Genomic DNA, 62,853 nt, shown 5'->3' on the forward strand with positions numbered 1-62,853 from the left:
TTTATTTAACTTCTACGATTCTAAAACTGACGTGTCTCATAGGTGATCTTTCGAAGGCTAGATGATGTGGAAATATTTTAGTCATTGGCCAAACATTTGGTCCTTTTCTCCCTTTCCAGACGTAAAATCCATTAGTTGCTAAGGCCGCCTCTGTGTTGCTGTAAAGTGGGAACCAGAATGCTTTTCTCAGAAACATTAGATACTCCAAAAGTTTCTTTGGAAGCTCACCATTCAGAGCATCTGTAACATAAGGCTGGGAACTCAGAGGTACCTCTCCCTTGATACTTGCTATGAGGAATTTATCAGGCTGTTCTGAATCTGCTAAATCATCTTGACGGCTTGCTGCAGCGTTCTCAAAAACACATGCACCATTTTGTCATGGAGATCACTTTTTTTATTTTTTTCGTGATGATCCAAACAAGCCAAAAAGCTTCCAAGTAATTTGGGGCTAAAGAGAAACACATTTCAGAAAGGTCCCAGAGCAGCCCCTCTGCTGACACCCCAGGACGGGCTCCCCCTCCTCCACCCCGGGGCTGGGCAGGCCTCTGGACCCTCCATGTCCCCTCAGAAGTTTCCTCATAGTTTCTAACCCAGGCTTTCCCATCCTCCATTTCCTTTCCTGTCAGCCGGGGCTTTGGCAGAACCCCTAAGACTTTCCGGGTCCTTTCCTACTTTTCTCTGTGAATAAATCATGCAAAACTCTGCCGCCATTCCTCACTTTTCCTGTCACTTAATCTGAGCTCATCTGTTCTTGCCCATCAGCATTTTCCCCTCACCTCCCTAAGCATTCATGAGAGGCAAAGAGTTCACATTCTCTTATTCATCTGTGGCCCACTGGACGAGGAGCCCCCTAAGAACAGAGACCACAGCTTATTCCTCTCTGTGTCTCCAGGACACATTGCCTGGCACATGGTAGATGCTTAATATATATATTTGTGGAATGAAAGGATGAGTGAATGAAACAATCAGTGAATTCATTTATTCTAAAAGTATAATGACTATCTGGAACCTGTGAGAACTGGCTGAGTGTTCTTTGTGGGGACTTGTAAGCTCTTCCAAGGCTCCTCGGAGTCGTTAAATTCCTGGGTCTCTGTGGTGATCTTGGCAAACAGTGAGCCAGTGGGGTTATGGGTATGCAACCTGTTCCTCAGTTTACTGAGCGACGGCACATCTGAGATACGCACTACAGAGTTCTGCGGCCGGGGGAACATAGGAAGTGTGTTCCTGCCTCTGTCAGGACTGTGAAAACAGGTCTTCCGGCCCTACTTGTGCTGACCCTACAAAAGACCCTTTGCTGGCGTCTTTGTCACCGAGAAACCTAAACTTCTTGGTCTCCCTGTCACCCTCACATCCCCTGTCTGTATCAGAACAGGAGGTGATGGTGGTGATGGGGGTGATGGATGACGCAGAAGTGAGGTGTTCTGAGTGGTCTCAAGTGATTTTTTTTTTTTTTAAAGATTTTATTTGGGCGCCTGGGTGGCTCAGGGGTTAAGCGTCTGCCTTTGGCTCAGGTCATGATCCCCGGGTCCTGGGATCGAGCCCCGCGTCGGGCTCCCTGCTCCGCGGGAAGCCTGCTTCTCCCTCTCCCACTCCCCCTGCTTGTGTTCCCTCTCTCGCTGTGTCTCTCTCTGCCAAATAAATAAAATCTTTTAAAAAAATTTAAAAAATAAAGATTTTATTTATTTATTTGCAAGAGACAGCACGAGCAGGGGGAGGGGCAGAGGGAGAAGCAGGCTCCCCACTGAGCACGGAGCCTGACATGGGGCTCCATCCCAGGACCCTGGGATCATGACCTGAGCCAAAGGCAGATGCTTAACTGACTGATCCACCCAGGTGTCCCTCAAGTGATTTTTCTGATGGAAATGGAATCATGCTCAGGTGTTTACTCAGCTCTGACAACATGCATATAGCTTAAAGCAGCCCTTCCCCTTTTTTTTTTTTTTTTTTTAAGATTCTATCTATTCATTCATGAGAGACAGAGAGAGAGAGAGGCAGAGGGAGAAGCAGGCTCCCAAGGAGCAGGGAGCCTGATGCGGGACTCGATGCCAGGACCCTGAGATCATGACCTGAGCCGAACAGCCCTTCCCTTTTGACGGAAAATCTCTCATACAGGTGACCTCGATCCTAACCCGTTACATTAAATTAGGGTTTTATTTAACGTAGTCAATTCCAAATGTGGATTATTCCAACAATGGATGACCTACAGAAAGCTGAAACTCTAAACTGGCTTTCGGCCCCCCTGCCAACGTTCCGCCCACCTCCGACTCAATGCACACCCACACATCTGACCTGCTTTCTCTTCATCAGTATGACCTCAAGCAACACAAACCAATTTTATCGTCAACCTAAGAGAAAATACGCGGATGGCAAATCTGTTGCCCCCAACTGGTATGATCCAATCAAGCATTCGGCTCTGGACTGCTTTGCTTATATACTAGGTGATGAAAACAAAATGAGTATGTCAGGCACTTTGAGAGTTGTCTTGAATTTCTGAAGCCAACAAGGTGCTGCTCTATCAGTTGCAGAGCCCTGGTAGCCTTAATGAAGAAATGTTTCTCTGCGAATACCAGTTTGCTCCGAGGAAAAACTTTCCCAGTTTGACAACAATTAGCACGCAATCACTTCTACAGGTGAGGAATATTTTATACTCGATTAGGTCTAGTGTTTAATTGGCTGGATGCTACTGTGAAGCTGTTGAAAAGAAATAAATTTGCCATTACTCCTAACTCTCCGTCTCAAGGATTTATATTAATAACTTGGGCCTGACTGCATATTCGAGCGTAACCGTGAGAGCAAATTATTGGTGCAACAGATGAGGCTCGATGTTCAAGAAAGAACATTTGTTAAGTGGACAAGATGGCTTAAGCTGAAGAATCAGAGTGGATAAAAAACATGAACCCCTTCCAGAATCAAATGAACGGTTTGAACCGCCCTTCGATCAATTAGGAAGTTATTTACATGTAGTAACCTTAAAATGAATCCTCTCTCTCTGTGGGGATCCTGCCTATCTGTCACATACCAGTTCAAATGCTGATTTTATGAAGCCTGCTCTCCCAACAGGACCATCCAGGAAGCAAGAACAGAACAGGCAAATGCCCAACTATGGAACTGGAGGTGGTGAAAAGTAAATGGATTTGCTGCATTTCGGGGGTGTTGGATCAACAGGATGCAAGGGGTGAAGTCTGAAAAGGAAGCACGTAGACTCTCTTCCAGGGCATGGGCTTGAGGAGGTAGCTGGTGGTCATGACCCAGAGACAGGGAACCCTCAAAATAGCACTCTGGGGTACTTTTCAATTAAGAGAGGTTTGTAGACTAAGGGGCTTGTGAAATCTCATCTCTGTGCTAAGCATCTTGGATTAATTTCAGTCCAACTAGCTTGTCTCAGCCTTCTTAGTCTATGTTTAACCAGCGAATTCATTAAGAAATATTGATAAAAGGTCCACTGTGTGGCCAGCACTGCCCATGATCAACGTGCGGGCAAAACAGAAAAGTACACCAGAGCTTTTCTGATGGCCATTTGAGAATTTCTATGGGCAGTACACAACTTGAAAGAAAAGTCACTCTCCAGCTAGAAGGGGTAATCCGGATCAAGTAACACAGTTTTTGATGAGAAAAAAAAAAATCTTTTAAAAATAATATGTAAATTGGGCAACTATTTCAGTAGATGCAGAACTAGGTTACATGTGGGGGTTGAATGTCAGGAAATAGGAAAACATTGAAATAAATGGCACGTAAAACAGACAAGGTAGATTATGTTTAAAGCACTGGACTAAAAAAAACTAAATTTTAAAAATAAATAAATAAATAAAGCACTGAACTAAGAGTCAGGTCCCAATTTTGCCATAAAATCACTTTTTGACCTTAGGCAAAAGCCCCTTTGTTTTCTATGCCATAGTTTCCCCATATACACAATGCAAGGATTGGACTAAATGGTCTCTAAGATCTTTCCGACTCTACCGCTCTATGAATCTAGGTCAGAAAAAGTCTAACCAGGAGTCTCAAGGCTAGGGATTGAGTTAGGCTACTATGACAAGCTTTTCCTGAGACAATAAGGAGATGAACTACACTCAAGATAAAATGATTTCTTAAAATTATATCTTGTCAAGGCACAAAAGAGTTAGAAATGCGGAAATTAAAAGTCGTAGAGTCGACATGTAATCCAGAAAAAAGAAATTTATAGTATAAGAGAATAGGAACTGTGTAGTGTTTCTACAGCATAATCAGGAGAGAGTGATCTGTTCTAGGCAGCAATTTTAGTTATTTAGACAGAAATGTACCAAGAGCAAAGAACATGGAGTCTTTGGGACCCCAGAGCCTGACAGGAACATCCTAGAAACCCCATTTTGCTTTCCCTTCACTGGGAGTCCTTGTCCCAAGAAGCTTCTGAGTGGTGGACTGCTTGACAAAGGGGGGTGCCTATCACATCACTGGTCCTATGTGTCAGCCTGGGGGCCCCTCGCATAGTAAACTAATTACCTAACTCTGATTTCCATTTAGTCTCTTGTAAGTTTTTCTTCTTTTTTTCAAGATTGTATTTAATTTATTCACTTGAGAGAGCACTAGCGGGGGTGAGGGGAGGGGCAGAGGGAGAGGGAGAAGCAGACTCTCCACTGAACGGAGAGCCCAACAAGGGGCTCAATCCCAGGTACCCCAGGATCATGACCTGAGCCGAAGGCAGACGATTAACCAACTGAGCCACCCAGGCGCCCCTATGTTTTTCTTCTAAGAATGAATTCATTCACTGGAACCAGAACACCCCTTGGTGAAAAGGATAAAAAAAAAAAAAAAAAAACCCAGCCCCTGGAGTTGAACTAGTCTCAAAAGCATGGGAACCAGAAAGGAAGAAGTAAACATACCATGTGAGTCAGTTGTGTTAAATTTTGATTGATATGCAGCCTTGTTATGGTGGCAATCGTTATGCGGCTACATACTGATACACTCTGGCTTCTCCACTTTTTTTTTTTAAGATTTAATTTGAGGAGGGGGGCCGGGCAGAGGGCAGGAAGTAGACTCCATGCTGAGTAGGGAGCCAGACATGGGGCTCGATCTCACGACCCTGAGATCATGACCTGAGCGGAAATCGAGAGTCAGTCGCTCAACTGACTGAGCCACCCAGGCGCCCCCGGCTTCTCCAGTTTTTCAGGTGCTCACTACCAGCAAACCAAGAGCTAGCAAAGGCTGCTCCCCATGCATTTTTCTCCATGCTACACAGTCCTGTGGCACTGAGTTTCTACATCCGTCAGACTGTGAGAAAAGCATGCTAATAGTAAAAGCCAACAATTTTATCCTGAAAATGGAAAAAGCTCCTGGCAGACATCCTTAATTTCATCCTCACCACATTCCTATGAGGTAAGCGTCACACTCATGTCCTACACGATACACCAGAACTTGTCTTACAGGAGTAGGAAAGTCTTGGTTAGTGCATTGAACTGATCCCAAACGTATCCTTCTTTCATACCTCAATTTCCTACTTCTTATTAGAAAGCAGCTAAATTCTCAGAAGTCTTTTCATGTGTACAAGTAGTTTACATGGTAGGAAGTGATTTTCCCCATTTGTCAAATATGCGGAGTGATTATTAAACAATGCAAATAGGGGGAGCACTTGGGTGTGCAGCCTCCGTAATTTCAAATTCTAAAATATTTGGAGAGCAACACTGGGAATTCTACGACACTCTCAGTAAACCGACTGTGAAAATATTATTAGAAAAACAATTATAGAACACAGCTTTGGCACATCTTTATGAGGGCAGCTTCAAAATTCCGTCTTCACACAACGTTTTATTATCAGCGGTCGAAGGATTTGGTTCAGTTGCAGCAAAAAGTGACAAAATGAAAACCAATTAAATCATGTGGCGGGGGAGGGGCCGTCTGGAAACATCTTGTTTAAATTGTGCAGTAAACATGTGGTTTCTAATTCTCTTGGTTACTGTGTTTCCTCTGAAAGGATGAGAAGCCCTTGTTCCCCAGTTCCCTGGTCCCCGACTCAATTTTTGTTCCATTTCTGGAGTCAGCTGGAGCCTGGATTCTTTTGCAGAAAGAAATAAAAGACAAAGAAATACAAAATTCTTTGGATCTGGTTTGCTTTTCCTTTTTTAAATTTGAATGCAGAAAAGTACACACAAAGGAAAACAAACTATCTGATAATTTGATGTCTGAGCTCTGGGAGCAAGAGTTTTAAATTGGGTAAGCTGGCCTGGAAGTCCACGGCTAATGAAAGGTAGCCAATCCCAGAAAAAGCCAAACCAGAAGTTGAGCCCTGGGGAGTAATTAAACCGGGAAAAGACCCAAAATACTTCTCCTGGAAAGAAATGGAAACACAAAAGTGTAATCTCTCTCCAAACAGACTGGCCAACTATCTTGAATAGTGAGCGCCCTGGATGATAATTCCGTTCTCTATCCCTTGCACTTCTCCTCAGTTCATTTTAAATAAAAAGTTCAAAGTCTACATTCTGTTGCTGTCAGACATACTTCTCACACCTTGAAGGAATTCAAAATTGGTTTTGAAGTGTCTTGCAGACGGAGACCTTTTTTTTAACCGCTTTAGTCTGTTCCTTTTAACAATTAGCTACTTATTTAGGAGTGTGTGGGGAGAGGAGAACAGTACCCCCCACAGAAAATAAAATTGTGCCTTCCACTTTTGAGGCTTTCAAGCTACATTGGACTCTACTTCAATAAGCATGTCAAAAGACCGATTTGAAAGAATAGATTTTCTGTGCCCCGGGCCAAATCCATAAAAAAATACAATTGATCCATCTTCAGGAACGGTTCTAAACCTCTCGAAAGAGAAGGCTGCAGCTACTTTAGCAATTAAATAGACTCTGTATTGGAAATATATAATATACAGATATATGTAAACTTATCAGCGTATGGTTTTTAACGAATGCCGCATCAACCCATGGCTATTCGGTTTGCAGCACTTCTTAATGATTTCCTACAAGGAACTGATTTCATCGAAATGTGTTTCCAGATAATGAAATAAAGGGAACGAGGCAGAATAGTGTCAGATTTCGGCATTAGCTTCAGATGTTCAGGAGATTGTGGCCAGGTATAGAACCCTGGAAGTTGTCAAGGAAACAGAGTGGCTTTGTGTGTCTGGTAGGCTTTCCTCGCTTCTTCATTTACACTAACTGAAGCAGTAATGTCTGTGCCTTATGAATGTTCCTGAGTCACGTGACACACTTGTTCGGAAATATACTAAAGGAAGAATAGATTCTTAAATAACCAAGACTTCCCAGGGAAGGCCTAATTGAAAATACACACTTTATTCTGAAATGTTCTCCAAAAATAACGTTTGCCTTGAACCAAGAGTCTCTTAATTTAATCCTCAGAATAGAGACTATCAAGTTAATAATCATTGTAAAACTTCCAAGCGTTAGTCTTGAATTCCCTCAATACCTGCTCTTGGAGGAAAGATAAAATGTGATAATCTTCTTTAATCATCACAAAGTTACCTACTTAAAAGCCTACTGATGGTCCTTCAGCTCATGAATGGATAAGCAAACTGTGGTACATCCATAAAATGGAATATTACTCAGCAGTAAAAAGGGAAACAAGGTAAATGACTCTCACTCAAAGCATTATGCTAAGTGAAAGAAGCTAGACTCCTATGGCTACATTATTTTGAGATTACATTATATGTCATTTTAGAGAAGGAAGGCAAAAGACTATAGGGTTGGAAACAGATCAGTGGATGCCACAGGGTTGGTGGGAGAAGGAGTGGTTGACTACACATGAGTATGGGGGATATTCTGGGAGGTCATGAAAGTGCTTTTATGTTGATTTGGATGGGAATCAGGCATTTGTCAAAACTCATAGAACTATACACTGAGGGGCACCTGGGTGGCTCAGTCAGTTAAGCGGCTGACTTTGGCTCAGGTCATGATCCCAGGGTCCTGGGATTGAGCCCCACATTGGGCTCCCTGCTCAGCAGAGAGCCTGCTTCTCCCTCTCCCTCTGCCTGCCACTCCACCTACTTGTGCTCTCTCTCTCTCTGTTAAATAAATACATAAAAAGCTTAAAAAAAAAAAAAAGAACTATACACTGAAAAGGGTGAAGTTTACTATGGAAATCATACTTCAATAAACCTGCCCTTAAAAAAATAAAACTTGCTTCTTACTGCCTCCGTCTAAACAAACCCACACTGGTGGTATTTTAGGCTTAGTATGTGTAAGTTCTCAGTATAGCCACACAACAAATCACATACATTATCGTTATATAAAACCAGCCCACAGATTGGAATTATTCTAAGACAAGGGGCTCTGAAGCAAAATTTCATTACAATAATCTTTTTTTTTAAGATTTATTTATTTATTTGAGAAAGTGGGGGAGGGGCAGAGGGAAAAAATCTCAAGCAGACTCTCTGCTGAGCAGGGAGTCCGCCATGGGGCTGGATCTCATGACCTCAAGATCACGACCTGAGTAGAAATCAAGAGTCAGACACCTAACCAACTGAGGCGCCCAGGTGCCCCACAATAATCTTTATAATAATACTTTTTCACCAAAAAATGTTTTAAAGTCTCCATGGAAATATCATAATACTAAGTTTCACTTATACATTGCAGGTAAAAATGACCCAAGGTTATCTCCAGATGAACTATAAAGAGGTAGCACTTTGGGGGCACCTGATTGGCTCAGTTGGAAAAGCCTGTGACTCTTGATCTCGGGTTGTGAGTTCAAGCCCCACATTGGGTGTAGAGATTACTTAAAGAAATAAAAGCTTAAAAAAATTAAGTAAAATAAAGAGGTAGCACTTTTATAATATGATGTTTACATATATCTCTAAACCTAGATGAATTAAGTTTTTCTATTTATGGCACACCGAACCATCAATAAGGTAACACTAAGAAACTTTTGTACCGTTTGATCATATTATACTTCTGGTAAACCAATATTTTCTTCTACTTTGTAATTAGTATTCTGATTATTATATTGAGAACTTTCAAAACTTCTGCTCATCCAGGGCGTCTGGGTGGCTCAGTTGGTTAAGCGACTGCCTTCGGCTCAGGTCATGATCCTGGAGTCCCTGGATTGAGTCCCGCATCGGGCTCCCTGCTCGGCGGGGAGTCTGCTTCTCCCTCTGACCCTCCCCCCTCTCATGTGCTCTCTCTCTCTCATTCTCTCTGTCCCAAATAAATAAATAAAATCTTAAAAAAAAAAAACCAAAAACTTCTGCTCATCCAGACAGCTAATATAAAGGGGACAAACACTTACGGTACACCTACTATGTGTCAGAAACTATATTTGCTCTTTGTTATCACATTTAATTTAGACATTTTGTGAAGTACGTGTGACGATCTTTGTTTCGTTGATAAGGAAGGCAAGGTTGAGAGAGATGAAGTGACTTGTCCCAAATCATCCAGCCAGTTTATGGTACAATCTGGGTCCCAAAAGTTGAAGGGCTTGAAGGTGACTGAGGTCCACTGGGGGATGAGAGAGGCCTGACGCTATTAAAGGTCTACACCATAAAGCTGGAACACCAGTATTTGATTCAAAATATACCCAAAGCACTTTTCATTTGCTCAAGACATCTCATTTAAGGATTGCTCGTGGGTCTGACGGGGTCCTAACTTCATCCATTTCTTTTTTCTCCAGCTCAAATTGATTCCCTACATTTCACGGGGTCTTAGAAAAGATTAATCTTTCAAGCCTACAGACAGTCAGGCATTTGAACGTTATTTAACGATGTGTTTGTAAGGGAAAAAGCCAGGACACTGATTTAAAGACACCCTTAGAGTGCTCAGTGTTCTACCTAGTGTCACACTTCAGGCAGAGAAGTAACAAAGATAAGTAGGGAACAGGCAGCATTTGCACAACGTCCCAAGAACGTCTGTTCTTCTAGAAAGGAGCTATGTACAAAACATACATTACAGTCTAAAAAAGACAACACTATCTCAAATTGCTTCCTTTCTTTTCCTCAGACGATTAAAAGATTAAAGAGAACAGGACTGCCTTTTTCCTGTGCTAGGAGCTCCTGTTTGGAGAAGCATGGTCCAGCTAACTTTTGAAATTATCCAGTAGTTTTAAATGACAAAACCCTTCCCCAGTGACGGATTTTTCATCTCATCTGTGTAGTCTTAGAATCTTAAGGCATTTCCTTTCAGGGTGTTATTAAAATCCCTGGCATTTGAAAATCAAGTGAAATCCCCAAACTTTGTCATTAAAGGAGGGAACTATGTTTTCAAACTAAATTATACATTTCATCTGACAAATACCTGCTTGAAATGTGTCAGAAAAATCTACCACAAGAGCCTATGAACACAAAACCCAGCACACGCCGGCCCCTACTAGTCTCCTTTCGGAATACAAAACCCAAAGTTGCTAAACAAAATGTTTATGTAAGACTGATCAGAACTCATTACTCTTTTCTAGATGGAACGCTAAAAAGGGAATGAAAAATCCAAAATAAATTCCTTGGAAACATAACAGAAGCATCATGTGTGGTTATGTACGCTCTGATTTTTCATGCACGGATCTGTAGGAGAGGCATTTTGGCTTCATAATTACATTCAGCCCACAGGCCTATTTCAAAGCAACTGAATTCACAGCCACACTACGCCTTCCTCCGCTCTACGAGGCAGTTTGCAAATTATTTCTTTAACAGCTAAACCCTGAGATAAGAAAAGAGCCAAGTTCACACTATGTTTTGAAACTTCCTGACTTAAGTGTTTTGAATGCTCTTTTAACACTGTTTTGAACCCATTTTTCTTTAGTTGGCCCTCAAAGGTGTCTTGTTTTTTCAATTTGAAAAGAAAAATTTAAAAGCCAGTTAGCTGTGAAGTCCCTCCCACAGGCAGATTTAATTATGTGACAAATGTTTCCCATACTTATCATACCCTTCCATTGCTTCAGAAGCAGGCTCCCCTTGAGGGAGGAATGACCAAGTACTAAGTAAGTGTGTGGGGTTAAGGCAAAGGAAACTTACTTCCTTGGTGTAGACAACCGACCTAAAGTACAAGACAAGAATACGTTTAAATTGGTCAGATATTGGGGCGCCTGGGTGGCTCAGTCATTAAGCGTCTGCCTTCGGCTCAGGTCATGATCCCAGGGTCCTGGGGCTCCCTGCTCAGCGGGGAGCCTGCTCCTCCCTCTCCCACTCCCCCTGCTTGTGTTCCCTCTCTAACTGTGTCTCTGTCAAATAAATAAAATCTTTTAAAAAGAATAAAAATAAATTGGTCAGATATAAAATTACTAATAAATTATTGGTGTTTTCAGCACTTGGCATTTTCAAGGACCTAACTCAAATATTCATTTCCTTCAGGATATTTTCGTATGCTAAGACTCTCTCTGGTAACCAGATGTCATATTCCAATCTTTTGAAATCTCCTTAGGTGGCCTTGTTCTCATCTCCACTAGATATTGAGGAGATGCCCAGATGCTCAGAGAAGATCCAAGGGATGAGGTAATGAGACTTGTTTCTTACAAAACAGCACTGGACAGTTCACTTGCTAAAAAATGATCACACAAAGCATGTTCAGAAGAAAAATAAAGAAATACACACACACACACACACACAAACACACACTAAACTAGAACAGATAACCACAATGCTAAAATTGAGAACATGAAAGATATTTTTCTTCCTCTCTTTTAACTTTCCTTTTCGAATTTTCTTTAATAAGTATGCATTTTCTTTAAATAGAAAATTAAATTTTAAAAGGATTATTTCTTTACATCATAGAGAAAACAGCTTTGTATTTATGGCCAAGTCACTTTTTTGACAAGCAATTGCCACGAGTGCCTCCATGGACCCCCTTTGGTTTTGCTGATAGGTAATAGTGACTTACGGTTTCAAGTCTCTTCAAAGATTCAGAGCCTATTTATTCCATCACTTTAATTCCTTGCTCACAACAATTTGGAGCCTATAAATTCATTCTAGCAGCAGAGATCAAAAGAATCATTTCCATCTTCAACACGTTTTCACAGGGGACCTCCAAGGTAGGGATTAGGAGTCTCTCCCTCCTTTGCATTTCTATGGAACTTCTTGTCCGTAAAGCTTATTTGGCATTGAGCATTATTGCTGACTTATATTCTATCATGTTTTCATGTACGCATGTGTCATTTACCAAGTAAGTAATAGACTCCTTGGGAGAGCGGTGATGCTTTTTGTCCTGAGCTTCACAATACGGTACCTTGTTAATGAGAGTGACTCAGCATTTGTGATGATGTATCAACCTCAGGCACATACCTAGACCAATCTGTGGGGTGGTGGGGACGGAATGAGCATGATAGATTAGCACTGGTCATGAGCCACCCCCTTGGAGCTGAGAAAGGGGTCACTTTTCCTGAGCATTTGCAAAAGAGAACACCGAAACAAAACAGGGGACCCACCAACAAGTAGAAAAGGGCTGAGCTTGTCAGGAGTGGCTGTACCAGGAACAGACAACGACGACACTGTGTTGGTGTTGAAGACTTCAACAGTGAGAAGATTAATTGATGAGACTCTGGGATCCGGAGCATGGACAGAAAACAGGCAAATATGATTGGAAGAATGTCATTCAGTAGAATTTCTAGCACTATATGTAGACAACATAGACGACATAAACACATTAGACGACATAAACACATATTGGTATCTACAATAAACACCCACAACACAGGAAATAGGGAGAGTCAGTTACGGTTTAATTACGCTGCACTCTTAAAAGTGCCCATACCAGAAACTTATTTGTTTTAGACAATTATTTTATTTCTCATGTATGGAAAACAGAAGCCACAGACAAATAAGGAAAAGACTCCTGCTGTAAGTTTGACAATTATGATTTGATACACCCGAGAATACAAATTGATTCATAATACAGATTCCATTGATGTGTTGCAGTACATTCTAGTCTATTTTTAAAATGTAGATTGTTTGGTTTTTGTCTTGTTTGTTTTTGCATCTTCCTTGAGGCTCACACAGGCCTTTGCACTGATAAATACTGAATAGATATCTGATGAATGAGTAAATGAGTGAGTGAATAAATTAACAAATTGTGGAAAGCAGAGAACATAATGCTCATGCTATCCTCGCATGAGCACTATGCCCCTGATGACACGTAATACAATCTTGCCATCATTTTGATCTCTGAAAAATACACCAAGGTTCAGGGAAGGTAGGAGTCTGTACAATGTAGATGGGAGCCGATCTAAAGTTGAGTCAGCGTATTTCCTTCCTCTTCCAAAAAAAGAGTAATCGAAAAGCATATACTTCAGAAAACTAGTTTCCGATGTTGAAAAGGCTTTTTCCAACTAACTGGAGAAGCCAAGCAGCCCCATGATAGCAACGCTCAGGTTGACTGACTAATCATCAGCAAACAGCTCATTCATTGAAAATACACACACACACACACACACACACACACACACACACACGATAGTTCAGATAAACATTTATGTCATGCCTCTGCACATTTCCAGGATAAAAGAGTGGACAAGAAAACAATTAAGGAAATTTCAGCAGGGCAGGTGCACAAGAAGATAGTACTTTGAAGTAATTTTACTAAAAAAGATCAATTACCCAGGAGAGAAAGGCTCGGCACCTCCAGAAGTCTACAGGACCATTCTGTAAGAAAGAGCCAAGTAATTGAAAATGCTCATGCAGCTGCATGAGCTCTCAAGATTTAGTGATGAAATATTTTTCTTTAGAAACAACTAGGGAATAGTGTGTTTCCCTGAAATTGACAATAAACAAACAGGATTTCTGGTAACAATGTGTAGATAAGAAGGCTTTCATTCAGAAAGTAGCATCATGGAAGCTCTGTACAATATGGAAAATGACAGCAGATATGACCTGATGAGAATGTAACAAGAACCCCTCCTTTAAGCCACATTTATAGATGGCATCTTGAGACTTTATGGTCACAGCCCAGCTAGTGACTGTTAAGGGAATTCAAAATTGGGCTTTTAGGAGGCGGCAGCAGAAGGGTGTGTCAGGCATGTTACCAATTAACCATGCAGGCCATTTATTTAACAAACTTTTGGCAAACTTTCCCTAGGGAAAATGGGAATGAAGAGAAGTCTCAGTGAAAAAGATGGGAATAAAGGAAATAATATAAATGAAATGGTTAGGCCTTTAAAAGAAATGAACAGCAGAAACGGGGCAGTAGGGGCGCCTGGGTGGCTCAGTTGGTTAAGCCTCCACCCTGGGCTCTGGTCCTGATCACAGGCTCAGCAGGGATCCTGCTTCTCCCTCTCCCTCTGCCCCGCCCCCTTCTTGTGTGCTCTCTCTCTCTCTCTAATACATAAATAAAATCTTAAAAAAAAAAAAAAAAGATGGGGCACCTGGGTGGCTCAGTCGTTAAGCGTCGGCCTTCGGCTCAGGTCATGATCCCAGGGTCCTGGGATCGAATCCCACATCGGGCTCCCTGCTCCACGGGAAGCCTGCTTCTCCCTCTACCAGTCCCCCTGCTTGTGTTCCCTCTCTCGCTGTGTCTCTGTCTGTCAAATAAATAAATAAAATCTTTGAAAAAAAGCAAGAAAGCAAGAAAACAAGAAAGCAAGAAAGCAAGAAAAAGAAAAAGAAAAAGAAAGAAAGAAAGAAACAGGGAGCAGGAGAGTGTAGTAGTAAAGAAGTGGGATTCCGGAGGCAGACTGCCCACATTTGAACCATGTCTCTCCATTTACTACCTGGGCAAGTTCCTTAAACTCTGAGACTCAGTTTGTTCATCTCTAAAATGAGATCTATAGTAAACGCTCCATAGAGTTATTGTGAGAACTAATTCAAACAGTGAGCCCCGTGTGTGGCACGGAGGAGTACTCAATAAATGTTAGGTTTTCCCTTCTGCTACTATATTCATGCATAATAAAACTGTTGATGAGGGACTGCTGTATTATTATATGGACTGCAAGTAGATAGGGCTTCTTCCCACATATTAAAATCAACTTCTTTCATATGTGAATAAACTGATCCAAATTATTCCATATGTTTCAGCAGAAGAAAGGAAATGGCTTTTTATGAAGTAGCATTTCTATTGAATTTAGTAATCACTCTACAACAAATTAATCTCTGTGGCTTGGTGAGTTGTTTCATATAGAATTCCCTTTGTGTCAGTGGCAAAATACCAAAATCCCCATTTTAATATGTTATGGGCCCATGTTCTTCATTCAAGAACCACAGATTGTATGCTATAGCAACAGGAGCCAATTCTGACCATGAACATGACTAAGCCAGAGAACGGTATCAGCATCAGTGACATCTCTTCAGGTCCTGCATGTGACCCTAACAATAACACTGTTTAAGAGGGGACAAAAAAAGAGTAGTGGAAAGACCAGGTGTAAGGACAAGGGAGGAGAAGGAGAAATAAGAAAGAGAATAGCACATTTCTTGCATGGGGATATTTATCAAATACTGTTCTTCCCTTACGCTGCAATATGCATGGGCAAGCACACACACATGTCATGTACGTGCGTGCGCATACACATACACACACGCCTCTGCTCACCACTCATCCCTAGACTTAGGTAATAGACAAGTCTTTTGCAAGATGCAGCTCCCCCTACCCAATGTTCATTCATTCCATTTATGACAAATCTTTGCCTCAAAGATAAAAAACAATTAGAGAGTTGCTCCTGGAAATGAGAGGGATTGTCAGAGAAAATGTGCCATCTAGTAGTTATCTCAGTCCCCTTGCCACGCAGTGATCTTTTTTAGAGATGACTTGAGTCAGAAAAATCTTTGAGGGGGTGCCTGGGTGGCTCGGGTCGTGATCCCGGGGGGTCCTGGGATGGAGCCTTGTGCCTGGCTCCCTGCTCCTCAGGGAGCCTGCCTTTACCTCTGCCTGCCCCACCCCCCCGCTCGTGCTCTCTCTCTGTCAAATAAATAAATAAAATCTTGAAAAAAAAAGAAAAATCTTTGAGAAGATAAAAACAGAACAAATGAGGAGATTAATAAAGCAGAGTGGTTAATGTGGAGATAACAAAACATAACAGTTCAATTAGAGCCAGTGTTGTGCTGGTAAATGGTGGGGGTCGGGCCAGGAGCCCTGATATATAGAATTTGCCAATTTCCATAGTGTAAATACACCCATCATAACGATTTCAAGTTTCCAAAAGACATCAACCATCTCACGAGATTCTTGAAAATGTAACAATTGGCTCTCCCAAGCTAGCGTAAGCTAGTTCCAGCACACCACTGATTATAACTATATGACCATATGGCAAGTCACTTAATCTCTCTGAGTTTCAGTTTCCCCTACTGTAAATCAAAATCACCATTATTATTATAGTACAGTGTATTTATCACAATCATCATCATCATTGTTTCAATCCCACTTACAGCCGCAGCTTCTATTTCTCATGCCAGAAGCTCCTTAAATCACATTCCAAAGTCTCTAAGAAGCACAATGGCTTTCCACCTCATGATTAGCAAAGTTAGCAAGGTCCAATGTCAAAATCGAAGACTGTAGTGCCTATGGTAGAGCATCTCCCCAAATGCCCCTCAGTGATATAGTTTCTCTCTAACCAGAGAGAAGGGAGGAAGGGGGGGGGGGGGAAAGAAAGAAGGGAACGATATTGGCTTGATAAACCTATCCTTATTTTTCTGGTTATTTTCTGCTTCTACCCATCTGTCTCTCTCTCTATTAAATTAGCATTAACTGAGTACCCACTATGTGTGAGGCATTATACTACGCACTGAGGATCCAGTGATGGGCAAAACAGGCAAAGTCACTGTCCTCCAGGAACCTACTGCCTAGTGGAAGGAACAGACACTGAAGGAAAGGAATAAAATACATGCAAATATATGGCAAAGGAGCCGGATCTAGACCAGGGATGGGGGAGGGGTACAAATGTGCTGAAGAAGGCTTCCCTTAATCAGCTGGGATCTGAAGGCTAGGCAGGAGTTGACAATGGACAGATGGATGCACAGAAGGCTGGTAGAGAGGCAATTGGTTGTTTGGGTCTGGAACTTTGACGAGGGGTCTGGATTACAGGTACAATTTAAGAGTCAGGGGTATATGGGTAGAAACTGAACCCTGGGATGCCTGGGTGGCTCAGTCAGTTAAGCGTCTGCCTTTGGCTCAGTTCATGATCCCAGGATCCTGGGATCGAGCCCCGCATCGGGCTCCCTGCTCAGTGGGAAGCCTGCTTCTCCCTCTCCCACTCCCCCTGCTTGTGTTCCCTCTCTCGCTGTGTCTCTCTCTGTCAAATAAATAAAATCTTAAAAAAAAAAAATAAAGAGGATGAAGAATACACTTATCGTGATGAGCACTGAGAAATGTATAGAATTGTTGAATCACTACATTGTACACCTGAAACTAATATAACACCGTATGTGAACTATACTAGAATTTTTTTTTAAAGATTTTATTTATTCATTTGAGACACAGAGATAGAGAGAGAGCATGAGCAGGGAGAGAGGCAGAGGGAGAAGGAGAAGCAGGCTCCCCGCTGAGCCAGGAGCCCGATGTGGGGCTTGGTCCCAGGACTCCGGGATCATGACCTGAGCTGAAAGCCATCTGAGCCACCCAGGCGCCCCTATACCGGAATTTTTAAAATAAATAAATATTTTTTAAAAAGAACGGGGACTTCAGGGTCAAACTGACCTGGGTTAGAATCCTAGATTGGCTCCTCTCCACCTTTAATTTTCTTAGCCTCAAATCGGCCATCTATAAATGAGATAATTATAGTACCGATTACACAGTTGCTGTGAGGATAAAATAACATAATGCACGTGCACAGCGTCTGGCAAGTAGTAACCACTCAATAAACAGAAATTAACTAAAGAACCTACCACCAACCACAAGCCCACTCCCTCACCCCACGCTAGTGAGTAGGCATGAGCACAACCAAGAGAACCCCATGTCTTATACTGACACAGTTGAAATCCAGTCGCTCTTCGGGTACTATTTATAAGCCCACCGAGCCACAGAGTACATAAGTGCTTGGCAATTGGGAGCATGGTGTAATTTTGTCATCAAAAATTAGTTTCTCCCTTTCTTCCAGCTTGCCAGGGCAGCAGCTCCAGCCATACACTGCTGTGGAAATAACACCACCAGCCACCCCCACGTACTCTAGTGGGGGAAGAGGTGGGAAGAAAACCGTAATTCAAGAGCTTTCATTTTAGAATTTTTGGAAACAAATTTTCTGCACGGTTGCATTCACAATGTACACGGTATTTTCAATAGCATAAGAAAAACATGTTTTCTATATATACAGGGGAAAAACAAATACTACACTGCAGGAATAAGTCACATATCAAAGTATTCAACCATATTTGTTTTGTGATAAGGCTACTGAGACATATTCTGAATGACATTTAAGGACAGAACTTGTTTGGGAAATGGGCATGTCTTCACAGGATAAACTCAGTGGAGCTGGTTTTGACCTATATATGCAGAAATTATAACTGTCCTGATACAAAGTGCTATTTTAGCTTCTGACTAAAAATCAAATGTATGACTGAGAGCAGGCTTTTTTTTTTTTTTAAGTTTTATTTATTTATTTGACAGAGAGAGAGCACAAGCAGGAGGAAAGGCAGAGGGAGAGGGAGAAGTAGACTCCCCGCTGAGCAGGGAGCCCGATGTGGGGCTCGATCCCAGGACCCTGGGATTGTGTCCTGAGCCAAAGGCAGACGCTTAACGACTGAGCCACCCAGGTGCCCCTAGGTCAACATTTCTTTCCAAGGAAGTAATGTCATGGTGTGGCCTGACCTGCTTTGGTTTGTAAGAACTTAATTTCACATTTATCTTATGGTTGCCTATTCATGCATTCTAAACACACATGATCAGGATGCCTGGGTGACTCAGTTGGTTAAGCGCCTGCCTTCGGCTCAGGCCATGATCCTGGAGTCCCGGGATCGAGTCCCGCATTGGGCTCCCTGCTCAGCGGGGAGCCTGCTTTTCCCTCCGCCTGCTGCATCCCCCGTTTGTGCTTTCTCTCTCTCTGATAAATAAATAAATAAAATCTTTAAAAACTAAAAAAAAAGGGGGGGCACCTGGGTGACTCAGTCGGTTAAGCATCTGCTTTCGGCTCAGGTCATGATCCCAGGGCCCTGGGATCAAGCCCCGCACCAGGCTCCCTGCTCTGCCGGGAGCCTACTTCTCCCTTTCCCTCTGCCCCCTCACCCCCCAGCTTGTGATCTCCCTTTCTCTCTCTCTCTGTCAAATAAATAAATAAAATCTTTTTAAAAAAATAAAAAATAAATTAAAATTTTAAAAAAAGACACATGATCAAGTTCAAATCCTACTAGAAGCAGAGCTTATACCTTCCTGACACACCTCCAGAAAATCATTACATAGTTAGCTCAGTTGGATATTCAAGCACTGCACAATCTGGATGCATGTGCAAAGAGGACTGGTTGGTCCCTTGCAATGAGACTAGAATTTTGAGAGTGGGATGTGAAGACCCTGTGGTACAAGAGAACAAGCCAAGTGTGTGAGCAAGGCCAGAACTTGGCTGCATCGAATATTTCTGGAAATAAGTGGATCGATCACTGGTTGGGACTTGATAATGTTTTTTAAAGTATTATTATGTAAACAGTTTCACTGAAAAGGCATTTTTTGTAATGGGATTTAATACCAAGATGAAAACTGATACATGGCCAGTCAAATATTTAAAATTGACGTATTTCTCACTGTATTTGTTACCTGAGAGTCACTCAGTATGACAATACAAGAACATATTCAGTTCCATATGCCTGCGCTATGTTAGAATTTTGCTGCTTCAAGAACCCTGAAAATATATAGCAGCTGCCCAAACTTAATTATAGTGGTGTTCCTTAAACTCAGTGAGAAATTCTATACAGCCTGGTTTCCAGGGTTAAAATTTAGATATATGCTCTGAAACTTTTCATATAAAATCTAAGCTTGGAGAGATTTGTGTGTATATTTGAGTGTTAAATTTCTTTAAAATTACTACTTATAATTTTAGACTACAGAGCCCTAAAAGTTAAAATTCTTTTTTTAACTACACCAACTTATGGAAGGGTGGGGGGAGAGAGAATTTACATTGACATGAAATAGTATGTATTGATAGTCTTGCATTTAGTAAATTTTCATTAATATTTGTTGATTTGATTTTTATTCCTCATTACAAAATAATATAAACTTAGAGGATTTTGCCTAGCTGTAATTTTAATCATTAGAAAAATTTGAAACATGAAATCAGGTTTTTAAAAATTTAGGTCTTAAAATTATGGATTTGTATAAACAACATTTTTTTAGGGATGATAAAGAACAACGTGTTCTTATTAGAGGATACCTCGTGGTGTTGCCATCAGTGAGTCATCTATCACAGAACCCAAAGTATTTTCCCCAAAGAACCCAAAGAAACACAATAAACAGGTAGGTCACTGGTTCTGACTTTGTACCTAGGATTTTCCTGTAAACCAACTCTGAGGTTTGTTTTCTTTTTCAATAGCCACACATAACAATGATATTAAAGTTGGCCTCCCAGTTCCTGACATGATGGAGGACTTGAATGGGTTGCCAGCTCCCTCTCCTGAGCCCGCCCCCAAAAATGATCCAGAGGGATGTATGTATTGAAGGAAGGAAGGCTGTGAGATCCCAGAATTGAAAATGAAAATTGTAAGGACTTCTTAGGGACCGAGAAGGTAGTTGGATCGCATTGTGGGGTCGGCGGGGGGGGGGGGGGGGGCGCGGTGTGAGACTAGAGCCACCCATCGCAGAGAGAGGAATGGCTAAAGGTAGCTTTCCAGTTACACTTTTCAGTCTCGCCAACATTTTGCTGGGAAGATCCTTCTTGATCCTGGCACCACGGCAGGATAGGAAACAATAGGAACAGTACCATCAGAGGATGCAGGGTAACATCGGTGTAGGACTCAAGCTCAGCTGTCATCAAGAGCAGATGACCACAGCCATAGGCAATAGGCATTCCATCCCACTTCAATCGCATGGGTTAATTGTCTAAAACCGAGGGAAAAGAGCAATTCCTGGGGTAGAGGGATACGGAGGTTTCTTGAGGGTCACGGTCACTTGAGACAAGGGAAGCACAGCAAACATAAAGAGAGCTGAGATTAGGGGCGCCTGGGTGGCTCAGTCGTTAAGCATCTGCCTTCGGCTCAGGTCATGATCCTGGGGTCCGGAGATCGAACCCCACATCATCGGGCTCCCTGCTCAGCAGGAAGCCTGCTTCTCCCTCTCCCACTCCCCCTGCTTGTGTTCCTGCTCTCGCTGTGTCTCTCTCTATCAAATGAATAAAATCTTAAAAAAAAAGAAAGCTGAGATTATAACCCAGAAGTTACTACTTACAAACTCAGAGATTCCCCCCAAACGCTCACACACACACACATCAATGGACAGTGGATGGTGGGAATTGGGTGGTGAGGGAAGTTACAGATAAGCAGGAAGCAAGAAGGGTGGCTAATCCCCGTGGTAATGAATTAGAGTTGGAGACACGAGTGTAAACTCCTACCTTCATAGAGATACTGGTAGTTGCATGAGTAAAAAATTTATTTAAAATGGTGAGTATTCTGGGGGCACCTGGCTGGCTCAGTTGGTAGAGCATGTGACTCTTGATCTTGGGGGTTGTGAGTTCAAGCCCCATGTTGGGTGTAGAGCTTACTTAAAAATAAATAAATAAAAACTGTGAGTAATCCAATGGGTTTTAATGTAACAGAAACATAAATTTTGTTGATGTTGATTTCAGATTCCACATTACAACTTAGCTTTAAGAAACTTTCCCTTGTCAAGTTTTGGGGTATTATCAAAAAAAAACCCCAAAAACCTATCCATCCTTACCTAAAAAGGCTAATCAAAGAGGCTCCCTGGGGCACCCCTTCTGCTTCTCCCTCTCCCTCTGCCTGCCGCTCTGCCTACTTGTGCTCTTTCTCTTCTCTGTCAAATAAATAAATAAAATCTTTTTTTTTTTAAGATTTTATTTATTTATTTATTTGACACAGAGAGACACAATGAGAGAGGGAACACAAGCAGGGGGAGTGGGAGAGGGAGAGGCAGGCTTCCCACAGAGCAGGGAGCCCAATGCAGGGCTTCATCCCAGGACCCTGGGATCAAGCCCCTAGTCAGGCTCCCTGCTCAGTGGGGAGCCTGCTTCTCCCTCTCCTGCTCCCCCCTGCTTGCACTCGCTCTCTCTCAAATATAAATTAATACATAAATCTTTAAAAAAATTAAAAATTAAAAAAATAAGAGTCTCCCTTTCCAACTTCATTTCTGTGTGAGCCTGAATTATTTTCATGTATTTCAACCAAACCATTTATTGCAACAGATTGACTGTAGAAGCAGTCATGAGAATACAGCTGTCTTGGATTAACCCAAACATTAAAGAAATTTGCAACAATAAAAAAACAATGCCACTTGTTACAGTAAATTATTTTTTGCTTTGAGAAATTTATTTTTTTATTAAAAATGTTACTGTGTTGACATGTAATGGACTTACAATTATTATATTTACCGTGCATATGATTAATCAGTGCTTTATAACTTTTTCAATTTTAATTTCCAATATGATAAATAACAACTGATATAACCCACATGAACCAAAGCTCTCTTGGGTTTTTGATAATTTTTAAGAGTTTATGGGGCACCTGAGTAGCTCAATCGGTTTAAGCATCTGCCTTGGGCTCACGTCATGATCCCGGGGTCCTAGGATCCAGCCCCGCATCAGGCTCCATGCTGAGCATGGAGTCTGCTTGTCCCTCTCTCTCTGCCCCTTCCCCTGCTCACGCTCTCTCTCGCTCAAATAAATAAATAAAATCTTTAAAAAAAAAAAAAAGAGTGTAAAGTCTTAACACCAAAAGTTTGAGAACTGCTGCATTGCACCAAGATGCTTCCCATGATGGATGATGGATATTAAAAAGAGAAAAAGACAAAGAGGTTGGCTTACTGTACTAATGCCACAGTTTCAAAGAAAAAAAGTACTTAGTATTTGCCACGCAGTTGGTACAAGCCTAACTTATGGACGGGGCACACCTGTGCTCATGAGCAGACGCCTCACCCTCCCCAAGGAGCCACTCTTCTCCACCATCCCCTCCAGTCTCTTCTTTCCTCCATATTGTTACTTCTCTGCCATTAAATAAGGATTTACCGCTCTCAACGTTTTCACTTTACATCACTGCCTCCTCTCTTTACCTCTCTCTCTCATCCTCTCTCTCTCACTACCAAATTTTCTAATTTCCCCCTGAGACTTCCTCTTTATCACATGGATTATTTAGAAGTGTGGAGTTTAGGGGCGGCCTGGGTGACACAGTCAGTTAAGCAACTGACCCTTGGTTTCGGCTCAGGTTGTAATCTCGGGGTCCTAGGATGGAGCCCCCCTTGTCAGGCTCTAGGCTCAGTGTGGAGTCTGCTTAAGACTCTTTCTCCCTCTCCCTTCGACCATCCCCCCACTCTGTGTGCTCTCTCTCTCTCAAGTAATTAAATAAAATCTTTTAAAAAAAGAATTAAAACCATTAAAATGGTTTAATTTCTGATTGATCGGTGATTTTTCAGTTATCTTTTTTTTTTAAGATTTTATTTATTTATTTATTTGACAGAGCGAGAGACCACAAACAGGGGGAACAGTAGAGGGAAAGGGAGAAGCAGGCTCCCCGCCAAGCAGGGAGCCTGATGGAGGGCTCGATCCCAGGACCCTGAGATCATGACCTGAGCCGAAGGCAGACGCCCAACCATCTGAGACACCCAGGCGCCCCTCAGTTATCTTTTATTTTTTTAAAAAGATCTTACTCTAAGTAATCTCTACACCCAATGTGAGGCTCGAACTCACAACCCCAAGATCAAGAGTTGCACGCTCTATTGACTGAGCCAGCCAGGTGCCCCCAGTTATCTTTAGGTTATTGATTTCTTGCTTAATTCCATTAAGGTCAGTCAACATATTTTTTATTATTGTAATTCTTTCATACCTGTTAAGATTTGTTTTATGACCCAGGATGTGGTCTATTTTGGTGAATGTTGCATTTGCGTAGAAAAGGATGTGTATTCTGCTGTCATTGGGCAACATGTTCTATAAATGTCAATTAGATACTGTAGGCTGATAGTGTTGTTCAGTTCTTCTATATCCTTGCTGACAATATAGTCTACTTATTCTATCAATCACTAAGAAAGGAGTATTTACATCTGTAACTATAACTGGATTTGCCCATTTCTCCTTTCGAGTCTGTCATTTTTTGCTTCATGTATTTTGAAGTTCTGTTTTAGTTGCATATACATAGAGAATTCTTTTGTCTTCTTCGTGATTCTTTTATCATTATGCAATGTTGTTCTTTATCCTTGCTAGTTTTCCTTGCTCTGAAGTCTATTTCATCTGATATTCATATAGCCACTCCAACGTTATTGTGATATATATCTTTTCCCATCCTTTACCTTTTTCCTTGCCTGTTTTATTATATCTAGAGAGGCTTTCTTGTAGAAAGCATACCTTTGAATCTTTTTTATAAATCCATTCTGACAACCTGTGTCTTCTAAATGGTGTGTTTAGAGCGTTTATATATAATACAGTAATTGACATGGTTGGATTTAGGTCTACTGTTTTATTACTTGTTTTCTTTTTGTTCCCTCTGTTTCTCATTCCTCGGTTTCCCCTCTCTATCGTCTTTTGCATTATATTAATCCAAATATATTAATTATCTTATATAATCACATATATATTTTTAAAAGATTTTTAAAATTTTATTTTAGAGAGAGAGCGTACATGAGGGGGTAGGGGCAGACAGGGAGGGAGAGGGATAAGTAGACTCCACACTGAGCACAGAGCCCCATGCAGGGTTCTATCTCACGACCATGAGATCATGACCTGAGCCAAAACCAAGAGTTGGAGACTTCACTGACTGAGCCACCAAAGTGCCCATATATATATATATATATATATATATATATATATATATATATATATACCTAAATATATACATATATACCTAAATATATATATACCTAAAAAAATTACATACATTATATATATATATACATATATATATATATATATATATATATAGGCTCCACACCCAACATGGGGCTTGAACTCATGACCCTGAGATCAAGAGTCACATGTTCTACCCACTGAGCCAGCCAGGTGCCCCTATATTAATTACAATAATATTGCTTAGTACTTCATTTAAATTATCCATTGAGTTTTTTATTATATCTCTTTACATATCTATTTAAGTGGTTACTCTAGGGATTACCATATACATAGTCAACTGAGCACAGTCTACTTAGAATCAATATTTTACCACTTCAAGTGAGATGTAGAAACTTTCCATCATATAGGTCCCTTTACCCTCCTCACTTTGTTGTACTTGTCTTATACGTTTCATTTCCAGACATTAAAATCCCATCATTCTATGTTTTATTTTTTATTGTTGACCTTCATAATATTCTAAAGAATCTAAGAGAATAATCATTTTTTTGAGAATAATCATTTCTTATATTTACCCAGATATTTACCATTTCTGTTGCTCTTCCTCTATTCTTTTTTTTTTTAATTTTTTTTTTAATTTTTTTTTAATTTTTTTTTTTAAATTTATTTGACAGAGAGAGACAGTGAGAGAGGGAACACAAGCAGGGGGAGCGGGAGAGGGAGAAGCAGACTCTCTGCTGAGCAGGGAGCCCGATGTGGGGCTCGATCCCAGGACCCTGGGATCATGACCTGAGCCGAAGGCAGACACTTAACGACTGAGCCACCCAGGCGCCCCGTGCTCTTCCTCTATTCTTGATATTCCAAGGTTTCCTTTGGTATAATTTCCTCGAGCATTTCTTTTGGAGCAGGTATTCTTGTGATGAACACTCTGTTTTCCTTCATCTGATAATATTTTTATATTACCCTCTCACTCCAGAAGGATATTTTTATTGGATATAAATTTCTGCATTAACCGTTCATCTCAATAGCCATTTTTAAATGTCTTTCTTGTCTCCATGGTTTATGAGAAGAAATCAACTGTCATCGTATCACTATATGTAATGTGGCGTTTTTCTCTGTCTGCTTTCTGTTTTCTTTTCAGATTTTATTTATTTATTTATTTATTTAAAGAGCACAAGCCGGGAGAGCAGCAAAGGAAGGGGGAGAGAGAGCATCTCAAACAGACTCTGTGCTGAGTGTCAAGCCTGACGTGGGGCTTGATTTCACAACCCTGAGATCATGACCTGAGCCGAAATCAAGAGTTGGATGCTTAACCGAATGAGCTACCCAGGTACCCTGACTCTGGCTGCTTCCAATATTTTTTCTTCATATTTAGTTTTGTGTAGTGTGATTATGATGTGTCTGTATGTGAATTTCCTTGCGTTAATCCTGGGTGACATTCACTGAGCTTCTTGAATGTGTGAGTTCATGTTCTTTGCTAAATTTAAAAAGTTCTCATCCATCATTTCTTCAAGTATTCTTTTTACACCACACTCTTTTTCTCTCCTCTGGGATGCCAATGAAACAAATCTTAGACCTTGTGATGTTGTTTCACAGATCCCTGAGTCTCTTTGTTCATTCTTTTTCAATCATCTTTCTCTGTTTTGTCCATTTTAGATATTTTTTATTGATCCATGTTCAAGTACACTGAACTTATCCTCTTAAAACTCCATTCTGTTATTGACCACATCCAGTAAATTTCCTATTTCTTTTCTTTTAATCTTTATTTCAAAATCTTGTTTGTCTGATATAAGTATGGCCACTCTGGCTTTCTCTTTTCTTTTAAAGTTTATTCATTTTTTTTAGTGATCTCTACAACCAATGTGAGGCTTGAACTCACAACCCTGAGATCAAGTGTCACATCTTCCACTGACTGAACCAGCCTGGCACCCTGTAAATTTCTTATTTCAATCACTGTATTTTTCAGTTCAAAAATTTCCTTTTAGTTCTGTGGGTTTTTTTAAATTTCTTTGCTGAAACTTTCTATTTTTCCATTTGTTTCAAGAGTATTTGACTTTCCCATACAAACAAAAATTGAGGGAATGTGTCACTAATAGCCCATATTGCAAGAAATTATAAAGACGTTTTTCAGAGAAAGGGAAAATTATATAACTCAGAAACATATCTATACAAAGAAAGGAAGAGTGTTAAAGAAGGAATACATGAAAGTAAAATAAAGGGGCACCTGGGTGGCTCAGTCGGTTGAGCAGCTGCCTTCGGCTCAGGTCATGATCCCAGGGTCCTGGGATCGAGTCCCCAGTTGGGCTCCTTGCTCAGCAGGGAGCTTGCTTCTCCCTCTGCCTCTGTTCCTCCCCCTGCTCCTGCGAGCTCTCTCTCTCCCCCTCTCTCTCAAATAAATCAAAATCTTTAAAAAGAAAGTAAAATAAAATCCTTTCTTTTTCTTATTCTTATTGATGTAACAGTTTGTTAAAGTAATAGCAACAACATATTTGGTGATTATAGCTTATGGGTAAGTGGAATGAATGACAGCAATGTTATAAGAGACGGGAGGGAGGAATTGGGAATATTCTGTTAGCAGGTGCCTGCACTACCTTTGTATTGCAACGAAATTGGATTAGCTGTAAATGTACATTGCAAACTCTAAGGCAACTACTAAAAAAAGGTAAAAAAAAAAAAAGTATGATTGATATGCTAAGAGAGGAGAAAAAAATGGAATTGCCTAAAATGCTTAATTAAAACCAGAGAAGGCAGAAAAAGAGAAGAAGACAGAGTATTTGCCCTTATTTATTGAACCATTGTTATAATAGATGCTTCAAAGTATTTGTCATAATTCCAACATCTGTGTCATCTTGGAGTTGGAATCTGATGATCATTTTGTTTTTTTCCCTTGCAAATGGAGGTTCCTAATTTTTCATATGCTGAGTAATTTTGGACTGCATTCTGCACAGTTTGAATATTATAGTATGAGACTCTGAGTCTTGTTTGATTTCTAAGGAAAATATTGTGGTTTTGTGTTTGTTTTCTTTTTTTATGTTGTTTTGTTTTTGCCTTAGGATGTAATAGAACTGGTTAGGTTTGAGCTGCAAGTTCCAACCCAGCTTCTGTGGGCTGTGGATCCAACGTCAGTTCAGTTTTCAAAATGTTCTCAGTGTTCCTTGGATTTGTCTCGCATATACACCACTCAATGGCCACTCTGAGACCACACAGTGGTCTAGTGGTCTTTGGTATGCAACTCAGAAGTGTGCCCAGGAGTTCACACACCGCTTTATAGGATCTCTGTCCCTGAGAAATTTCTGCCTCTCTGGGGCCCTCCTTCATAGTCCTCTGGCCAGCAAGCTGGGCTGTTCATTTTCCTGTTCTGATGCAACACTTTCCATCGTCTGCATATGGTGTGTAAGGGAGGATATATCTTTTCCTCTACCCTTCTAAGTTATAGCCTGGGGCCCCTGTAACAAAAAGGAGATTAACAAGAGGAAAATATACAAATGTATTTAATATAAGTTTTACATGACACTGGAGCCTTCATAAGGAAATGAAGACCCAAAGAAGCAGTTAAATCTGAGTGTTTTTATGCTAGGTTTGATGAAGAGTGGAGAGTCATGGAAAAATGTAAAAGCACAGAAAAGAGTATGAGCTAAGTGTAGTTAACTGGGGAAAATCGCAAGGTCTGGTCATTTGGATTCCTTTCAGCATCCCTCTGTCTTTGAAGATAAGGACGTTCCTTTTCTCTAGGTATTGGGAGGGCACCTCACACATGAGGGTCTATGACCTGCTTCAGAGGGAGGCCAGAAAGACCTTCCCGCACTTGCCACTTCTCAAATTTCTTCGGCTTGAAATACTCAATACGCCAACGTGCCATATTTGGGGGCAGCATATCCTGAACTCCATCATGGGCCGAGAGGTAGGACGGCAGAGAGATAGAAATAATGTTTATTTATTCTACACCCTTGGGGCCGTAGTTCCTCCACGTGGCCCAGTACAGGGCTGATCCCAGGCAACTTTCAAAACAGGCAAAGATGTCTTTGGCATCCTCCTACCATTTTACTAACACTTGTCTCTCTGATTTTAGTTATTTTAGGTGACTTCTAAAATCCCCACAGTGAAAGGCTCTTTTTTAAAAGTAATTTAACATTGTAAATAGCACAGTAGCTGGGGTTCAGGGTACCTTTCTTTGGACCCTGTTTTTATTTGGATCCTACTTATTAATTGGGTGACCTTAGGAAAATTACTTAAACTACCTGAACCTTACTTTCCTCTTGATAGTATTTACCTCCTGAGGTTGCTGTTTTATTTTATTTTTTAAAGATTTTATTCATTATTTATTTGTCAGAGAGAGAGAGAGAGAGCACCAGCAGCGGGGAGCGGCAGGCAGAGGGAGAAGCAGGCTCCCCGCGAGCAGGAAGCCCAACGCGGGGCTCGATCCCAGGACTCTGGGATCATGACCTGAGCTGAAGGCAGACGCTTAACCAACAGAGTCACCCAGGCGTCCCAGTTGCTGTGAGTTTTAAATGAGATATTGCATATAAAGTACTTAGCACAGTACCTGACACAGAGAAATAGTAAACGCTTAGTAAATAGGAGCTGTGACTTTTGTAACTTAAGGAAAAAAATTTGCTGTTCTGGGACAAATTTCAAATTTGTCTCATGATTATCTTTGTATGATTATCAAGCACGAAGCCTATTTTATAAATCATGTGCTTTTGAATTTTAGCACAGACGTTCTCACATGGCTTTAAACACCCAAATTCTACTTAGTACACACCAGCACCTTTATGTATCCTACTGAATGTATGAATTTGAATTAAGTGTCAAATCAAAGGTACAGAATCTAAACTGAATAGGACCCTATTTTACTTGCATTCACTACATTTCAAAGTATGAGTTTTACTGATCAGCATTTATTGCTCTTGTTCATGGTACTATTGCACATGTTTATTACCATGATTACACTGAATGTATTTAATTCTTACTTAGGATTTACTCATGTGTATGTTTCTTTTTTATTTTGAGGCAATGTTCTCTTTAGTAAGGCACAAATTCCAAAGTGATTTATTATTTTTTTAGGTAATCTCTATGCCCAACATGGGGCTCGAACTCACAACCCTGAGATCGAGAGTCGCATGCTCTACTGATGGAGGCAGCCAGGTGCCCCTTCCAAAGTGACGTAAAGAAGAAATACAGGCAATATGATGTTGAAGTCTGTGCTTCTGGAATGCACCTCAGTTACAGCAATAATAACTTGCATTTGAATACTGCTTTTATAATTTCCAAAGGACTTCCATAAAGCCTTTCAAAATTTTGTTAAATTGCATGTTTTAGGGGAGCCTGGGTGGCTCAGTCGGTTAAGCGTCTGCCTTCGGCTCAGGTCATGATCCCAGGGTCCTGGGACTGAGCCCCGCATCAGGCTCCTTGCTCAGCAGGAGGTCTGCTTCTCCTTCTCCCTCTGCCCCTCCCCCTGCTGTGTTCTCTCCCTCTCTCTCTCTCTCTAATGCATAAAATCTAAAAAAAAAAGAAAATTGCATGTTTTAGTCCCAACAGTGAAAAATCTGACTCCACTTAAAAAATGAACTGAAAAATCAATCTTTCATTTTTTTTTTTAAAGATTTTATTTATTTGACAGAGAGAGACACAGCGAGAGAGGGAACCCAAGCAGGGGGAGTGGGAGAGGGAGAAGCAGGCTTCCCGCAGAGCAGGGAGCCCGACGCGGGGCTTGATCCCAGGACTCTGGGATCACGACCTGAGCCGAAGGCAGACGCCCAATGACTGAGCCACCCAGGTGCCCCAATCTTTTATTTTTATACAATAGTATTTTTATTTTTACTAACAACCGTTGCATTTGCGCCATGGACAGACCCTACCCACTATCCCAGTAGCATGACCTTTTTTTTCCTTCATAAAATAAGCGTAAGACAGAAAACCATTTTCATGGGAGGCATCACACAACTAAATGCAAGGGATAAGAAACAAATAGCTTATTTAAACTGAGAAGGTAATTTAAATATAATTAGTCATTTTACGTTTGTAGAAGCATTCAACAAAAGATTTGTGGAGTGAATGGCCGGTTGAACTTTTTATTAATTTAAAAGATGAATTGCAAGAAGAAGGTAATATAAAATTGAATTTCTGCCACACATTTCATATGCTTCTGCTGGCTCAAAAACAACAGCCTGACACTCAACTTTTGCTGGCTCGCTCTTGCCTACCAAATGGGATACATTTGCTTGACATTTAATTTTTTCCATTCTCAGACCTCGTCTGATCTACCACTCCCCCCTTCAAATCCTCGATGCCAGCCCACCTGGACTGTTCTGAACTGTTCTTTTTTTTTAAAAAAAGATTGTATTCACTTATTTGAGAGAGAGCACAAGAGGGGGAGGGTCAGAGGGAGAAGCAGATTCCCGGAGCCCGATGTGGGGCTGGAGCCTGATGTGGGGCTCAATCTCGGGACTCTGAAATCACGACCTGAGCCGAAGGCAGACGCTTAACCGACTGAGCCACCCAGGCGCCCTGAACCGTTCTTTGTTCTATGAACACAGTCACACTCCCCCAGCTCAGGAACTCTGCTCATGTGGTTTCCTTTGCTGCAAATGATCTCCCTATTTCCAGCTTACCTGTGGAAGCCTATCTGTGTGTGTGTGTGCGCGTGCACATAACAACCATTTTTTAATGCTCGTGAATTCCGTGAGTCAGGAGCACAGACAGCACAGCAGACATGACTACCTCTTCTCCACAATGGCAGGGGCGTCCGCTGGGAAGACCTGAATGGCTCCTGTGATTCAATGCCTAGGAGCTCTAAATGTCCAGAGGCGTCTTCACTCACTGCAAATTGCTCTGCTGCAAATTTCACATCTGGCACCTGGGCTGGGTTGCCTGGAAAATTCTGCTCAGCTGAGCTGTTGACAGAAGCACCCTATTTAATAGGGACTCCCCATGTAGCCTCAGCTTCCCACAGCCTGGTAGCCTGGAGGTTCCAAAAGTTGAGTGTCTCAGCCAAAAGTCCTACCCATTCTTGAAAGCCCCCTCTCAGAGGCATGTCCCCCATATGAAACCTTTCCCTTTTTCCTCTAAGCAGATATGTTTGCTCTCTTTTGAAACATTAGTAGTTTCTTTGTGCCTCTCTTTAAGTACTTTTCTCATTCTGTCTTGGTTTTATAGCTGTTTTTATATTACCTTTTTCATTCATCTTATGCTCCTGTCTGTTCCTTAGGAGCACTTTGAGGGCAAGAACCAGGTTTTACTCATCCACATAGTCTCCAAAGCAATTAATAAGGTGCCTTCCCAGGATATCATACATGCTAGACAAATGTCTGTTGAATCAAAAAGGACAGAAAACCTAGTTCCCTAATCTTCCAGCAAGCATTTCAATTTCTTAAATATCCATAAAAAAAAAAAACCCACACTTTTACTTGATACATATATGTGTTTGGGAGTATCATGAGTTATGTCAAGCCATAATAATCAAACAGGAATACCATTTGGCAGTTGGCAAAGAGGAATCGGGTAACCACTGTGAAGTGGTTATTTCCAATCAACCATGCATCCATGGATGGTTTGTGAACCATGGTTAATTTAATATCCACACATGCTTATTAGAAGTATTCAGCCTCTTGCTATAATCAACGTGTTTATATATTTACAAGTAATGACTTTCTGGTTATTTTAATTAAGAAACCCTTCATTCATTAGGATTCTGTTGACTAATATAATCCCTTCCAATGGGGCAAACTAGTATTTATTGCAGTTGTAGGAAGAGCAGGTTGACAAATTGCCACAGACATCCGCAAAGAGGTCTTGATTAACCTGTTAGTGGAAGAATTAAATCAGATAAACATTCTGGAGAGCAATTTTGCAATAAATACCAAATGCATATCCTTTGATCTAGTAATTTCTCTTCTAAGAATTCATCCCCGTCATCTGCTCAAGTATATGAACCTGATATTAATGGAAGCACTGGTTATAAGAATATATATTTAGAATCAAGAGAAACATGTCTAATGCAGCACAGGTGAAATAAACGATGGTAGGGCCATACAGTGGACTGCTACGTAGCTGTTAAAAAGATTGAGGAAAAGGAATACGCAATAACTGAAAGATATCCATGATACATTATTTATCAAAGCAGCTGCAGGACAATATGTAGATCATGCTCCCATTTGTATTAAAAGCGAAACACCAATACATGTTTATAAATTGTAGAGGGGCGGCTGGGTGGCTCCCTCGGCTAAGCCTCCGGCTCTTGATTTTGCCTCAGGTCACGATCTCAGGGTTGGGGATCGAGCCCCGCGTCAGGCTCTGCACTCAGCGGGGAGTCTGCTTAAGGATTCTCTCTCTCCCTCTCCCTCTCCCCCTCCCTCCCACGCACACACTCTCTCTCTCTAAAATAAATAAATAAATATAAATACATATATTGTAGAAATGTAACCAGGACCAGAGTTGTGTCGGCAGGGGGAGGGGGAGGGCGGAAGGGAAGGCAGGGCTATATATAGTAGTTCTGACAACCAAAATGTGTTGTCAATCTTACTTAGAAATGGACTTCTAGGGGCACCTGGGTGGCTCAGTCGGTGAAGCATCTGCCTTCAGCTCAGGTCATGATCCCAGTCCTGGGATCGAGCCCAGCATCGGGCTCCCTGCTCGGCGGGAAGCCTGCTTCTCCCTCTCCCGCTCCCCCTGCTTGTGTTCCCTCTCTCGCTGGGTCTCTCTCTGTCAAATAAATACATAAAATCTTATTAAAAAAAAAAAAAACCAACGAAATGTACGTCTAATGTTAAGGAACTCCTCTCTTTCTCTGTCAATCGTCTCCCAGTGGCTGAGGCACCCATTTCCATTCTCTCTGACTGACCTCTGGGGAGCCAGTCCAGAGCCAATTCCCAGTCTGTCAATTCTGGCTAGTCCAATCAACTCTTTCTCGCGACCTCTCAGTTTTCTCCTCCTCTTTTTTTTTTTCATTCCCACTTTCTCTTACTGGTAGTCCAGGCCTCAACACCTCACCCCCCAGTTCCTGCAGTTGCCTTCTAGCGGATCTCCCAGCCCATGGTTTCTCTTCCTCCCTCTGTCCTCTACAGGATCCTCCTATTCCCCAGCCATGTGCCAGCCCAAGGCCTTCCGTGCTTTCCACTGGTACACGTTCCAACTCCAGAGGAAGGTTGGGCAGTCGCGCACCCTTCCACAGCCTGGCCCAGTCCAGGCATAACTCTCAGGCCCCCCACGTGGTGATGGGCTGACTCCTGGCCGTGGGGATCCCTCTCTGGAAGGCCCTTCCTGCCTTCCCAGCTCTCTGAATTCTAGTTATTCTTCAGTACCCACCTTCCCCACTATGAGAACCCACTTATTTTTCTGGACCCCAGCAATGTCTTCCTCATCAAACTCCTCATGCGTTACTTCTTATAATCTCTCCTTTATTGCCAGGTGAGGACCTCCCTGAGAGCTGTGGGGAAGCTCCTTCCTAGCGGAAACCACGTCTCTTACGCTGACTACGTCACCTGAATTTCCTCAGGCTTTGCCAGCACGCGTGTAGAGTAAAGTCACAAGAACCGATGCTTCCCTGACCCTTATCCCTATCCGCCTTTGTGGGACCCTGTCCTCCTGCAAAGCGCCCCTCACGTACTTCTGGGAGTCTCCAAGTGGCATCTCGCTTTTGCTCATGATTGAGTCCCTGTCAGCTGTCCAGGTCCACGACCATGTGGCATGCACCATTTCTGTCTTCATTTCCTGCTCTCACTCCCTGCCAGACACCAGTGCCTCCCACTGGGCCCCACCGCCGCTTCCACTGGATCCCACTGTGTTCACTAGGCACCAGCCTCCTGCAGACCCACGACAATTCTATTTCTTTGTGCTTGCCACACTGCTGTGAATCTAACAGTCTCTCACAGACATTAGCTGTTGAATAAAGGAGATATTCACTAGGACATGCTTTGATTTGCTTTTCTGGGGGTGGAGATAGGTTGCCCTGATTTATCCTCACGTTCTCTGCAGTCACCATCGGGACCTGTCTGCTGACACCGCGAGGTAGTTTTTCAGGGCTCAGGGTACACACCCTTCTGAGCTGTTGAGCCAAGTAATCCTACCTGCCAGGGTTGCCAGCCCAAATCAATGGGTCCTGCTCTGATGTGTTTTGATCCTTGTATGGAAACTTCCTATCTCTGGGTCTTCAAAGTTCAAATCCAAGTAGGAGTTGATCTCAAATTTCCCGAAAGGTCAGTTCACTCCTCAAACAGAGTTTCTTTGTGCCCATCTGCTAGGCCAGAGAGAGAGAGAGTTCCCTAATGCAGTTCTCATAAGGGGAGAATTGGAGAAGTAAAACAATCCACCTAAATGCTTTCTCTGCAAGGAGTGGCCCAGGGTAGTGCAGCTAGGAATGTACAAATGCCCAGCATGCAAGAGTGTGGTGGAAGGATGGTCAGAAGACTGTTTATGAGTGTTTGTTTCTTAGCGCTTAACAATATGACCATTCAGATGGCTCCCGGAGGCTTTGAAGTTAAAGCCCCTGGCAAAGAGAAGTGTTCACACTTGGGGCTTCAGTCCACCAGACCCAAGGTCAAGTAAACTTGGTGGTGTGCAAGGCTCACAATAGAGGCTCACATGGTAGGAGATCCATCTGGGCTCTCTTTTAAAAGACCTGAAAGAAGGATGCCTGGGTAGCTCAGTCAGTTGAACATCTGCCTTCGGCTCAGGTCATAATCCCAGGGTCCTGGGATCAAGTCCCACATCAGGCTCCCTGCTCAGCAGGGGCCCTGCTTCTCCCTCTGCCTGCAGCTCCCCCTGCTTGTGCTCTCTCTCTCTCTGTCAAATAAACAAATAAAATCTTTTTAAAAAATAAAATAAAATACCTGAAAGAATATGGAAATACTCTATCCTTATAAAAGCAGAAGGTAACTGTTTAGTCCTCAATAGTCTTAGTAAAGGAAATATTTTCAAATCATACAAATTGGGTTAGTAACTTCCTGTGACATCTAGCCATTGTTCAAATGTGACAGACGTAAGAAAGAAAAACAGATGGTCTGAAATGCATGGTCCTTTAGTGGCAGATACAGCACTAGATGATTCCAAACTGTTTGTAGCAGGTGTGAAATTTTCATGAGCTACTTTCATATAAACATTTTTGGAATTTCAAGGACATTTCTGTTATATGGGTCTCATTCAAGGAAAATACCATAAGTAATTCTTCATCTATACAAAGGAGAAACAGGGAGTGATTATTTGCCTAACAAAAGGATCTTCATCCCCTACAGAATACAGTTGACCTTCCAACAAAGGGGGTTAGGGGCACTGACAACCCTGCACCGTTGAAAATCCACATATAACTTTTGACTCCTCAAAAATTTAACGAACAGCTTACTACTGACTGGAAGCCTTACCAATAACACAAACAGTCGATTCACACACACTTTGTATGTTATATGTATTATATACTGTATTCTTACAATAAAGTAAGCAAGCAAAAAGAAAATGTTATTAAGAAAATCCTAGGAAAGAGGGGCGCCTAGGTGGCTCAGTCAGTTAAAAGTGTCTGCCTTTAGCTCAGGTCATGATCCCGGGGTCCTGGGATCGAGGCCTGCATCGGGCTCTCTGCTCGGCGGGAAGCCTGCTTCTCCCTCTGCCTCTGCCTCTCCCTCTCCCCCCACCCCCTGCTCATGCTCTCTGTCTCTCTCTCTCTCTCAAATAAATAAATAAAATCTTTTTTAAAAAAAGAAAACCCTAGGAAAGAGAAAGCACATGTACAGTAGTACTATTCAATATTTATCAAAACAAATCCACATGTAAGTGGACGCACGCAGTTCAAACCCATGCTGTTCAAGGGTCAACTGTAATATGAGATTTAATGTACACAAACATGTTTTCTCGGGGCCCTTGGGTGGCTCAGTCAGTTAAGTGCCCGACTCTTGATTTCGGCTCAGATCATGATCACAGGGTGCTGAGATCGAGCCCCGCGTCGGGCTCTGTACTGGGCGTGGAGCCTGCTTAAGATTCTCGTTCTCCCTCTCCCTCTGCTCCCCTTCAAATAAATAAATAAATAAATAAATAAATAAATAAATAAATAAATAAAATGTTTTCTCATAACATTTTTTAAATCCCACTCTCATGGACTCGTTTTGGATGATAAAAGTAAGGCTCATCTCTTCCGAGCGCTTGAGACTGGTATGTCAGTTTGTTCTGTTCGAGCCTTGCCCTCCTCCCATCCGCCCCTCATTTGGTTCTGGCAGCCCCGTGAGGGCAGAATTCTCCATCTCTATTTTGTTTCACCTTTACCGTGTGTGTGGTTTTGTTTTACGCCACCGTGAACATTTTCTTGTTGCAAACTATCACAGTGACTGGAAGTCTAACATCGGAGAGTCTCTCTATCCTGCTCTACCTTCACAACTTCTCTCCATCGAGTTAAAGGTATCCTCACATTTCATAGAAACACCCACTAAGGGGTGGTGGTGATCTTTTCAGCCTAGAGAAGTGGTTCCCAAGCCTGACTGCGTGTCAGAATCACCTGAGGTTGCGACAAATTCAGGTTCCAGAACCTCACCCCGGACCCACTGAATCAGAGTCTCTGGCAGGAAGAAACTTCGGGAGTACCTATTTCAGATGGCACTCCTACTCCTACCTCGGGGAGAGGACTCTGCTCTTCCTAATTCCTTCACTCGGGAACTTTAAACAGCACTTTACAGATGCTTGGAGGGTGGCACAGAGATAACTGAGGTAGGAGCTTTCAACGACTAGCTCATAACTTATAATCCACACCCCATTCCCAGCCCACCTCCTGGCAGGGTCCTGCTGGCAGGTGCCAGCTCCAAATGCACACCAACAGGAATCTTCTGGAAGTCTCATGCTGAGGATTCCAGATCCAGCTCCTCTTGGCACCAGCAAAAGGAGAAACTCCCCCTCTCCTGCCAACTTAGATCACTGGCCCACTTTCCCACCCCAAAGTGGTTGACATTGAGATTCTTTATTTCCTCCTGGGGAAATCCCACTCCTCCTCTCCAGATACCATGACCCAGACAGATAATCAGGAGTCCACAGTCCATTCTCCAAAGGCTGGTACGTTTCGTCTCAAATAATACCAAGGGGGGGGGGCATCTTTTACCTAGGCTAGCCAGGTCCGCCTCAGTTCCTTGTCACAGCCTCTCCTCCCATTTAAGACCAAGGAAAATTCAAACCTGCACACCTCTCTTGCCACAGACTAATCGCAACTCCAAATCTATTGAGAGAAAATCCCAGGGCAAAAAGCGATACCCATCTTGGGGTGGGGGGATCCGAGCTTAATCCATCTTTAGAAAAAGGGAAATTCTTTAACTCTATTGGAGAGTAGTTTGTTTAAACCCAATTTACATCACCAAACAGATTGATTAGCATCTCACTCTGAAGTAAGTTTCCTCCCGAACAAAGGCTTTTTATGACAAAAGTTGCTCATTGAGGCGGAGTTCCCCTAAACAAAGCCAGGACCTGCTCCCCTTGAAGTGTGTCCCTTCCAGGCCCCTCACACTTTTCTTCCTATCTAAAGCCTATCCAGCTCAAATCCCTCTTCTTCCTGGAAGCCTTCCCTGACCATCCTTGGACTACCCGGATGCCTTTTTTCCAATGAATCACGACCGTTGTTACCTATCCTGTTCATCTGGCAATCGCTCATATACATGGTCTTAAGACTTGACACTATTCTTGTATTATTGCCCTGAACTTTCGAGTTCTTTTACCATTTAAATCTCGGCATAAATATCTGTTACCACCCCCACCGCCCCCACTTGCCCATGAACTACTCGAAAGAGTGCCAACGCGCGCATCTCTCCGGCTTCTTTTAGACTATCTAGAGCCACTTCTGTCTTCCCCTCCAGCACTAGCTCTGTCTGTGCTTGTCACACAAGTAACCAGTGCGTGGTTGACAGGAATCATCGAAAATATCCTGCTGCTCCCAACAACGTCGATGAAAAGTTGGTATCATGTTCAGACCTCACAACAGCCCTAGATGGCCGGTGTTGGCATTAACCCCATTACATTGATGAGGAAACTGAGACCCAGAAAGGGAAGCAGATGGCCTGAGGTCACACAGCTGGGTCAGCCAGAAGCAAGTCTAAGCTGGCTCCCAAAGAATGTTCTCCCACCTATTATTTCTAACTACTTCCCTAGGGGTCTCTTGACTGGCCCATGAGATGTGTGGAAAGGTATACTGCAAAATAAGTTCGGGCCTAAGGGAGGAGGGGCTTATGTGTCAAGCTATGAAATGTGTACTTAATTAGATAAACCACGGGGCACCACTCAAGGCTCCTGAGCGCAGAAAGGACAGGATCGGTGTTAGGTGTTAGGAAGATGAATCTGAGGAGTGATGAGAGCCTGCAGGCGGGGAGGACCAGTTAGTAGGGAAAGACAACAGTCCAGATGAGGCAAGACAGTGGAGTGGACTGATCATGAATATATTCCTCCTCAGCCAACTTCTGGAGCCAAAGGAGGGAAGAAAAGGTAACCTCTCAATATTATACAAAATGAACATACTTTTCCTTGGCATTTCCTTTTCTCATGTCTCTTCTGATTCTGGTCTCCTCTCTCCCCTTGTGACTCAGCTACAGTCACCAACATGGGACTCTTCTGTTGGATTTTGAATTTGTTTCTAAGGAACACAAACATGTAAAAGTTAGAATTGTAATGATCCCAACTTGGAGCACAGCCACAGTATTCTATGTTCGGGGCTGGAATATAGTAAAACCTGCCCAATGTTTCTGCCCGAAGCTCAGACACTTGAGCTTGAATAGCGCCTGAGAGAAAGATACTAAAATTAAAGATGACAAAGTGGGAATCAGGAACCTCTTTTGAAAACAGTGTGTTAAAGGAAATAAGAAAGGGGCCCCTGCCCCCCCCCCCCCGGCCGGCTCAGTCAGTGGAGCGTGGGACTCTCGATCTCGGGGTTGTGAGTTCAAGCTCCACGATGTGTGTAGAGATTACTTTTTTTAAAAAAAAGGGGGAAATCTTAAAAAGAAAGAAAGAAACAAAGAAAGAAAGAAAATTAGAGATATTTAACTTGCATTCAAGTTAGGAATTTGGACCACATCTACAAGTTTAAACAAAAAGAAAGAATTGCATGTCCTTTTTTTCGAAAGGAGGACATAATCTACTAATTTTAAAAACATCTGAACACTTAAACTTTTTTTTTCAAAACCTAATGCAAACATGAGTATTTTCTCTCCTACTCATTCTCTGACCTCTCCTATCAGCCCTCCTCCAGCTGGATTTTTCCAGATCTCTTTTGATAAGCTTTATTTCTATAGCTCCAGAAAAGCGCGTGGCTAGATGCTCCTCAGACAGCCGTGATCCTATGAGCCCAGATGACGAAGACCCACTGCAGTCTCATGATTTACACATCAAATGCCTTTCAATAGCTTCACATATTTGGGATTACTGATGCTCCAATAACGCATTAGGCACTTGCGGTGGTATTGAAGCCACAAGAAAGGAATATTACTTTATTAATACATGGTTGAAGATGTGCTCTTTCATGGAGGGAAGGAAACACACACAGTAAAAAGCACATATGCTCTACTTGTCTGACATCAAAGAATCCAGAGTAAACCTCATCAGACAAAATGAGCACAGGACCGGGCACCACGGTGCGCGCGGTCTTTCTGGTTGCAGTAGGGGAATGGTTAGTCACAAAAAGGGTTGCTCTAAATCGGGAAACTCTCCTACTTACTGCATTCTGAAAGCTTTACTGTACCGTGCCTCTATTTAGTGTGCAGGGTATAATAAAATCCATGTGTGAATGTTTATATTTTAAAGATGTTGCGCTCCAATATGTTCTGAGTTAGGGCTTTTGAACATACTGTATGGATTCAACACAAAGCTAACTGAAGGACTAATCTTCCCATTGTTACACTTTAATTAGTGCGACCTGTCATTACAACTTTTTATGATGGAAAGTATCAGGCCTTTTATCTTACTTTTAAGCCCTATTCTGAAAACAGCAGAAAGGGAACTGAAAAGACAAAGGAAATTGCATTTTATGGAACAATAAGGGGAGTCTTTAAAAATCCAGGGAAGTTCACAAACTGCCAATGAAATCTAGTTGGAGGCACCAGCACTAGGAAGATGGCCTGTTACTGAGGATGCAATATTAGACGCCGGCTACCTCCTTAGTCCTCTCCAGAATCCAAAGTCTAAGAAAGAATAAGAACATTTCATTACAGCAGCCCATAAGGGTGGCCTCGCAATTGTATCACTTACTGTGTAGGAATTTAGAGACGAGGTCCAAAGCTCTTAGGTCCTCCTCTGTCACACCTGTGTCCTCTTTACCAGCAGATTCGAGTTCTACAACAAATGCTTATTACAAATTTATTACATTGATTTCGTTATTTGTTTCACTAAATATTGTCCTGGCCCTTTTAGTCGGAAGTTGGACACTGAAGAAACACAAAAATCAGTACTAAAAATAGCACCAGAAATTAGAAGATTTACAGAATTAGCCGGAAATTAAGACCCACGACAACTACAAATGTGACAGCTTGAGCTACTTTTATTAGATGAGCCAGATTTAGCAAACTTGACATCTAAGTAAATAATGCCCTCCAAACGTTCTCAGGAAATGGTGACTTAAGAGAAAGAAAGAAAAAGAGCTAAAAAAGCCAGAAGCCACAGACAAAAATAGGGCTTTCTGATTTTGTGTAATTCTCTTCTGCAAACACTATTTATGTAAACATTATTGTAGTTTGTCCTCAAGACAGAAGAGGCTTGATATGAATTAACGTGCTGTTTTGAGGAAATGTGCATGTTTTGAAAGCACATGGGACAAAAAAACAAACACAAAGTTGAGAATGCAGTTTTTCTCTTTTGGAGTGAAAAATAATTGGTTATTGCTAAAACAAAAATGCAAAAGTTAAGTCAAGGGTACACTCCACTTCTGTGGAGTGAAAAAAATAATTGGTTACTGCTAAAATACCTTTCCTTCACTCTTTCACTATTATCTAATTTGGGGCAGATTCAGTTGGTTCACTTTGTGTCTGACTTGGAAACCAAAGCTTTAAACGGAGATAAATTGAGAGCTTTTCAAAGCAGAATCGGAAAAGGGGTGGGGGGCGGGGGGGGGGGGGGCTCTGAAAACAGGGAGGATGCCGCTGTACAAAATTCCGGCCTTAAAAATTCCAACACACATGCCAATTTATTCCCTTTCTCCACTCTCTATCTGCAGTTTAAAGCTGGACAAAAAAAAGCACTACCACCACAACAAAAAGAAGCTGGCTCCTACATCAGAAACCCAGTTCGAGGCCCACACCAATTCTAGAGCTCTCTTCAGTCCCACTCAAACCCCAAGGGGATGAGAAAAGAGGGTAACACAGAAGAAGAGGGGGTGGTCTTCTCTTTTCCTACCTCTCCCATGACCACCCCCGGTTTGTCTGGTTAACTGGGGAAGGAGAGCCGAGGTGTGCCTTTGGCATCCATAGTTGGGTCACCGCACCTTACTAGGGTTCCATCATCTGACTACACTGTGAATTAAAGTTGAAATAGAAGAACTGGCGAAAGCTTTCTGTGAGGTAATCCAGAGACTCTAACTAGCACTGATTCTAGAGAGAAATAAATTGAGTTTAAAACAACCTAAAATCGGGGTGCCTGGGTGGCTCAGTCAGTTAAGCGTCTGCCTTTGGCTCAGGGGCTCAGGTCGTAGTCTCAGGGTCCTGGGATCAAGTCTGGCTTCCTGCTCAGCAGGGAGTCTGCTTCTCCCTCTCCCTCTGCCCCTCCCCTGGCTCATGCTCTCTCTCAAATAAATAAATAAAATCTTTAAAAAATAAAATAAAATAACCTAAAACCTTTTCACTAAATATTGTCCTGGCCCTTTAAAATAAAATAAAATAAAATAAAATAACCTAAACCTGGCTCAGTCAGTAGGGCATGAGCCTCTTGATCTCGGAGTTGTGAGTTTGAGCCCCGTGTTGGGGGTAGAGTTTACTTTAAAAATAAATGAATGAATGAATTTTAAAAAATAATAACCTAAAACCTCAAAAGGAAACTTTGGAACATAACTCATTATTTGTTGGGAACTGCCCGTATTGAAAAGACTCAACTGAGACACTCAATGGCTCACAAAATGCAGATGAACTAAGTGTCTCTACTTGCCACATTCAAACAGGTATCATCTTTAATATAACGGAAAGGCAATCCTTTGGCACCCGTAATGCTCAAAGTTAACTTTAGACTTGGCTTTTTGCTCCAAATAAAGCTGTTGGAATGCCCATCTAAAAGAAATATGGGATAGGTGAAAGAATTATTGTTCTCATTGCAGAAAAAACAAGAGCATTATTTTCCGATTCAGGAAGTGCCAGAATTCTTAAGACAGCACAGTATTTATAATGTTACCATTTTTAATATGTCATGATCATTGACACAGAAAGCTGCAGAAACCCGGAGGAGGACTTTTGGCATAATGAATGGGAAATGATCAGAAATACAAAAAGACTTGGGTTTTGCATTTAAGTTAAATGTTAAATCAAACAAACACATGCTGAGGAATCTACCCCCTGCTTGTAGAAACCAATTTGTCCTCAGATCCACATCTATGTGTCTCTGGATGGTTGGCAGTTCTCCGTTGGCAAAATGAAGTAGAGAAAATTGAGACAATTGTCCACACTGGAAAAAAAAAAAAAGTTTGCCTCGGACAAAAGTCAAATCGGAGTTTATTAATTGAGCAGGCCATAGTGATATCCTGACTCTTAAAAGACCACAAGTAGATAAATTGATAGTAAGGAGTTTCAAGAGTTTTGGTTTTTGCCATTCTCTATGAAATAGTTCTAAAACTTTCATATAGATCAGATTCATCTGGAACACTTGTTTGAAAGGCATATCCAAGCCCAGGCTCTGACACTGAGAAGCTGGACTTCATTTATCTAACCTGGGTCCAAGAAATGTTGCTCTTGTTTAGGTAGGCTCTACACCCAACGTGGGGCTTGAACTCACGAGCCTGAGATCAAGAATCGCACGCTGAGCCACAGGCTGAGCCAGCCAGCTGCCCCCCAAGAAATTTTCATACAGGTGATCCACAAGCCACACCCATCAGGCGGCCCCATGGGCCTCATAGTTCTGTGAAAATACCTAAATAAGCAAAGATAAAATGCCTACTAAGTTACCTAGTATATTCCATGCAAGCAAACCTTGAGTTAGTCATCCATTCATTCGACACTCACTAAATTGGTGGACGTTGTGCCAAGCCAGGCACAGAGTAGGTGCAAAACTCAGTTTCTTTAGCACCCAGTTATCTGTACCATCTCCTGAGTCCCCACTTCATTTTGTCCCTACACAACATCAGCACATCCAGTTAATTTAATGAATCAACTAATTTAAATATATATAATAACTTCGCGATTCGTATTGAATGTTTTCTGAAATGACTGAAGTTTTGGCCTGAGTTACATATAGCTGGTCCTCTGACTTTCAGAATGCCTAACGAAATCAAGGAGGAATGCAGTGAAAAGTCTTGCCTGAGAACATAAGTAGAGAAGTTCCTGGAATGGTGGAATGGTGGTCAGGTTATGCCCTGAATGAAACCTGTGCTTGTGGCTAATGCCCAACCTGAGGATCAGTGCGGTCCTCCGCTTCTTTCATTCTAGACAATACATGTAAAACTCAAACATAAACACTCGAGCCACTCACAGCAGTTGCAGCATTTTTCTCACACGGAAGAAATGGGTTTTAACCACCTATTTTAGCTAAAGAATGCTCTCTCCCGATTCTACCAGGAACTTCAGTTTTGAACACCAGACTACTGTGAACACGTACTTTTCATCTAATTTGACGTATATGCGTGAACACACAAGCCACGACTCCTTTATTGAACACCGTACATGCACAAGATAAGTTTCAATTAGTGCAGGCTAGGAATCAATCCTCCCCCACCCCAACAAAAACTGCCCGAGGCCACACATTTAAAGAAATGAATGCAAATTGAAAACAATTGCACATTACCTTTTCAAAATGATTTAACTTTAATTAACATATTTATATTATATGTGGATGCTCAATTTAAAACACTTAAAAGGAGCAAGTGTAGAAGATGTGATAAAATATTTATTGTGTCTCAGGATTTTGCGTTTAGCAATTACCAATTCATTTTCTGATTCAATATTTGCCCAATAGAAAACTGGATGGGGGGCGCCTGGGTGGCTCAGATGGTTAAGCATCTGCCTTCAGCTCAGGTCGTGATCCCGGGGTCCTGGGATCGAGTCCTGCATCGGGCTCCCTGCTCCGCGGGGAGCCTGCTTCTCCCTCTGCCTCTGGCTCTCTCTCTCTCTCTGACTCTCATGAATAAATAAATAAAACATTAAAAAAAAGAAAAGAAAAGAAAACTGGATGGTTAATTTATAAATTCAAAGTTGTTTCTAGATTTTTCTTTTTTCTTTTTTGAAAATAGGGAAGGGGTTCTTGTCCTGAGTCCTGATTTTCAAGTAGTTTATTCCAACTACTCACTTAACCAAAGTGATTACAGTTTAAGCCCACACAGAAGCATTTGGGTTTAAATTCAGTGTTCAAATAGTTGTGTTATACAATTAGTCAATATGCAATTACAGGGAATCTAATGGAGCCAGATGCATGCGGTCCGGACACAAGCAAACTACAGATTAAGACTTTCTCAGTTTTAAACATACAAAAGCAAATTATGCGGTTAAACAGGGCTCACTAAAGAACCGCATCCATTTTTAACCAGTCGGACCATGTGAATTTTCATTTCACCAGTTCAGAGAGATGCCTTAAGGCACTGAAACTTTCAACACTTATAAAAGTAGTATGAAGTTTCAAGTACCCAGAGCACAGACAACCCCCAAAAGTTATCCTTAATGTTTTTCCTAAATAAGGGTTTCTCTCCCCTCCCCCACTCAATTGCTTTCACAACAATGTCTTATCAGAAAGTCTTGTGAGAAAGCTTCCCTGCCGGCTCATTCACAAGATTAAATCTAGTGCCTGGGACAGAAACATGGTGTTTCAGTGTTCAACGACATAACATCCAATGGAAGAAGCTTCATTTCACATCCTTGATATACCCGCACATCAGGCTCAAAAACCACGGAAGGCTCAGAAATGATCAAGGAATAGACGCCTGATGGAACAGATGCACAGATGCTGTGCTGGAAGAAAAGACAAATGCTGAAGTGCATAATGATTTTGAAAAGATTTCTTTATCAAACATGTCATTTGTTTGAAAGACCAGGGTTGTTGGCATCAGATGTGGGGTACCAGCTTGTTAGCAAAGTGAAACATGATGGCTGCGAGATACTGGCGATTGATGAATCAATTGAAATCACTGATGTTGCTCAACTGAACGTCTTCATTTACTACCTCAATGGTCAGGAGTTAAGGAAACACCTTTTGTTTGGGGTTATCACCACCACCAAGATGTCACATCTCAGTGAATACCCTGGCTAAATATTTTTTATAAAGACTAGGGAAGTCCCCAAAGGAATGTTATCAGCTGGACAACCAATTACATACTCTGTTGGTGATCAGCTGCAAAACTATGACACGAGCGATCTTTTCCATGTTAGTTCTGGCTGGGTAACATTAGTGAATCATCGGTAAACAAGTCCTATGCACTGGATTCCTATCGAAATGTTACAATGCATTTACTCATCTTGTATCACAAATTGCCTATTATTGACTCTGGGACATTTACAGAGGGAATTGTTGGCAACAACATTTTTCTCATTGCACCAATGAAGTTTCTGATGATCTGATTGAAAACAAAGAGGACTTTTTTTTTTTCCCCCCTAAGGAAAGGCAACAGGAGCAGGAACACTTCTTTAAGAATCAAAGAGGGTGTTCTCCTGCCTGCCCCTGCACCCCGCCCCCTTCCTATTTTACCAGAAGACCTGGAAGGCCGTGCTGACTGATTTGATCCCTGTGACTCTAGACTAATGTCACCTATAGGAGGATCCGCCACGGAAGGCACTACAGCGCTGTCAGGTTTGAAACTGGTCATTTAATATAACCTCGCTCTTACTAAGTAACCGACAACAAATACTCAGAACAAATTGAACAAGGCCGACCCCCCCGCATCTAATAGGGCAAAGTCCAAAAGAAATAGACAAAAGTGATAAACCAGTTTCGGAAGGAATAATGAAAAGTCCTCCAGACTCCATACAAAAGCCATTATCATTCAGTAGTACAACCTCTCTGGGAAGCTCCAAGTCCCCAAAATGAGTGGGAAGGAAACACACACTTCCCACTCAGTTCATCCGGGAAGAGCTTAGTGTGTTTGGTGTTTCTGTTTGGTTTTACTGCATGAATAGACCCATCACTGAGAAAAAAATAACGCATTTCATAATGCTGTAATAGAGCATTTCTTCACCTTCAGTCAGGCCTCAGTTTTAACATAAAATAATCAGGTTATCCTTTCAAAACATAAGAAAACCAAAAGGAGGGGCACGTGGGTGGCTCAGTCGTTAAGCATCTGCCTTCGGCTCAGGTCATGATCCCAGGGTCCTGGGATCGAGCCCCGCATCGGGCTCCATGCTCAGCGGGAAGCCTGGAAATTGAGCCCTGTATCAGGCTCTGTGCTAGGCTCGACACCCCCCCACCCCTCCCTCAAATAAATAAAACCTTTAAAAAAAACGAAAACAGGGCGCCTGGGTGGCTCAGTCGGTTAAGTGACTGCCTTCGGCTCAGGTCATGATCCCAGGGTCCTGGGATCGAGCCCCGCATCGGGCTCCCTGCTTGGCGGGAAGCCTGCTTCTCCCTCTCCCACTCCCCCTGCTTGTGTTCCCTCTCTCGCTGGGTCTCTCTCTGTCAAATAAATAAATAAAATCTTTAAAAAAAAACAAAAACAAAAGTATGGCGGTAAAGTATTAAGACTGGTGGCTGTTGTTTGTGTTTTTATCTTAGGTGAGGCCATAACCTAGGGAGTCCCTAAACTTATTCTAAGGATGCTGACATCGCTCAAAACGTTTTGGGGACCCTTCTTTGAGAACTGCTTCCAAAGCTAGCTTCTAAGCCCCATAGGGAAATTGGTCTCATTATTCTACAGTCACATCCGCATAATACTAACATAAATTTAGTAGGGGGAAACTGAATAATTTAAGACATCATACGATTTAATCTTTTTGTTAAACGTGAATGCCAATTTTCACATTGTAAAATTGTCATTTGCTCTAAATACAGTAAGAATCAAGCTGTTGACTAAAGTAAAATTTTATCAAATTAAAAGTAAACCACTAAATTACTATGTTTACAGACTCTAAGTACACAACTTATTTTTATCTAAGAATAAGTGTATTCATTGGAAGATAACTTACAACAGGCATCTAATAACACTTCACTTTTACGTGTTTAAATATTCATAGCTATGTTCATAAACCCACATGCCCGATCTAGCAATTATGCTTATGAAATGCAGTATTTCTTATATACCCTAAGTCTCCATCTATTTTCTGAAAACGGCATTCATTTGCACCCCAGTACAAATCACTGCGTGTTTTTAACAAAATAATCCATAATAGTAAAACTAGGAAACTACCCCAAAGCAAGAGGAAAAGAAGGGAATTCTCATTTGTTCAGGGATGACTGTGTGCCAGGTTCTTTATGGACTTTTTGTGTTAATCCGTAGAATAACCCTAGGAGGTATTATTATCCCAGGGCAGCTGGCTCATGCACAACTTTGTAGTCTACCTTTCCAAGGGCTTTTTAAGTAATCCCATTATAATACTCCACTGCCTGTCTGAAAGAACACAGTTCTTGTTCTTAAAAACAAAAACAAAACAAAAAATTCTACCGGCGTTGGTATAGTGGGATATAAAAATGTCCAATTTTCGGGAGCTGAGAATCAAAGAACGATAGTCTTTCTTGACTGGCCTATACTCCTGCTCTTAATGTAAATGAACAACCAAAATCAGAGGGAGATGAGCCGCTTTCCCACTACTTAAAAATTACAGTATCATCAGTCTACTTAGAAATTTTAATAAAACTGGATCTAAAGAACCAATAGCGATATACTCTATCAGGCTGCAATTTACAATACCTCTCACGGCGTAATCACGTCAAATAAATAGAATGATGGCCACTCGCAGATTACATTAGATTACAGAGGTTCAATTTAAAATGAGAAATCAAGTATCTGGAGTTCGAAGAATTTCTCTTAAGTGTCTTCATCTTCTCTAACACTACAGTTAATTAACGACAACTTGTTTTAATAACACCTATATTCCATGATTCGGTAAGTGTCCTAATCAATGGTTGCCAAGTTGTCTACCCCAAGAACCACTTTGGGGCTCCTGAATAAAAGACATGTAATGTGCCGTGCTATAACATCTGCTCTCCAGAGGCCCTCCTTTCTTCTTCAAGGCCATCTTTAGCTTTGTCTTTCTCTCTCTTTCTCACCCAAAGAGTGGTATGCACAAGCTCTTGGTCCTCCAAACTCCTGCCTCCCGTCCTTCCTTCTATTCACCCCTATCAATCCTCGACTCTGAATTTTTCCCCTGACTTCCCCAGCACCTGGCCCCGAGTCCCTCTGGGAAAACACTGTGAGCTCAAAACAGTTGGCTGAGTTTTGTTCAGTGGGTTTGTTTGGTTGGTTTTTTTTTTTTTTTTTTTTTTGCTCAGTGAAAGCCCCAGCTATATCATGAAAAATGTGATAAGAATATAAAATTGTCCCAATTCAACAGGTTAATCAACATTATTTAGGAGTTCTGGTTGTCACCGTAATAAAACAATGATCACAAAAAATTTTAATGGTTTTATTTAAGTCAAACAACAATTGTAGGGATCCTGGGTACTGCTTCTTGAACACAAACATACAAAGTTAAAACAAGCATTCATGTTTCTAATTTTAAACACTTGAGCTCTACATGTGGAATGCAGATATTTGAAAGAGATTTTCAACAAGGTCAACACAATGCATGAGATAATACACACTGGGTTATGAATTAGGCCAGTCTTCACCTCCATCTTCCCACTTAAATCCTAAAGTGGCAGGGCGCCTGGGGAGGGGGGGAGAGGGGGTGGGGGGAGCATTTTTGCTTTTTCATTTCACAAATGATTGCTCAACACAGACTGAAATACACCAAAAGAAGAAAAGAGTCTTTTTATACGTCGGGAAGAAGCTACTACTCTTAAAATGATCACTTCAGGGTAACAGACATCCAAATTGATGTGGTTTTCTTTGAAACCTCATCAGTAAATCATTTCTTGCACAGTAGGCTCGGCATTAACCCTGCATTTAGGATAGGTAGTGTTATGGAGGGCTGGCTGCTGCATACCAACGTCAGTATCAAGTTCTTCGTCAGGAATTAGAGACTGTCCCGGATACCAAGCAGGACAACACTGGCAAAAAAACAAAAAGTGAACTGCAGATAGGTCAAAACAAGCTATATTTACTCTTAGAAAAATGTCTTAAATTGTTACTGGCTATGTTGTTTTAAATGCTAGTTTATAATAGAACACAATGGAATCTTTTCTTTTTAACACCATACATTCAAATGGTCTTTACGTACGTTGTGTTACAATGCAACACATTAGACAGCATACACATCCTATTAGGGATCGAACATAATAAACTTGCCATCTGGTGCTGGCTATTTCTACAGTTACCGTAAGGTCACATTTCTCTCTATTCATCAGATTAGTCAACAGGTTGAACTATCATCACATTAAAAATATGCAAAAGTGTTTGCTTTGTTGTATGATTTTTAAAGAAAGATATTTTCTTTCGTTTTAAGAGATTTTGTTGAAACCAGAGTTTCTTGAATCCTATTCAAAGCTGTTTTGCTCCTGTGTTATTATTAAGAGTCCAAGTACGCTGAACCACTCCCCCTTTTAATGCTTCCTGCATACTTAGTGTTTTTCAAGCTGTAAATTTCAATGGTTATGATAGAAACCAAGCCTCAGTGGGAAAAGCAGTGCCCTTCAGAGTCCTCAAACAAATATAAGAGTTCTACCAACTTATCACTCATCCAGTTTTGCAGAAATTCCATTCACATAATTCCTATGCAAATCCGCCAGTTTTACCATATCAAATGACCCAAAGAACACCGCAGGTATCCGGGGGAGACAGTTCACCAGTGCATCTTTAGCTTGATTTTAATGCCAATTTAAGAGACAATCCAGGCTCTGTAGTTCTTAGAGAGACAAACTGCCTAACCATTAGCTAAAGCTTTTTCAAGTTGACGAACTTTTCATTTTTCACACTTTCGGTACCAAGAGATTTAACCAGGGAAAAGCTCAAAGCTCAGGGTTCAAACTACAGCATGGAAAAATAAAGTATAGACCAAGCACCATCTACTTCCTTTGATCTCTCAAAGATGTCAATACTCCATTCCAGTGAGGGGGTGGGGGGAGTGGCTGAGCCCGGGAAGGAAACTTCAACCAAAGGGGGTAAAAAAAGATCTGTTTGGTGGCAATTTCAAAACAAGTTTCCAAACTGCAGAAGAGGCTGCAGCCCCTTTGACTTGCAGGAATTACACATAAGAAAAGGACAGAAAATACTACAAGGCATGCTTATTATTTTAATTGCCCAGGGGTTTCCAATGCAAAGCACGACAACTTAAATGCATATTCCAAATTCTTGCTCCAAAGCCGTCTTCTTTGTGCACTGAAAAGGAGGAAAGACAACCCCATCAATTGTTCTCTGCTGATAAAGGCACTGTTTTGCAGATTTCCCCCCAGATCTGGGCCAGCTTTGCTAATGACCTGCCCACCCACCTGGGACGCTTCCCAAGGTGGCCCCCCGGGAACTGCCCCACACTTTCAGGTGCCCAAATGCTCGACGGTGGGCAGCCCCGAGAAGGCTGCCTTTTAGTTCAGCTGTTGGCCTCCACGAAGACGCAACCTGAAAGAATTCGTGCCGCTCATTTTCCTAGAGGAGGCGGGGGGTCAACAGCTACACCTTTTTATCCCACTTTTTTTTTTTTTGTCCTCCCGAAACACACATCTGAAGGTGAATCTGCAAACTTTTTCTGCAGGAAAAAAAAAAAAAAAAAAACACGAGCTCGAGATCCCAGACCTACCAGGGGTTCTTTCACCCGCCAGGATTTAGGCAGTTAAGCAAAAGCTGAATGAAAGTTTTCGGGACTGTGGCCTTTCCCCCCCCCCCCCCCCCCTTCGCGTAGGATCACCAGCTGTTAACAGCACACACAAGAGCTGCGACAGTGCCATTTCTCAAAGGTCCACGTTTAAACGAGATATGCAGAAAACGGGGCCCGAGCAACGCTTAGGGTTCGAACTCGCAATGGCACGTTTTATATGGAAATGGTACCTGCGTGTCCCCTCCCGGGCCCCGCCATTGTCCTGGAGGAGAAAGCGGCCGCTCATTGGCATTTTTAGGGGGATCGGACTTGGCTGCGGCTTCCCGACCCGGCACAAGAACTCAAAATGGCACACACACCCCCACCCCGGAGGGCCCGGAGGAGAGGTTTTCAGTCGGGACGGGAGGGTGGGGCGGCCTCCAGCGGGCTTCAAGTCCAAGTCCCCTGGGAGCCCCAACACCCAGAAGGCTCGCCAACTTCCCACGCCCAGAATGCCCTGGAAGAACTTCTTCGCTTCCGTTTTTTCACAATTTTGCGATCGGCCGCCACAACCTACATTCTCCCGCGAGGCGCTCGGAGCCGAGGAATAACGAGGGAGTTTAAAGCACACAACAGTTCGGCGGCCCGCAGTCAGCGCTTTGCTGCGCTCCGCGGGGGTTCGCATCCGGCCGCCATGTTCATCACTCGAGAGCCGCCCCAAAACCACCCCCCTTCCCCACACCCCTCTCCTCCCCTCCCTCCCCGCTCCGCCGAGGCCGCGGCGCAGCAAAGCCGCTTTCAACTCTCCCCCCACCCCCTGGCAGTCGGAGCGGCTCGACGGCTGTGGGGTGTGCGCCTGCGGGGGGGGGCGGGGGGGGGGGGGGGGGGGGCGGCGGGCTTGAAAAGGCCGGAGCGGCGGGGAGCGGGGGAGGGGCTGGGGCCCGGGCCGAGCCTACTCTTTCCTCGCAGCGGGTCCCCGCTCCGGCCCCGGCCCGGCTCTCGCACGTGCGCGCTAAAAACCCACTTCAAAGTCTGCTCCCGGCGCGGGGGCGGCCCCCTCCGGGCCGGCCCTAGAACCCTCGCACCCCCGCACCGCCACGCGGGCCGCCAACCAAGCCCCGGGCCTCACTCCCCTCCGGCCCCAGGCCCTGCGAAGAGACCGGGAGGGCCGAGCCAGAGGACGCCCGCCTAGGAGCCCCGGCAGCCGGGAGCGGCCTCCGGGCGTCCGAGTGCCTCCCTCCCTCCTCCCACCCCCACCGCCTGGAGAAAATGAATGGAACACAAAGTTTGCGGCCAGCGCTACGCTGTGGCCTTCGGAGCTCACCATTGTTTGGGCTCGTATTGACCCCAGGTCCGGATTAGGCAGCGGCTGATTCCTGCTTTACAGCCCCGCCGGCCTAATGAGGCCGGGAGGCGATGGGGCGCGAAGCGTCCGCGGAACCCGGGCGACCGCCGGCTTACGGCCGCCGAGGGCCCTGTAGGTGGAGGTCAAAGGGTCAGCGGGCCGAGACCGCGAGAGAATTGACCCTAGGAAACGAGGTCCCTTCCCCGCCCGCCCCCCACCCCCCGCCCCGAGCTTCGACCGGGACTTGCAAGAGGTTGGTGTGTGCACAGGGACCCTGGGCGCCCCGACGAGGGGCCTGAGGAGCGCGGAGCGGGAGCCCTGACTTCCGAAACGCCTGGCCTCGTCCCCGGGGCAAAGCCTCGAGGGTCAGACATTGAGAGAGGCAGCCTAGCTGCCAGGCGGAGAACCCGCCCTTCGGGGCATGGGCACGCCGGTGGCTATTCTTACAGAAACTTGAGTGGCAAGAGGCCCTTCGACTTTTCTCCTGTTTGGGGGGAGGGGGAGCTTATAGGGGGAGGAGAAGGTGCCAGGGGCACAGCGGCAAGGGGACAGCAGGCGGCAAGAAGGGGGGAGGGGCGAGGAGGTCCTGAGCACAACTTTCCAGGGAGGCTTTGTGAGCGGAGGCGGTCCCTGCTCGCTCTCCAACCTTCGCAGTAGCTGAGACGGACTGCCCCGCTTAGCCTGGACTCTGATCTTTAACCTTCCAAACTGGATGAAGGCTAGACTTCTGTCTGCTGGGAAATAGACACCTCCCCTTTCCCCACCCAACACTGGAAATCTTAAGCTAAACCACCCAGTTTGGGAAAGATAATGGACTATTAACAAAGGTCTTACCAGGTGCAAGAAGGAAAATAACAGGTAGATCACTAAGAGCCCAGTTGACATTCATGGTTTCCAGCTGATCCATCTTTAGGGTTGCAAGGTTTTTTGTTGGGGGGGGTGCTTATTCTTTAAGGTATTTACTGAAAATTCAAGAATATAAATGTGCACTCCCAGAGTCAGATTATAGGAGGAAAATCTGTGAAAAGTTTTCTACTGAAATAAACTTTTTTTTTGCCAACAAGTGACAGGGCAGAGACTATTTGAGAAACATGATGCTACACCAGAATTAGAGGAAATCACGTAGAGGGGCAAAGCTTTTACTTTATCTTAATATTGCTTATCATCATTGTTAACTGGTATCTTCCCCTCTTAGGACACAATGCTTTACTGTAAAAATTTTATGGTAGAATAATACCAAGCTTGCTAAGGAAAAATCAAACTCTTCTTTATGTCTCCTAAAGAGATATTTAATATTTTTACTGGCAGGGAGGAGAAGCAAGTTTCTGAGAGAATCCTTCAACCAACCCACCAGTCAACCCCCATTTGAGATTAGGTTAAGTTGGGGGTGGAGAGGAAATTCATGGAGAAAACAGTAAATTGTGGAAGTTCAATGCATATTTCAGACAAAAAAAACACTATTTAGACTTAAGTTGGAAGACATTTAGCGCCAATATTATGAACATACACTTTCTGCAAACCTGCTGAGCATTTAAAACGGCCTCTGGTTTGAAGTGAAGGAAAAATCCTGAAACAGGAATTTGGTCCAGCACCCTGAGTGTCAAGGTCAAGATTGGAATGTCTGGGGTAGGAGTGGTGGACTGACCAGGTTACCTGCTCATCACTTGTGAAGTCATCCCAATCTCTCTGTTCATGGCATTCAGGCCCTTGCCTTGTCTACTGGCGGAGGAGGAGGAAAGTGCAAAAAAAAAAAAAACCCCATTCTCCACAAACAAAAAATTGCATCCAAAGCAATTTGCAATTAGAAACTGTCAATAATTGTTGACAAAGATCAGTAGATAACTTAAAATAGACTGCTTCAACTGTATCCAGGAAATCAAAGTTTCTTTTTTAATCATCAGAAGTTTTCTGGGCATTTCAATTTAAGGTTGATTTATTTGAACATGAAAAAAAAATCAGGCACTAAATACAAAAATGTTATAACATAAATAAGATGTGCCAAGACTTTATTTCTTCAAAAAGAACAATAAACAAAATCCTATAATTCAAAATGATATTGTATAATACCAAATGGACTGCCACCAAAAAACCTAGAGCATTGCCCCTTCAAGAGAAGGAGGTACTTAAGCCTATTCATTACATTTCTAAATTCTTTACAATTCCTTATCTCCACCATTCTATTTGCTGATTTGCAAGCTGGTTATTCATGCAGAGACTGGGCTCTCAATATTAAACAGCACCCTAAATTAGTTAAAAAGTCTCTCGATACTCTACCCAGTCCAACCCACCAATATAGTAATCAGTTTTTTTCATACAACAACTGTAAAACAACTGTTTGTCCACATGAGTTGCTTCGCTGAAGATTAAATGGATTGTTAATATTTTGTCACAAAGCAAACAACCATTTTTCATTGTTATTGATTTTAATGGAAACAATGCTCTTAACATCTGTGCCTACAAACCATGAACTTTAAAAATACATATTTTGCAAATGTTTTTTTCTTTCCATAATATCATTTCAGAACCGCTGCAGTTATTACACTGCTATAAAAATGTTATGAATAACTGATAATTATGAATTGAACTATATACAGCAAAACAAATCAGCCTTTGCCTTCCAAAACTGTAAATGGACTATGGTTCTTTTAAGAAGCACTTTAACCATAAGTAAGCACGGCTCAACTGGCCTTACTCATCACCACTGTTTCAGACATACGCTTACTTTTGAAAATATATAGATAGCTAGATAGATTTGATAGGCAGATTAGATAAGTCATAGATACAAACATATATATGTATATGGGTGATCCCTCGATAGCATACACAGACATGCATCCTGCCACAATGTTCATTTTTATGTAAGGTAATAAAAAACTAAGGGACATAAAACTCATTAGGTTACCTTATGTTTATATATGTAGGGCAGGGATGATTAAATCCAGCTTCTCAGTCTTTGAAATACAAGATTGAGATGTCATGGCCACTAACTGAACTGATCAGTAATATTTGATTTGCATGCTGAAAATCCAGGACAAACACATTTAAACTCGCAGTTAAACAACCATCTGAGCTACAGATAAAGAAAGGAGGGTCTCCCCAGATGGAAACTGACACTTTAAGGAATCTACACTGCAATAGAAAAATAATTTAACAATTAAAAAAGGGATCTGAGTGAGTTATAAATACCAACAAACAAGATTTCATTTGCTTACGTCTCCTCTTTGTAGAGGGAGGCTGTTACAAAACAAGAGAAAGGAGTCAGTGGTTCAAAAACTGTAAATTGTGTTCTTCTTTCAAAACAATAAAATTTAATGCTAAAGCAGTTATAATCAAAAGCTGTACAGCATTTGTTAGAAAACATTTTTTTCCATAAATATTGTTCAGTTCCCGGCACTTGTAGCAATAATTAAATTACAAACGATAAATATGGCATCAATGGATATGTATTTACAAAAAAAAAGTTATTACAAAAGGCAACTGTATACTAAACGTCACAATCTGTGTAGAGTAACATCACATCCTCAGCCTGAAAAAATACTGAACAACAGTTTCGACCCCATTAGACAAAAATACATTCACAAGTGTAATGCTTTGAGGAAAAGTTCAAGACATAACAGGACTTTGGCACGGTTTAAGACTGTGAGAGTTTAAACAATCACCACTAAGGCGAAGAATTTCCATCAGTTTAACATCACCACCACCAACAAGCCTTCTATAACTTCCTCTCAAGAAACAGGACAAGTGTTAAAATGAGCTGAAGGAGTTTAGGAATGGGGTGTGCAGAGAGCAAGAGAAAAGGGAGGAAAAAGCAGTGAAAAAGATTTTTTTTGAAAATCTTTCAAATGCCAAAACATATTTTCTAATCCTGAGAAAAGGGCAGGCTACTTTTGGATCTTGCCCAAAAACCTTCCTGGACAATTGCAATTAACAAGATGTAACCCTATATATGGCCTCTTGCCTTAAAGAACTCCATTTCCATCTGATTGGTCTCAGTTTCCTTTTTAAAATGCATTTGGTCCATTCTATGATTAACAGGGTTTGTGTTTGTGTTTGTCCTCAGACGTACCATTCGTTAAAATTGGGAGGAAGTCCAGGGTTGTGGCTGGTGCTAGTTTGAACTGCAGAAGGGGTTTTAGTGGTATCTTTACTGTTTGCAGAAGCTATAGCGGGTGGAGTGGAAGATTCATAGCCTGAACTGGCAGCAGGGGAGGAATCTGACCCTTGAGATTCATGAACCTAAAATTAACATGTATATATTATAATGAATATAATTCCAACTGGCATTGTGCAAGCAAAAACAAGAGCAGAATTCGAGCACTGTAAGAGCAAGACCGCCCAGTGACCCACTTAAACGAGAAATGCTGCTGATTTGGGTTTTGTTTTTTTTTTTTTTTTTTAATTTCCATATTACCGATGTCTAGAAAACCCGGAGATGGTCGCCAACACAACAGTTTCAGCCCTAAGACCGGCATTACGGCAAAGGAGTACAACACCTTGTCTTATCCATGCCCTTTCTCCGCGGATGGAGTGGGATAAGCACTTGGTCTTTGGGGCCTCTAAAATACGCCCTCCCGGCCCAGGTTTCACCAAGCCCGCTTCGGCTTGGGAAAGCAGGTACGGAGAAAGGTGGCACAAGCAGCCTGGGCGCTGCGAGGTCTCAGACAAATGCGTGGGAATCCGACCACGCTCCTCGGCCCTATTGTTTGATCGGCAGCCGAAGAGCGAATGAACCACCCACCCCCGGGTTCGGCGCGGGTACTCCGGGTTCCCACCGCCGGCTGTGCCGGGAAGAGGCGGCCACTACAACCTCCAGCCCCAGCGAGCTCGGTTAGAGCTTCCCAGTAAACAACCAATTGTTCCTCTGCTCCCTCCTCCTCCCCACCGTGCCTCCCCACTGTGCTCTCCCCCGCCGCCCCCCTCCCCCGGTGCCCAAAATGGGTTCAAGGTGTCACCGCTGGAGCAAATCGGATTTAACGTGGAGGATACAGGGTTGGCAGCGCGGGCGCTTCCGTTCCGCGGCCCGCTGTCGGGCCGAGTGTTTATAAACCGCCGACCGCTAATAAAGAGGTAATTACCTTCATGTGCTTGCGCAGGGAGCTCGGGTGCGTGTAGGACTTGTCGCACACTTTGCAGATATAGGGCTTGTCCGAGGTGTGCACATGCATGTGCTTCTTGCGGTCGCTGCTGTTGGCAAAGCGTCTGTCGCAGCCTTCGAATTCACATTTGAACGGTTTCTCACCTGCAAAAGGCAAAAACGCAAAGGGGCAAAAATATGATCAGGGCCCGGAGCTTCCTAGGGCCCAGCAGCGGGAGACGCAGCGCCCGGCGGTCTGGCCGGAGAGGGAGCGCCGACTGGGGGCGGCTGTGGCGTCTCGGTTCCCTGGAGAAAAATGGAGAGCGCTGGTTGAGCCCGCTGGGCTGGGGAGTGGTGGTCGGGCGGGGGTGGGGCAGGGTCGGCCCCGAACCTGCGCGTCCCTTTGTTCTCGCGCAGGATGGGGAAGCTTCTGGCTCCTCCAAACTTTCCCCTAACTTGTGCTTGCATCCCACCCGGCCCAGGGCTCCCAACGCGTGGCCACGCTCCGCCGCTACCTCGGCGATGTAACCCAGCCCGGGCGGGACAATGGACCGGGGACGGGACAATCCCGTTCAGTTCCTTCTTTGTACCTTTTAATTCGCCTCTTTCAGATGCGGCGGTTTTGCTAAACCCAGTATTAAAAAAGCAGGGGTCGTTGTACTTAACGTTCGAAAAGAGAAACCTATATAAATCCAGGGGCTCCGGACAGTTTTACAAGATGTTCGGAACAAGCCACGAAACTGAGGTGTCTTTTCTACTTTAGCTTTCCTCCCGAAGGACTGAATTGAACCTGGAACTCCAAATAAAAATAGTTTGACAAAAGTATCAGTCATTTAATTAGGAGATGTGCCAATCAAGGGTAAATAAGAGCGGAAGTAACCGAAAGTTAGTTTTCATTAGCATTTCTATGGTTGCTTTCCCCGAATGTGTGCCGAGAGCTAAGTCGCTTGCAAGCAATCCGCTCTCATCACATTCGGAATCCCTTCCTAGTAACCCAGAAAAGAGACAAAAAGAGGCGGCGCCAGTTGGTTCCTGGGCGCGAGAAGGTTCCAATTAGTTCCTGAGACCGCGGAGCCGTCTGCCCGGGAAGTTAGAACTGGGCAAAAGCGCCGCGGGGCGGGGAGGGCGAGAGGTGGAGGGACACTGACAGCGCTTCTTTCCCGAACGGCCCCGGCGGGGCGCCGCCCCTCTCTTTGGTCGCCACCCCTCTCCCTCGCGCTGCAAGTCGGCTCCGTGGCGCTGTGCCGCTGTGAATCACGCGCCCGCCTGCCTTACCCCTTACCTGTGTGGGTCCTCTTGTGGATCTTGAGGTTCTCGGAGCGGGCAAAGATCTTCCCGCAGCCCGGGAAGGGGCAGGGGAAGGGTTTCTCGCCCGTGTGCACTCGAATGTGGTTGACCAGTTTGTACTTCGCCTTGAAGGACTTGCCCTCGCGAGGGCACTCCTCCCAGTAGCAGACGTGGTTGTTCTGCTCCGGGCCCCCCACATGCTCCATGGTGACATGTGTCACCAGCTCGTGCATGGTGCTGAAGGTCCGGTCGCAGCTTTTCTTGGGCCGGCTCAGCTGAGCCTCGTCGATCCACTTGCACGACAGCTCCTGTTTGATGGGCTGCCGCATATAACGGAAGAAGGCGCCGGGCCCGTGGTGGGCCGCCACGTTCACGCCCATGTTCATGTTCATGGGGCTGTAGTTAGGGAACTGCGCGCCGGCCGTGTAAGGGTCCGTGCGCGGACTCGCCACCGGGCGGTACGGGTCGGCGCGGCCGAACAGCTCCCCGCGCAGGCCCAGGTGGACCTGGTTGTTGTCCACGTGCCCTGTGGGCGACGGGTGCCCGGCGCCCTGCTCATGCAGCCCGGGGAAGAGCAGGTAGCCAGGGGGCTCGGGAATGCCAGCTGGAGCGTGCAGGCTGCTCGCCGAGCCGGCGAAGAGCCCGTGCTGCCCGCCACCCGAGGCCGCCTCACCGAGTCCGGAGCCGCGCTGGCGGAACAGAAAGTCGCGCGTGGAGTTGAAGGCGGCGGAGGCGGCACCGCCGTAGCTGGGCACCTGGCCGGCGTGGTGATGATGGTGATGGTGGTGGTGATGATGGCCCAGGGCGTTGGCGTAACCCGAGCCCTGCGGCGTGAACGCAGAGCTCTGGCCCGAAGACAGATCGTGAGCCGCCGCGGGGCTCAGCTTGAAGGCGGCGGCGGCGGCGGCGGCGGCGGCGTGGGGCGAGTCCCCGAAGGGATTCAGCCCCATGCCCGCCGGCTCGCGGTTGGGCATCTCGTGGTGGCGCGGCGCGCCGAAGCTGCCCACTCCCAGCCCGGGGAACTGCGGGCCTCCGTCCAGGAGCATCGTCATGGGTGGGGCGTTCTGGGCACAGGCGATACCGCTGAACTGAGCGAGGGTGCGGGCGAAGGAGATCTCCGAAGTGCCGTAGTCGGCGAGGGGTGGCGGCGGTTGGACACTGCCGGGAGACCCCCAAGGCGGTGCCAGGGGCTGCAACTTTCCGTCGCTGTGAGAGTCTCCTGCAGAGGGATAGGAGGGAGGAGGGGAAGTAGAGGAGCAGGAGGGGGGAGGAGGGGAGAAGAAGGAGCGGGGAGAAGGGAGGAGAAAAGACTCTGGGACTAGATCTGGTTTAACAAACTAACAGGCGCGCACAAAGAAAAATAAGCAAAATAATAAGTGGAGGGCGGAGTTGGCCAATCCGGTCCCGGGCACCCCTCCTCTCCCCGAGAGCGCAGCACCGCGGGGCCAAGAGGCTCCCTCGGCACGGGCCTCCCGGCTGGGCTGCGCTGAGTAGCAGAGCCGGCTCGTGGCCGGCGGGCAGGCAGCGGGCTGGAGGCAGGCTCGGTCCTCGCCGCTCGCCGCGCGAGTCCCAGCCTCTTCGCCTCCAGAGTAATGTCCTTGGACTGATAAAGTCAATCACTCACTCCTCTCACATAAACCGAGCGGGAGGCCGCGCGGCGCGCGCCAATGGGGAGCCAGCTGGCCCGCGGTCACCTGACCCCCGACCCTGCAGCCCATTGGCCGCCGCCACACTGATTGGCAGCGCGGAGCGGGGAACATGGCAGCCGCAGCCGAGCGACCGCCGCTGATTGGGCCGTGGCCGGGCGCCTGGCAGGTGAGGCGGCGGCGGCGGCCGGGCGCCCGCGAGTGGGCTCCACGGAGCTTGCGCTGCGGTGGGGAGCTGGAGCCAGGCTCGAGTCAGCGGCCGGCGGGGCGGCGCCGGGCCTCTCCCTGGCTTCCCTCCGGCCCGAAGCGGGCAGGCAACCCCTCACGCGCTTTACCCGCTTTGGCCAAACGCACTCTTTGCCCCGCGAGGATCGTTCCCACCGTCGGCGCGGCGCTGGACGTCCAGGCCCGCTTGGGCCCCCGCCGCCTCACCACCCGGAGAAAGCGCCCTCTCGGCCGCCGCAGGGCGCCGATCCTGGGGCGAGCGTAGCAGTTCCAGGTTCACGGCCCATTAGCCGCGTCCTCCCCACACGCCACCGTGGGCCCTGATGGCTCCGAGACCACGGACCCGGGCTGGCCAGCTCGCCGTGCGGGCCGCGAGCCGCTGCTGGCCGTCCGAGGCCCAAGCGAGGAGAAACGATTACATTAGAGCCGATTTCCCTTACTTCCGCCTGAGCCAAGCGTTGACTCCTTAGTTTGTGAGTGGTGGCTCTACTCGCCGCTGCCCCTGCCCCCCCCATATATGACACACCAGCCACAGCTCAGCAAACATACAACATCGTAAACGCAAGCACGTCGCTGGGAACACTCACGCAGCACGGTTAACACTAACAGAGCTAAACAGAAGCGTAAGCACGCACAAACCAGTACCACAACAAACTACACACAAAACGGTAAAAACACAGGCACACGACAAACGGAACACACAACAGAGTAAATACACGCACACAACACAGCAAACACAGACACAAGTACAAATAACTAAACACGCACAGAATACACTTAGCCTGCGCACACAACACACTAAACACACTACATAGCAAACTCACTAGACACACACTAGATCAGCGTGGTTTCCAACCCAAAGGGTAATCGGCTTCGAATTCTCAACATTTTCAAATGCAGAAGTGGGGGGGGGGCAGGAATGGAGACTGGGGGGTGGAATTTTCTTCTCTCTGAACAGCCAAGGCTTTGCTCTCTTCTACTCCTACCCAGACAAGCACATAGTGACCTCAGGGAATTCTTACCCCTTGAGGATTTACCTTCCAGAGTTGTGTGTTGAAGCACACCCCCCCACACACACCCCACCCCGCCCCACCCCCACCCCGCCTGGTGCTAGGTCTTTCTGGACTTAATGGCCAGGTTCAGACAGGGCTATAAACCCACTCATTTTTTGTCCGGCAGGGTATTTGCAAAGAATGCAGGAGAGTGGGAGTGGAAAGAAAAGGCCCACAGAAAGATGGCTGTGATTGTCACATCTCGAACAGGGCCGAGCCCCCAAAGTCTGCGCCTTGAGTCAGCCTCACAGCCTGGCCGCCATCTCTCTGTAGGAAACAGAACATCTGATCAAGTTCAGAGGCGCTTGGAGAGACAGCCTCAAGCAGCGCTAACTGCGGCCTTTCACTTCCTGCCCCCCAATCCGCCGGGCCTGGCCAAGACTTCACCTTCTTTCTTTGCCATTTTGCTGGGGGGAAACCCTGCCGGTAGCACACTTACCGTAGTCACCCCCTCCCATCAAACTCGCCCCAATTCTCCCTCTCCATCCACAGCTCTCTCCCCAGGTTGGAAGGTGAGTTCACTACTGACTTAAATGATTAC

The 62,853-nt window shown here is 43.9% G+C and overlaps 1 protein-coding gene across 2 annotated transcripts; it reads right to left on the reverse strand.

The window, feature by feature from the left end:
- Positions 1-49,854: 49,854 nt before the first annotated feature.
- On the reverse strand, positions 49,855-60,441 carry ZIC3 (Zic family member 3). Of its 2 annotated transcripts, none has more exons than XM_021684648.1 (3): positions 59,385-60,441; positions 58,104-58,267; positions 49,855-50,004 (listed from the first exon to the last, which is right to left on the reverse strand). In XM_021684648.1, the coding sequence occupies exons 1-3, from the start codon at positions 60,439-60,441 to the stop codon at positions 49,855-49,857; spliced, it is 1,371 nt and encodes a 456-aa protein (XP_021540323.1). The 2 variants fall into 2 exon arrangements, with proteins under 2 accessions (XP_021540323.1, XP_021540316.1); XM_021684641.1 differs by lacking the exon at positions 49,855-50,004 and adding an exon at positions 57,085-57,264.
- Positions 60,442-62,853: the final 2,412 nt, after the last annotated feature.

Source organism: Neomonachus schauinslandi, chromosome X (assembly GCF_002201575.2).
Source record: "Neomonachus schauinslandi chromosome X, ASM220157v2, whole genome shotgun sequence".
NCBI lineage: Eukaryota > Metazoa > Chordata > Mammalia > Carnivora > Phocidae > Neomonachus > Neomonachus schauinslandi.

Coding starts and splice junctions, on each gene's coding strand:
- ZIC3 (XM_021684641.1), bottom strand. CDS start 60,441: ATGACGATGCTCCTGGACGGAGGCCCGCAGTTCCCCGGGCTGGGAGTG. Junction 58,268..59,384: donor CCACAAGAGGACCCACACAG/GTAAGGGGTAAG, acceptor TGCCTTTTGCAG/GTGAGAAACCGTTCAAATGT. Junction 57,265..58,103: donor CCCTGCGCAAGCACATGAAG/GTAATTACCTCT, acceptor TGTTAATTTTAG/GTTCATGAATCTCAAGGGTC.